Here is a 72,089-nt window from a genome sequence, read left to right on the forward strand (position 1 = left end):
TATGTATATATATATATATATATATATATATATATATGACAAGGTCAAACTTTCTGCCAAGAGCTTGCTGAGAAAGGAGAGTGCCTTGGTATTTTCAGTTTGATTCTAGAGCAGAGGGAAGCTACTTATATAGGTGGGTAATCTTTCCTATTCTTGGAGACTTTGTTTATATACGTAGTCTGAGGGCTTACCGAGTAAGGTAAGTACCCTGATATTGGTATTAGAGTAGTGGGAAACTACTTGTATGGACGGGTAATATTCCTTATTCTTGAATTTTATTATTAAAAATAATAATTAAATGTGAGTATGGAATTAGAGATCAGAACTTGTGCATATTAAATGTGGGTATGAATTCAGAGATTTATGTTGATATTAATGATGTGTTTTCTTAGCAGGGGTTGGTGAGGATTGGCAAAAGATAGTATATTTTGTAATATTTAAACACTCAGCCACACACTGCTATGAATTGTTCTTCCTTACAGAGATGTATCTCACCCTAGTGGATGATATGTTTTTAGGTCCATCAAGAGATTGGGCTTAGGGCTCTGGCAGGGTAGTATTTTTGGTAAATCTGGGAAGTCTGTAAAACGGTTCATATAAGTTTATGTTTTTTTTAAATACAGGTATACAATATAAACGAATGGTGATGAATGTTTATGGGGTATATATATGTAAATAGGTTGACTCTGATATTTGAATTTGAGGGTATATGTTTTTATTCTGCTGCATAATTGTGGTGTATGGTATCAGAAGCAGGTGAATGTTACACGTGACCTCCGGGCCGCCTCACTTGGTGGGTTCGAGGAGTTACAGTTGGTATTAGAGTCTAATGGTCTTGCGGACTTTAAGGATAATGAATACTATAGTGTAGGTTCAAGTTAGGATAGGAATAAGAGTGGGTAGGTTAGGATGAATAGTGGTCTGGAAACTTGGAGGTGGTAATCCCTTTATTGATTAAGGTGTAGTCCCAAGAGGGGGGATGAATTGGATATTTAAAAAAAAAAATTTAACCACTTAATATTCTTTCACACTTCTTATAAGTTTACCAAATGCTTCTTGTTGCTCAATTTTGTATGAGTGTGACAATCCTATCTATGCATGCAATATCCTCAATTTAAATACAATATGGAAAATAAAGAGTAAAAGGGAGAGAGAGGACAAACGCGATTTTACGAGGTTCAGCCAACTTGGCCTATGTCCTCGCCTTGAGCAACCACTCAAGGATTCACTAATAACCCTACTCCTTAAAGTGGGACGGAGCTTCCCTTACAAACTACTGCTTACAAGAGGTACAACTCCCTTCTTATTCGCTGCTCACAAGAGGTACAGCTTCCTCCTCACACCCAGTTCACAACCCGAACTGTGTTTACAATGAAATATGAAAATAACACTCAAAACAATGCTTCTAAACAAAATCTTGTGAGTACAATTCAATTTCCTAGTACATTAACATAAGATAAAACTTGAAGCTTAAGAATGTATGAAAAACGATACAATCTTTTGATGTATGCTATGTGTCAACACACAAATTCGTAGTTAATCAAAATAGGTTTTTCAATAAGCAGCCCAATGAACAATATATATGAATATGTGTTTATCTACTTCTTGAAGTTCAAATCAATCAACCAAGCTAACAAGATTTTCTTAAAACATGATCTTCTCGAAATTCAGTTTTTATATGTGAATACACACTTAAGATCAAAACTTCTTTGTAATGATTTACAAGTAAAGAGATGAGAGATTCTTGAAAAAATGATAACTTGACAGATCAAACCTTAATACTGGATCAAAGTTTAGTTGGATGAACGAATGCTCTTTTAATTTTAGTAGAGATTTTCCCAAACAAATATGGAAGAAGATTGAAGTGCAAAAAACTGGCTCTAGGGTTCAAATCTTGCAATGAGAAGTATGTATTTCTTGTTGAGTCCCTTAGCTTGTGTTCTAAGGTTTAGATATTCATAATATATATTATATTACCCTCAGAATTAATCTCAGCCATTGGATCAATAATATATTTCGCTTGTCTTTTTAATAAAGAGCTGATTTTTAGGCTTTCCCGCGAGTTCAGGCAACCGAACTCGACTTCAGGCTCCTGAAGTGTCAACTTCAGGCTCCTGAAGTGTCAACATCAGGTGCCTGAGGTTCCAAGGTCAGGCGACCGAAGAGCCTTGGCTAGGTTTTGTCTTCTCCATTTAATTCTTCAGGCGACTGAACTTAATCTTCAGGCAATTGAAGAAATTCTTCAGACTACTGAGGTTTGAGTTCAGGCGACCGAACTCACCATTCTCTCAAATTTTCATTTCTCACTAAAAAATATGCTTGGCTTCTTTTCTTGGGTCTTTCATAAAATTTATTTTTCATGATTTTGAAAAGAATTTCAAGGTCCATGAGAGTTTCCTAATGATGTGCATAAAATGCACGAGTCTTAAAACTCTTCTAAGTTATAATGAGCTTCAAAATAAATCATATGCCAATGTAAATACATAAGCTCTAAATACCCATTCCCAAGAGTTTCTTGAACTTTGCCGCTTGCATCTTGATTCTCATACTGTTTAAGTTCCAAGATGCTTTCCACGATTTGTAGGCTTTACTTGAATGCATCCATAACTTGTTATCTTTCTGTGCATGGTTAATATAGGTCCTATACACAAACTCAATGCACAGATCAAACAGATCAAATACCAAGTGATTTGTTATTATCAAAACAAGATTGGACTCGTAGAGAGTTATAATAGTCTTCCATGCCTTGATTTTTAAACTCTCTACCCCTATCACTTCGAATTTTGGTAATTGTGTATCCCTTTTCATTTTGTACTCTCTTGCATAGATTTATAAAATTTTCACATGCTTCATCTTTATGACCTAAGAATAGTACACGTGTGTATCTTGAGAAGTCATCAACTATGACAAAAGCGTATGATTTTCCTCCTAAACTTTGAATTTGGTTTGGTCCAAATAAGTCTAAGTGCAGCATTTGAAGTGGCCTCGTAGTAGAGATCTTTTTCTTCTTCTTAAAGCTTGTTCTTGCTTGTTTTCCTAGTTAGCATGCATCACAGATTTTATCTTTCACAAATTTTGTCTTGGGCAGTCCCTTAACTAGTTCTTTCTTAACTAATTTTGAAATTAAATGCATGTTTGCGTGTCCTAGTCTCCTATGCCAAATCCAACTTATTTCATTCATAGAAGATAAGCATGTTACACTTTGTGAAGTTAGGTTATCAAAACTTGTGGTGTAATCGTTTTCATGTCGTTTAGCAATGAACAGTATCTTATTATCAGTTTTGTGTTCAACTATGCACTTGTCATGTTCAAATGATACTTTGTACCCGTTATCACATAGTTGACTTATGCTCAATAAATTGTGTTTTAGACCTTCAACTAATAAAACATCATCAATAATGAGTGTGGAATCATTACCGACTTTACCGACACCTGTGATCCCTTCCTTAGCATTATCTCCAAAGGTAACAAACCCTTCATCCTTGAGTGTGAAGGATGTGAATTTTGATTTATCAACGGTCATGTGGCATGAGCATCCGCTATCCATATACCATCTATCTTTTGAAGAAGTGGTTCTTAAGCAAATCTGCAAGACACAATTAAACAACTAGCTTTGGTACCCAGATTGTCTTGGGTCCAGGAGGGTTAGTGCTAGGTTCACCTTTAATCTTCCATACTTTCCTAATTTTTACATCTTTGTTTTTGAATGGGCAGTCAAATTGTATGTGACCCAACATTGTACATTTGAAGCATGTAGTATATCTATAATGATTCTTAGTTGGAACAAATGACTTTGATTCTTTTGTGAAATACCCCATGTAAAGTTGTCTTTTCCCTATATTTTCTTTACCATTAAAACCGAGCCCTTCTTTTTCTAGAGAATTTCTTTGAGAACCTAAGAGCTTTTCAAAATTGTTTTGTCCTTCAGTAAATTTACAGATGATTTCAAATTTGTCTCTCAAGTCCTTTTTTAATTCCTCAATTTTCAGCTCCTTATCCTTCATGGAAGATGCATGGGATTCATTTTGGTGTTCAACAAGATTTGAAAGTTCTCTGACTTGACTTCTTAACTCAGAAATTTTCTTTGTTTTCTTCTCAAGTATTTTAATAGTGTATAGTTATTCTTGTTTCTATTCATCATATGACATTATATCATTTTCATTTTCAAATTCACTAGAGTAGTATGAAGATGATGAATGAGATGACAGTACCTCAAAGTCATCATGTGCCATTAGACACAGATTGGCAACCTCGTCGTCGTTGGATTCATATTCTGAGCTGCTAGTGTTGTGTGTATCCCAGCCGACTTTCAGCGCCTTCTTCTTTTTCCTTGAAACTTTCATGAGTTTGGGGCACTCGGGCTTGATGTGTCCAACTTCTCGGTAATTGTAGTATGTTGGTGGATCCTCCTTCTTTTTCTTCATGCTTTGCTCTCCTCTTTCTGATTTAGAGTTCTGAAATTTTCTATTGAACTTTTTGTTCTTCTTTAAGAACTTTTTGAACTTCTTTGTTAGCAAGGCCATGTCATCATCTGTTTCGGAATCGCTTCCTTCACTTGAGTAGCTTGATGATGCCTTAAGTGCAGTGACCTTCTTAGCTTTGCTTTGTTCATTTTTCCTCTCGTTTATCGCCAGCTCATAAGTGATGAGTGATCCAATGAGTTTGTCCACTGACATCTCCTTGAGATTTCTCCTTTCTGCTATTGCAGTAGCTTTTGCTTCCCACAATGGAGGTAATCCCTTGAGTATTTTACTCATCAACTCATAAGAGGGGTAAGTTTTTCCAAGAGCATTTAAAGAGTTAATGATGTGTGTGAATCTAGTGTACATGGATTGTATGGATTCATCAATCGTCATTTTAAATGCTTCATATTCACTAGTAAGCATGTCTATTCTACTATCCTTTACTTCCTTAATGCCTTCATATGTAACTTCTAATTTTTTCCAAATTTCTTTAGCTGAGTTACATGTCATTACCCTATTAAATTCATTGACATCTAATGCACAGAAGAGTATATTCATGGCAATGGCATTAATTTGAACTGACTTATAATCCTCTTCAGTATATTCATCTTCAGTTTTAGGTACATTAATCTTATCAATTACTTTCATGGGAATGTGATTTCCCTTAGTCACAATTTTCCAAACCTTCCAATCTACGTTTAGTAGATATATGCTCATCCTACGTTTCCAATAGGTGTAATTTACACCACAGAAAATGGGTGGTCTAGTGGATGAGTGTCCCTCACAAAATGGAGTTACACCAATGTGTGTCATGTGATCGTTTTACAAATTAACTATCAAGTCTAAGTAAACCCGCTCTGATACCAAATGTTGATTAAGGTCTAGTCCCAAAAGGGGGGGAGAATTGGATATTAAAAAAAAAATTTAAACCACTTAATATTCTTTCACACACTTCTTATAAGTTCACCAAATGCTTCTAGTTGCTCAATTTTGTGTGAGTGTGGCAATCCTATCTATGCATGCAATATCCTCAATTTAAATACAATGCGAAAAATAAAAAATAAAAGGGAGAGAGAGGACAAACGCGATTTTACGAGGTTCAGCCGACTTGGCCTACGTCATCGCCTTGAGCAACCACTCAAGGATTCACTAATAACCCTGCTCCTTAAAGTGGGATGGAGCTTATCTTACAAACCACTCCTTACAAGAGGTACAACTCCCTCCTTATCCGCTACTCACAAGAGGTACAGCTTCCTCCTCACACCCGGTTCACAACCCGAACCGTGTTTACAATGAAATCTGAAAAAAACACTCAAAACAATGCTTCTAAACAAAAGCTTGTGAGTACAATTCAATTTCCTAGTACATTAACATATGATAAAACTTGAAGCTCTAGAATGTATGAAAAATGATACAATCGTTTGATGCATGCTATGTGTCAACACACAAATTCGTAGTTAATCAAAATAGGTTTTTCAATAAGCAGCCCAATGAACAATATATATGAATATGTGTTTATCTACTTCTTGAAGTTCAAATCAATCAACCAAACTAACAAGATTTTCTCAAAACATGATCTTCCCGAAATTCAATTTTTATATGTGAATACACACTGAAGATCAAAACTTCTTTGTAATGATGAACAAGTAAAGAGATGAGAGATTCTTGAAAAAATGATAACTTGACAGATCAAACCTTAATACTGGATTAAATTTTAGTTGGATGAATGAATGCTCTTTTGATTTCAGTAGAGATTTTCCCAAACAAATATGGAAGAAGATTAAAGTGCAGAAAACCGGCTCTAGGGTTCAAATCTTGCAATGAGAAGTATGTATTTCTTGTTGAGTCCCTTAGCTTGTGTTCTAGGGTTTAGATATTCATAATATATATTATATTACCCTTAGAATTAATCTCAGCCATTGGATCAATAATATACTTCGCGTGTCTTTTTAATAAAGAGCTGATTTTCAGGCTTTCCCGCGAGTTTAGGCAAGCAAACTCGACTTCAGGCTCCTGAAGTGTCAACTTCAGGCACCTGAGGTTCCAAGGTCAGGCGACCGAAGAGCCTCGGCTAGGTTCTGTCTTCTCCATTTAATTCTTCAGGTGACTGAACTTAATTTTTAGGCAACCGAAGAAATTCTTCAGGCTACTGAGGTTTGAGTTCAGGCGACCGAACTCACCATTCTCTCAAATTTTCATTTCTCACTAAAAAATATGCTTGGCTTCTTTTCTTGGGTCTTTCATAAAATTTATTTTTCATGATTTTGAAAAGCATTTCAAGGTCCATGAGAGTTTCCTAATGATGTGCATGAAATGCATAGTCTTAAAACTATTCTAAGTTATAATGAGCTTCAAAATAAATCATATGCCAATGTAAATACATAAGCTCTAAATACCCATTCCCAAGAGTTTCTTGAACTTTGCCGCTTGCATCTTGATTCTTATACTCTTTAAGTTCCAAGATGCTTTCCACGATTTGTAGGCTTTACTTGAATGCATCCATAACTTGTTATCTTTCCGAGCATGGTTAATATAGGTCCTGTACACAAACTCAATGCACAGATCAAATACCAAGTGATTTGTCATTATCAAATCAAGATTGGACTCGTAGAGTCAACACCCTTGATGGTCTTCTGTATTTTTTTAGGGATGACGAATTCTGAAAAACTATGGTAAATCCATTAATGGTTTCGTTTCTGGGTTGAGAGACTGGAATTTGGGCACATAAGTTAGAATGATAGGTCGGTTGAGCATGTGGTTGTGTTAGTGTTATGATTTTGTAGTAAGACGATATGAATGAATTGTGGATTAGAACTTATATGTTATGGTCACTTTTCATGTTAAACTTGTTTCAGTTGTGATAAATGAGGGATTATAAACTTATTTTTATTCTATCTTCAAGATGGGTCATAGGGGGGAGGGTATTAATACTAACGGAGATATACATGTGGATACCTCCAGTGAGGATGATGTAGATGTTACGGTAGTGTTGCGTAGCATAACATGTCATGCTAGGAACGAAGCACATAGAGAGCAGGGATAGCCACTGGCAGTTGGGGGCTGCACATTTCAGCAATTCACTCAAACGAATCTATCGGCTTTTGAAGGAGGTGCAAATCTAATGGTAGCAAAGGACTGGATTCAAGAGAAGGAGGAACTCCTGACTGTTTTGCACTGTACTAAGGAGCATAAGGTACAATACGTCACCTTTAAACTGGTTGGGGAGGCCAAAATATGGTGGAGGTCGGCAAAATTAGTAGAGGAGTAGTGGCCAGGGTATACATCTATTACCTGGAATCGTTTCAAGGAATTTTTCTTCGGTAGATACTTCCCAGTTGCCACCCGAGAAGCGAAAACAGAGCAGTTTCTACACTTGACTCAGGGGTCCATTACGGTGCAACAATATGCGGCCAAGTTTGTGGAGTTGTCACGTTTTGCTCCACACATGGTTCTGGATGAGCTAATGAAAGCCCTGATGTTTGAGAAAGGATTGAGGTCGGGGATACGTTCTCAAGTGGTGGCATTTATGACTTAGAGTTTCTATGAGCTAGTGGATAGAGCCATGGCAATTAAGATCAGTATACTGGAGTGTGAGGCAAAGGTAAAATAGAAGAGTTGATCCATATCTTCTAGCTCACATACCGACGTACAACATGATTCCTAGAGGGGAGATTGTGATGCTGGGGGTCAGATGTCGAATAGGGCTGATCGAGATTACCGAGAGAATGCATTTTTCCCCCTTTGTGCTAGATGCAATCAGAGGCATTGGGGAGAATGCCGGGGTGGAAATACCATGTGCTATAATTGTGGAAAACTTGGCCACATAGCTTGTGATTGTCGTGCTCCACCGGGAAATGCACCCACTCCTAATCAGAATAGAAGGAACAACCCGATACTTCACGGCAGCGGTGCCCCAGTGCGTGTCTATATGCTTGGTATGCCTGAGGAGGACAAATCTAAAGGCACAAGTAATCTATTTATTATAGTATAAATGATAGTCTTGCTTGATTTTAAGTGATTCAATGATTTGTATGTTAGAATTGATTGAATATTGTGAATGTGGTTAATCAGTTTTTAAGTTGTAGAAATGGTGGATTAATGAATTTCGAGGATGAAATTATTTCAAGGAGGGGAGAATGTAACGACCTGGAAAATTTTAACTATTAAAATAATAAAATAAAAATAAATAAAAGAAAAATGGGAAATCAAAGAAAGGGAAAAGGAATTTAAAGAGTAACAAGCAGGCACTCGTCGACGAACTAGATTTTCTCGTCGATGAGCCATCTTTTGAGCCTTGTCGCCGAGTATGCATGTCTCATCGACAAGGACTTACCGAGAGAGATTTTCATATTTTTGAATTTCGTCGAAGAGCTTCCAATTTCATCTACAAACGGTGTTCTTGGGCTTATCGATGAGTCAAGATGTCTAGTTAACGAGGTTATATGGCAAGCTGCCAATAAATAGGCAAAAATCAGAATTTTAGTGAAGGAATTCATTTCTTTTCTGTTTCTCTCTCTAAAATTCAGCCCCTCTACCTTCTCTCTACAATTCTGACCCCATTTCTCCTTAGTTCGATGATCAAGAGCTACCACGTTGATCCTGGGGAGATTCTATACAACTTAACCAGAACAAAATTTCAATTTGAGGAGTTTGGGAATCATCCCAAAATCAAGGTAAGTAGGATATTTTACGTTATATTGTTAAATATGGAATGTATAGGGCCTAGGGAGTGATAAAATATCATTTGTTGAAATTTGGGTTGTAAACTCAGGTTTTTGAATTAGGGTCCGAGTGAGTACTGTTGACGTCATTTTGGGGTTTTCACAAGCATAATTTAGAAGAACATGTAAGAGGATTTTATTATTGTAGGATTTATATTAAAGTTTAATCTAGTTACTTTGAGAATATAAAATATATATATACTTTTAGGTATAATTTATTTGAACAGTTGAACATTTGGGAAAATAATGTTTTGATATATATATATATATATATGTATATATATATATATATATATGGAAAAGAAATTGTGTGGCAGGAATACAATTTTCATAATTTTAACTGGCTGATATGAGTATAGAATGATGAAATTACTATTGATTTTTGAACTACTAGTTAGCTATGAGTACAGTTAATGGTGAATATTGAATGTTGTGAATGTTGACTGCTTCAGATTGCTACGTGATAAATAATGTGATTTGTGTGCATGGAATTTTTGTGTGGTTATTCATGTGTATCACAATATAATGTTGGCAGGCCTAAGGAGTTCGTTATATTGCCTAGATGTAATGACGATATACATTTGCAGGCCGGAGGAGTTCGTATATTGTCATTATATATTGGGGTAGAGCATTGGCAGGCCTGAGGAGGTTGTTCTACTAATATACTATGGGTAGGTCATGGGGGTTTGTACTGGTGGTTAGTGGTGCCTTTGTGGACCATGATGTGATACATATGATGATTGTCCTGTGTGGACCATGTGATGATGATTGTCTTGTATGGGCTAGTCCTGTGTGAACCATGTGATGATGATTGTCATATGTGGACCATGTCATGATGATTGTTCTGTGTGGACCATGTGATGATGTTTGTCCTGTGTTGACCTTGTGTTGATATTTGTTTTGTATGGATGAGAGTCCTACGTGGACAATATGTTTATGTGGAGTGTGATCTAATAAGATAAATGATAATAATAATTAACTTATATGTATATATATATATATGACAAGGTAAAACTTTCTGCTAAGAGCTTGTTGAGAAAGGCGAGTGCCCTGATATTTTCAGTTTGATGCCAAAGAATAGGGAAACTACTTGTATGAGCGGGTAATCTTTCCTATTCTTGGGAACTTTGTCTATATACATAGCTCGAGAGCTTACTGAGTAAGGTAAGTGCCCTGATACTGGTATTAGAGTAGAGGGAAGCTACTTGCATTGGCAGGTAATCTTCCATATTCTTGGATTTTATTATTAAAAATTATTATTAAATGTGAGTATGGAACCAAAGATTAGAACTTGTGCATATTAAATGTGAGTATGAATTCAGAGATTTATGTTGAAATTAATGATGTGTTTTCTCAGCAGGAGTTGGTGATGATTGGCAAACGATAGTATATTTTGTAATATTTAAACACTCTGCCACACACTGCTATGATTTCTTTTCCTTACTGAGATGTGTCTCACCCTAGTGGATGATATGTTTTTAGGTCCATCTGGAGATCGGACTTAGGGCTCTGGCAGGGTAGTTTTTTTGGTAAATCTGGGAAGTCAGTAAAAACAGTTTATGTAAGTTTATATTTTTTTTAAATACCGGTATGTAATATAAACGAATGCGGCGAATGTTTATGGGGTATATATATGTATATAGGTTGACTCTGGTATTTGAATTTGAGATTATATGTTTTTATTCCGCTGCATCATTTTGGTGTATGGTGTCAAAAGCAAGTGAATGTAACACGTAACCTCCGAGCCTCACTTGACAGGTTTGGGGCGTTACAACTGTGAATTTTTTTGAAGCATGCACAACCTTGTGCATATTAGCGTACTTGCATTTTTAAGCTTTTAGCCTTTCTTAGAAAGACTTTTAGTGTATTTTGGATCCTTTAGTTCGAGTTACTAAGTTATTTGGTAAGGGCAACAAGTTTACATTTGTTTTAAACTACCATTGATAAAAAAATTACATGTGTGTGCGTATTTATACTTCTCATTGTTCTTATCTATAATAAATTCTTCTGTGTGCTAAATTAATTAATAAAACAAAATACATTATATACTTCATTAATCTATTAGACACATAAGATATACGAATAATACAAATATAAAATAGTTAGAAAAGAAAGAAGGTTGAAGTTGAGAAATATAGAACATAAATATCACATTACTAGTATTATCAAAATAAAATATTTTCCTAACAAGTTAGTATTTTCAAATTGTTAATTAATGAATCTATTGGGAGTATTTAAAGAAATAGTAAATTTTGTATCATTGTCATCCTTTTTATAATCTTTTCCCCCTCTTGCCACTTAGTATATTGAGAATGATATATGAAAGAGAGGGAAAAAGTAAGAACAAAAAGTGAAAAATAAAATAATTTTTTGATGTAACAGTCCTGTAGCGGTTACGTAACGGCCGTAGCGGCCTTTACGTAATGGTCGCGGTCCATAACGACTGCTACGGCCGTAATTTTTATTCCCACCGATTTTGCGGTGTGTAACGGTATCGATAACCCAAAAAACCATTACGTAACGGTGCTACATAACAGTCACAACTTTTATTTAAAACTATGTGACTTAGACAATCCTCCATGCTATGAAAATCATAATTAGAAAATTGGCCAATAAGCTTCCTCTATTCTTGTGGAGATACGAAATGAAGAGTAAGGCTATCATTAGAGAAGCGCCTATTAACCTCACATTTGGCATGGAGGTCAATTCACATTGTTAAAAATGATATTGAAATTTTTTCAACACAACCGAGAAACAAGTGATGTTCCTACTATTTAAAATTTTACTTGTGAGTTTGTCCCACATTGGAAAAAGTGAATAAATGATGGGTGCATATATACATGGTAGGACCCAAGATCCAATAGGTTTAAGCTTTTGAATCAAGCTTTTGAAATATGACTTACAGAATTACTCATAAAATGAGTCTTTTAGTAGCACCAAGATGTGTTATCATGAATTATTGATTATTATTGATAATTCGCACATGTAAATAACATGCATTGATCCGAACTCAAATTAGGCCAATACTAATTTTGTTAATGGTTCCTCCATTTGTTGATGACAATTTTGAGATAATTTTATCATTTTTCCCCCTAAACTAGTGCCACTCAAAAAATCAATTTACTCCTTATTTCACATGTTTCGTGACTACATCTAACAAAATTTTCTCTATGGTTCTTCAATATATATACGGAATGGAGAGTGGTTAGTTACTAAGTTTGCGAATTAGATGTTGATATTAAATTGGTTTTTTATTTTTTATTTTTGAAGGACTTGTTGGTTTTCCAAAAGATAGTTAAATATGGATTAGATGATAATAATAATAATAATAATAATAATAATAATAATAATAATAATAATAATAATAAGATAGTTAACTATCAATTACTAGAGAATATATGATATAGTTAGGAATGAAGAAGAGGACTTGAGATTTTTTTTTATTTAGCTATCTATTTTATTTCTTTGAAATTACTTGGGATTTATTTTGTAATTTTTATTTCTTTAGGGATTAAGAGCCATTTTTCTTCATTTGTTTCTTATTTATATTAAGATTTAGGGTTTAAGCCGATATAATTAATAGATTTTATATTTGCGCTATGTAGTCAGATGGTGTAAACCTGAGATAGGTTGGGTTAAGTTGAATGTGGATGGAAGCTGTAGAGGTAACCTAGGTGATTGTGGTGGTGGAGGTGTGATAAAAGATGAAAAAAGATTATTTATAGCAGTTTTTCCCTCACTACTGGGTTATGCAATAAGATGACTAAATTGAAAACAATTATTATAAGGCTTAATCTATGCAAAGATCTTGGGTTTGATAAAGTGGAAATTACCTATGACTCTGCTTTGTTAGTTCAGTGGATTAATTCTGGAAAGTGTTCGACTTGGAACATATGGAAATTGTAGGAAGAGCTTGTGTTAGCATTAAGAGACATACAATATAAAGTGGAACATGTGTACAGAGAGGCAAATCAAAGTGCGGATTTCTTTACCAAATAGGGTGAATCTGGTATATCTCGATCATATAGTTGCCAAGATGATCTTCCATAGTAAGTCAGGAGAATGATTCGATTGGAGTTGTTGGGATTTCTTTCCTTGCGCTCGTGATGCTTTGTGCTGGTGTTTGTGAAGGCTGTAGTAGATGGTTTATTTCTCGAGACCTTCTAGAGTTTTGTTAGTTTTCCACTTATAGTTGTTAATTCTTATTTATTTGTTTGGTTTTTGGTTATTGGTTTATTGGTTTTTATTAAAGCAATATACCCTTTCCATATAGAAAAATATACACTTTCCCATTTTTCAATCCTCTTATGTATATATATACCCTGTAATATTCAAGAATTAGAAGTGATTATTATTTTTCTCTAATTTTAACATGGTATCCAAGAAAAGGTGGTTTTTAACCTAGATTTTACCTAGGTTTTTCTTACCTTGCCCCCGCCGCCGTACACACCCAACAGGACCACACTCTGGCTGTCCCAACATATCTTAGTCGCGGCTCATTGGCGTCTTCTTCGATGGCGTCTTTCACGGATCGTCTCGCGGCTCGTCTCTTCGACTGTCAATTCGTCCTCTCGAGCCGTCTTTGCTGCCACTATCGGCCTCACGAGCAGCTTTCTCTCTCAACCTGCCATTCGCTGAGACCCTCTTTCTCAGCTGAGCACTCTCTGTTCTTAGTCTGATCTCTCTCTCAACTTATGCTCTTATATTGTGACAACCAAGCGGCTCTTCATATTACTCAGAATCCAGTTTTCCACGAACGTACAAAACATACAGAAATCGATTGTCACATTGTTCGTGAGAAGTTACGAGTTGACCTCTTTTTCACTAAGCACATTCCTACTCACAGTCAGCTTACTGATATCTTCACCAAAGCTTTGGGTCGTGACAATTTCAAAAATTTATCACGCAAGTTGGGCATTACAGATTTTCATGCTCCAACTTGAGGGAGATTATTAAAGCAATATACCCTTTCCATATAAAAAAATATACACTTTCCCATTTTTCTCTAATTTTAACAATTTTGAATAAACTGATTAAGTCAGTTGGAATCACGGCATTCCTCCACCATAAGTGAAGGGTTTTCCAATAAAAATAGGAGGTGCTGCCCTCTTTTATCGAAAAAAAAAAAAATCTGCGCTATCAAAGTGGTTGCATTAGTTCTCTTCATTTTTGCACAAACATTTCTTTTTTATTCATATTTTACTTTCATATGCCACAAGTAATAGAACAAGCATTCAACACTTCTCACAAACTGTAAATATATAACAAATAGTTTTCAAGCACTACTTCAGCAAAGGTGGTATGTACTATCCCCAGTCATGGAGCCTGTTGGCTTACTCAGTACGGTTTGAGACCAACAGTCTAGAACATGCAACAGATATTGCAAACCATATAATTATTCTCAAAACATGTCCAAGTTTAGAGCCTGAAATGCAGCAAGGCAGAGGTCCCATCAAGCCCTTTTGCAATGAAGTGAGCGCTGTACTCGCTCACTGTTGTTTCCCTGTACTTAGGAGTATTCTCTTCTGACAACAATTCCTAAAAGAGCCAGCGACTGATACTCTTGGGCCTCTGCGGTTTACCAATACTCGATGCTCCACACTTTTGAACCTGTCGTTGGATATGAGCTGAAAATTTTGCCCAAACAGAAAACACAATAGTCAACAACCTTAATATTTTATTGGATGTAGAAACAATTAAAACATTTTTTTATCTTTGCCCCCTTCACTGTGGTCACGTTCTTTCTCCCAAATAAAAGTCAAGTTCAGAGTTCAGAGTTCAGAGTTCGGACCTTAAGTGAGGTGAAAACGTGTGTGGGACAGATGAGACCAATACGCCTCTAATGGACTCAAAACAATTTGAGGTCCTTTTTTAAATGCCTCCTTTTATTTTATACAAAAAAAAAAAATTATATTGTCACGCAAAGACTTGCCTGTAGAAGATCTCCAATGTTAATAACCAAGGCTCTAGGCATAGGTGGAACATCAACCCATTGATCCTTATGTAGAACTTGCAGGCCTCCTATCTGGTCTTGCAGAAGCACCGTGATGAAGTTACCGTCTGCGTGCTTGCTTGTGCCCAGTGTTAGTTCCGGTTGAGGACAAGGCGGATAATAATGACACGTCAAGCCAAGTCCCTCAGCACACTCCATGTCTTTCAGGTGGTTTGGACTTAGCCCGAGAGCCTCTGACAGTAGGCCGAACAATGAAAATCCCAACTTCATTGTTTGCTTGGAGTACTCCATGAGTATGTCCCTACAAGATAATCACAGAACTCTTCACTTGCCTATGTTTTACACAAGTCTTGAATTTAATTTTGTGTCAATTTAAACAAATTGTAATATAAAATTCAGCTAAATATTTTTTTTTCTAAATTCATACAAATTTAAATTTAAATTTGAAAAGTTGTACCCCAAAACACTGCAATTGAATCTATATATATATATATATATATATTTGAAACGATGATGTCGTAAATTCTTCGACACTTGACTAATCCAACAGGATAACAGTTTGTCCATCTATCCTTCTTCACTTAAATACCAAAGTATTATCTTTAATTTGTGCACTTATTGTTTCACCTTCGAAATAAAATCAGTCTACATTGTGGAAAAATTACATGTAGATCTCACATGCCTAGTTTTGCTCTTTAACTTTTTACATTTGGTCAATTGGATAAAATAAAAAGGTATAAGAAGTTAAAGCCATGAAGAAATTAGATTTACTTCTTATTGGGTTAGACTTCACTTAGAATTTGGAAAATATGACGAAAAAATATAACTTCTCATACTTGGTACTTATGAAAAAATGTGAAAGAAAATAAAATATATAACAAATCAATAAGTAAAAATTTTTAATTTTACAAATGAGTAATATTTAATTTTAAATTTTTTTTTTCAAATTATAATAAATTAATGTTTTTATATTTGAGGTAGAGAGAAAATATAGAGGAAAATAGATTTATTTTTTATTTTATTTTTATTTTTTTCTAAATAAAATTGTTAATCAAAATAGATGTGAAGGGAAAAAACCAAATGGAAAAAAAAAAAGGTAATCTTCACTCAAACTATGATTATATTAACTCTCTATTTGGGAGCATAGAATCTAAGTCATTAATTTAGATTTGTGCATATTTGAATAAAATTAAATACAGATTTGTATTGAATTTCAAACCACCAAATTTATTCAATGTAAATTTAAATCCCAAAATTTATGCTCCCAAGCATTACCTTAGATTACAAGATGTACTTTGAGGAATAGAAATGTATCTTTATAAAGACTTAATAGCCTACAAAAGAATATGAACTAGCATTATAAAACAAATAACATATAATGGCAAAAGAAAAGAATCTATTATCTTATTCAATGTTGGATAGAACAACACAAACTTTTACATGAGTAACTTTTTCTTAAATTATTGTATTTCTTAGCCATTTTTATTAAATTTTCATTAAATTTTTTTTCTAAGAATTGACAACACATAAGTTAAAGGCAACTTAATTTCTTTGGACTTATTTTTCTTACACTTAATAGGTCTTTTAGGAAGAGTGCATATTTTTCCAATTAAGTTTTTCCTATACTAGGTACAAGAGAGCTAACAAATTAAAGAAGAGGCACTCACTACTATCTGTCCTACACTAATACATTATGCACAGTGCCAACATAAAGAGGGAATATTTTGTAAGATTCGATCAAATATTTTTCTTTTTTTAAAAAAAAAAAAAAGAAAGCAAAATAAGAAGAAAACTTATTACTTTTATATTTTTTTTTCTATCCTATCCAAAATAAAAATATTCTTTTAATATGACTAAAGATTAAGAAAAACTAAATATTAATGACTAAAATAAAAATTTTATTTATAAATTTTTATATTTTGTTGAAGTATGTGACTTATATTGAGTGAGACACATGTACAAAGAAAGCAGACAGAGGAAAAATAGGAAGTTGGTCTAAAGAAATATAATCTACTGTTTGATGGTTACATCGACGGTTTCAAACTAAAGCCAAATCAAGAAGAAAATTGTCGACGATTTTGCATAGTCTGTCAACGATTTTGCATAGTCCATTAACGATTACATCAATGATTTCAAGTAGATGCTAATTAGGAAGAAAACCGTCGCTGGTTTGATGAAACCATCGACGTTTTTGTGATGAAACCATCAATGGTTTTGTGCAACGCTATTTTTGAAATTTGAACTAGGAATATCAATAGGTTGGGGATATGGAGCCAAATCATTTATAGATTGATACAGGGATATTTGGGGAGTTTTTTAATCCCTTTATACATGTAGGGTTAGCATAAATACAATGTTGTAAACCTGTTTTTTGATAGATGGTGAATTTCAGTCACCACTTGCTCCTGTGGGCATAGGCATTTTGGAGAACCACGTTAAATTCTTGTGTCTTTGTTGGTTTCGTTAATCTTTGAATGTTTACGTATAGTTTATCGTGATTTTTGCACTGCACGATCATTTCCACACGTTTCATTTACACAGATTCAAAGTTCACAAAGTTGTGTGAGCAGCATCACATTAGAAGACACTACGCAGTACACAAGATACCACAACAGAATGATGTGGTGGAAAGGATGAACAGAATAATAACTATAAAGAGTTTGGTATCTCAGGTTAAATGCAAAACTTGCAAAGAACTTATGGGCAGAGGTAATGAATATGATATGTTTCTTGATTAACATATTGTTGACGTGATAGGTCACACCCAATTTTGATCATGACAAATACTCTTGGTACTATGGTTATACTAAGGCTTGCATGTAGGTTCACCTTGCACGCGTCCTCAAACTGAAAGACATATCATGATGGCGTGTGGTGTTCGTGCTAATAAATGAAGAAGTTTTGTATTGTATTTGTAATTATTTTTCATTTTCTGCATTCTGAGATGTAATATTATTATGGATTGTACACCCCTATGACTTGTAATAATTTGCATCATGCATGATAGGTAAGTATGCTCAAACAAACCCTAGTTGGACCTTTGGTACCTACACTTAGTGCATAGAGTCCCTAACATCACTTTATTATATCTGGGGAATTAAATAAGGCAAAATTGGACCTTATATTGAAAATCTTGTGAGAGCTTAGGTGACTGAACCTGTGGCATTTAAAATGCCTCGGGCGACCAAACCCTGGAAAAAGTCAAATTGTTGACTTCTTGTTTGGCAGACCGAACTAATTTGAACGTATCCTCCTCGGTCACCCGAACCCGTGTCAAAACACTTTTTACCAACCCAGGTGCCAGAACCTTCACGTTCAAAAAGACCTTGAGCGACTGAACTTGCTAGTTTGGTTAACCGAACTCAGCTTCGGGCACCTGAATCGCGGACAAAAAGTTTCTGCCTTTTGTTCAGCCAACCGACCCTGACTTTGAGCACCCAAACCTTTAAAAATTGATTTTCTAATTGAGTCTGTTCAGGCACCCGAACCTCTGACCGGGCACCCGAAACTTGCAGATTAAATTAATTTTTACTAAAAATTAAAAGGGGTAAACTGGGTTAATTTTTCTAAACTTGTTTTAAACTTTTCTAATTATCCCCATTGAGTCCCTAACGATCAAAAATTACCCCTTGCCTATATATACATGTTCATTTGTAATAATTAGAAAAGGGATTAGCAATTTAATTAAGGCCAAAATTCTCTCAAATTCAAAAAATCTCTTTTTAGCCTATACGACTCCCAAACACTCCAGAACTTCATTTTCCTTAATCTATTAAGCGTTATGAGTATTTCTAAAGTGATTGTACTTAATCTTCCTAGCTAGTACTCTCATTAGCTATATTGTCTGATTGATTTTATTTGAGAGTATAGCATTAAGTTATTCCTCAAATTTCATTTGAAAAATCTTGTGTGGGAAGTTAGAAGGTTGTGGTTCTTGCATTGTCATTGCAAGACACATAAGCCTATATTTTTGTATGCAAAAATTATTTTCAAATTTTGCATTCAAACACTCCTTGTGCTTAGTATATTGAGAACATCTTGCTAAGTTTGTTTGAATCAATTTGCTAGCATATTTGAAACCTTGATCTGATATTAAGATATTCAAATATTGTGTTTCAAATCTTGCTTAGGTTTGCACTCTTGATCATTGATTGATTATCTATACTTGACAGAGTGTTTAGCACACATTAGAGCACTGAGCATATTTATATATCATACGTGCTTGCATTATTGCTTGAACTATACTGGTGTACATATCTGCTTGTAAAGAAGCATATTTCCGTGTACAAAAATTTCATATCATTTGTCATCTTCTAGGTGTGGATCTGAAGGGAAACTAGCCCTGTGGAATCGTCTTACATTGGCTTACACCCCGTTAGGAAAGCTCGGTGCACCACCCTAGTAAGGCGTGTTGATTAGGTGCCGCTCCACTCGTTTAAGTGAGCCGTAGTGGAATAATTGTATTGGTGTAGCTAAGGCGGGGACGTGGGCAATTTGGTCAAAGCTCGATAACATATTGTGTGTATTGTTTACTTTTTCGCACTTTACTACACGTGTATGTCTATTTACTGATTGCATAGACTGACCATAGGTTGTGTACTACTGTTATAAATTCGGTTTACCTAGGCGATAATTTTTTAAATGCCCAATTCACTCCCCCTCTTTGGGTTGCACTAAAGCTAACATTTGGTATCAGAGCCTCGTAACTTAAACTTAAGCATCATTTAGTAAAAGATCATGATGGCTTGTGTTAGTGCACCCCTTTCATGTGAGAGAAGATTGATCACACACCCACCAATATTCTGTGGTGATAACTATGCTGTATAGAAATTCAGAATGACTGTGTTTGTGAAAGCTTTAAATTTGAAATTTTGGGATGTCATTGATCAGGGTGATAGTGTGCTTGTTAAATCCATTGGTTGTACTAGTGTTCCTAAATCTGAGTATGATTGAATGATCACAATAAGAACTTAGTGCAGGTAAATTTTGATGTCATGAATACCTTACTACATGCTTTAGATTCTAATATTTTATGTGAGGTTATGGCGTGTAGCAATGTTAAGGAGATCCGGGATGAACTTGAGAGGATATATGGAGCACCTATGTAAAACAAGGTGATCTCTCCATGTGACTCAAGCTCTATTGATCTTGAAGGAGGTAACCAGTGCTTTAATTTGTTGCTTTAACTAATAATAAGGTTATCTCTATTCCTTTTGTTTTAGAAGATAAATTTAAAAATGATTCATGTGTTAATTTGAATGATGTGTTTGGTTGTGAATCATATGATAGTACTTATGATCAAAGCATGCCAACTTATGAAGAATTGCAAATTGAATATGTTAGGACTCATAAGTTACTTGTTAAATGTAATAAGAAATATGCTGTTTTGGAAAACAAGTATGAAGCATGCATGAAAGAATGTGAATCTAAAGTTCTTGTTGAAAGAGAAAATGACCTAAAAATTAAAAGACTGTTAAGCAAGAATGAATCATTAGAAAAAGAATTGACTGTCTTGAAATCTAAAATTTCAAATGATAATAATAAAGACCATTTGATTGTAGAATTTGTACAAAAAGCAAACAATATGACTAAGGAATTCATTAAACTTCAAGATGTTTGCAAGAGTATTAAAAATTTGAAAATAAAAGAGTTAGAAAAGAAACTTGTGAACTAGTCTAAGATCATTTACAATTTCATGTGAGGCAAGGACAACTTTGATAAGTTGTTAGTATTACAGAAAATGGCCTTAGATAGGGAAGGTAGAGGTTATAACGGAATTAGAAATAGGAAGAAGAAAAACCTATACATGGGGTACTTTGTTAGGGAGTCCAAAGATTATGCCAATACCTCTTTCGGTCCATACACCCATATGTATTGTGCACTATGTAAAAAGAGGGGGCATACCAAAATTGATTGTGCGTTTAAAAGAAAGGGTGTTAAAATAAAACAAGTTTGAAGAGTGAAATTCGATCCCATCTCTTATTGATCCTTAGGTGTTCCCTTGCATCCATAAAGTAGGTTAGGAAGACTCCATAAAACCCTAGATTTTATATTTAAATCATAGGGGTCTTTCCATGTGGGCATTGGTCAAAGGAAAAATGTAAACCAAGTTTGGGCTACTGAACCCATTTGTGCTTTGGCACTTCGAGCGACCGAACTTGTAAGTCTGACCAAGGCATTGACCATCACTTGGGCTACTGAACTTTCTCAGCTGAGCACTCTCTGTTCATAGTCTGATCTCTCTCTCAGCCTATACTCTTATATTGTGACAACCAAGCGGCTCTTCATATTGCTCAGAATCCAGTTTTCCACGAACGTACAAAACATATAGAAATCGATTGTCACATTATTCATTAGAAGTTACGAACTGACCTATTTTTCACTAAGCACAATCCTACCCACAGTCAGCTTACCGATATCTTTACCAAAGCTTTGGGTCGTGACCATTTCCAAAATTTATCACGCAAATTGGGCATTACAGATTTTCATGCTCCAACTTGAGGGGGATTATTAAAGCAATATACCCTTTCCATATAGAAAAATATACACTTTCCCATTTTTCTCTAATTTTAACAATTTTGAATAAACTGGTTAAGTCAGTTGGAATCACGGCATTCCTCCACCATTGTAGGATTTATATTAAAGTTTAATCTAGTTACTTTGAGAATATAAAATATATATATATACTTTTAGGTATAATTTATTTGAACAGTTGAACATTTGGGAAAATAATGTTTTGATATATATATATATATGTATATATATATATATATATATATATATGGAAAAGAAATTGTGTGGCAGAAATACAATTTTCATAATTTTAACTGGCTGATATGAGTATAGAATGATGAAATTACTATTGATTTTTGAACTACTAGTTAGCTATGAGTACAGTTTATGGTGAATATTGAATGTTGTGAATGTTGACTGCTTCAGATTGCTACGTGATAAATAATGTGATTTGTGTGCATGGAATTTTTGTGTGGTTATTCATGTGTATCACAATATAATGTTGGCAGGCCTAAGGAGTTCGTTATATTGCCTAGATGTAATGACGATATACATTTGCAGGCCGGAGGAGTTCGTATATTGTCATTATATATTGGGGTAGAGCATTGGCAGGCCTGAGGAGGTTGTTCTACTAATATACTATGGGTAGGTCATAGGGGTTTGTACTGGTGGTTAGTGGTGCCTTTGTGGACCATGATGTGATACATATGATGATTGTCCTGTGTGGACCATGTGATGATGATTGTCTTGTATGGGCTAGTCCTGTGTGAACCATGTGATGATGATTGTCATGTGTGGACCATGTCATGATGATTGTTCTGTGTGGACCATGTGATGATGTTTGTCCTGTGTTGACCTTGTGTTGATATTTGTTTTGTATGGATGAGAGTCCTACGTGGACAATATGTTTATGTGGAGTGTGATCTAATAAGATAAATGATAATAATAATTAACTTATATGTATATATATATATATGACAAGGTAAAACTTTCTGCTAAGAGCTTGTTGAGAAAGGCGAGTGCCCTGATATTTTCAGTTTGATGCCAAAGAATAGGGAAACTACTTGTATGAGCGGGTAATCTTTCCTATTCTTGGGGAACTTTGTCTATATACATAGCTCGAGAGCTTACTGAGTAAGGTAAGTGCCCTGATACTGGTATTAGAGTAGAGGGAAGCTACTTGCATTGGCAGGTAATCTTCCATATTCTTGGATTTTATTATTAAAAATTAATTATTAAATGTGAGTATGGAACCAAAGATTAGAACTTGTGCATATTAAATGTGAGTATGAATTCAGAGATTTATGTTGAAATTAATGATGTGTTTTCTCAGCAGGAGTTGGTGATGATTGGCAAACGATAGTATATTTTGTAATATTTAAACACTCTGCCACACACTGCTATGATTTTTCTTTCTTCCTTACTTGAGATGTGTCTCACCCTAGTGGATGATATGTTTTTCAGGTCCATCATGGAGATCGTGACTTAGGGCTCTGGCAGGGTAGTATTTTTGGTAAATCTGGGAAGTCATGTAAAAACAGTTTATGTAAGTTTATATTTTTTTTAAATACCGGTATGTAATACAAACGAATGCGGCGAATGTTTATGGGGTATGTATATGTATATAGGTTGACTCTGGTATTTGAATTGAGATTATATGTTTTTATTCCGCTGCATCATTTTGGTGTATGGTATCAAAGCAAGTGAATGTAACACTGTAACCTCCGAGCCTCACTTGACAGGTTTAGGGGCGTTACAACTGTGAATTTTTTTGAAGCACGCACAACCTTGTGCATATTAGCGTACTTGCATTTTTAAGCTTTTAGCCTTTCTTAGAAAGACTTTTAGTGTATTTTGGATCCTTTAGTTCGAGTTACTAAGTTATTTGGTAAGGGCAACAAGTTTACATTTGTTTTAAACTACCATTGATAAAAAAATTACATGTGTGTGCGTATTTATACTTCTCATTGTTCTTATCTATAATAAATTCTTCTGTGTGCTAAATTAATTAATAAAACAAAATACATTATATACTTCATTAATCTATTAGACACATAAGATATACGAATAATACAAATATAAAATAGTTAGAAAAGAAAGAAGGTTGAAGTTGAGAAATATAGAACATAAATATCACATTACTAGTATTATCAAAATAAAATATTTTCCTAACAAGTTAGTATTTTCAAATTGTTAATTAATGAATCTATTGGGAGTATTTAAAGAAATAGTAAATTTTGTATCATTGTCATCCTTTTTATAATCTTTTCCCCCTCTTGCCACTTAGTATATTGAGAATGATATATGAAAGAGAGGGAAAAAGTAAGAACAAAAAGTGAAAAATAAAATAATTTTTTGATGTAACAGTCCTGTAGCGGTTACGTAACGGCCGTAGCGGCCTTTACGTAATGGTCGCGGTCCATAACGACTGCTACGGCGGTAATTTTTTTTCCCACCGATTTTTCGGTGTGTAACGGTATTGGTAACCCAAAAAACCATTATGTAACGGTGTTACATAACAGTCACGACTTTTATTTAAAACCATGTGACTAGATGGGCCAATAAGCTTCCTCTATTCTTGTGGAGATACGAAATGAAGAGTAAGGCTATCATTAGAGAAGCACCTATTAACCTCACATTTGGCATGGAGGTCAATTCACATTGTTAAAAAATGATATTTTGAAATTTTTTCAACACAACCGAGAAACAAGTGATGTTCCTACTGTTAAAAATTTTACTTGTGAGTTTGTCCCACATTGGAAAAAGTGAATAAATGATGGGTACTTATATACATGGTGGGGCCCAAGATCCAATAGGTTTAAGCTTTTGGATCAAGTTGGTGCTCACCCATGTGTATCAAACACACCTATGGACTCTTCCGTTACTAAAACCTACTTCCTTGCAAACGTAAAGAAAGATCACCCATCACTTAATTAGTCGCACCAATATGTGTTGTCATGTCTTAATGATTAAGAAATATGACTTACAGAATGACTCATAAAATGAGTCTTTTAGTAGCACCAAGATGTGTTATCATGAATTATTGATTATTATTAAAAATTCGCGCATGTAAATAACATGCATTGATCCAAACTCAAATTAGGCCAATACTAATTTTGTTAATGGTTCGGTTCCTCCATTTGTTGATGACAATTTTGAGATAATTTTATCATTTTTCCCCCTAAACTAATGCCACTCAAAAAATCAATTTACTCCTTATTTCACATGTTTTATGACTAAATCTAACAAAATTTTCTCTATGGTTCTTCAATATATATACGGAATGGAGAGTGGTTAATTACTAAGTTTGTGAATTAGATGTTGATATTAAATTGGTTTTTTATTTTTTATTTTTTGAAGGACTTGTTGGTTTTCCAAAAGATAGTTAAATATGGATTAGATAATAATAATAATAATAATACTAATAATAATAATAATAATAAGATAGTTAACTATCAATTACTAGAGAATATATGATATAGTTAGGAATGAAGAAGAGGACTTGAGATTTTTTTTTTTTATTTAGCTATCTATTTTATTTCTTTGAAATTACTTGGGATTTATTTTGTAATTTTTATTTCTTTAGGGATTAAGAGCCATTTCTCTTCATTTGTTTCTTATTTAGATTAAGATTTAGGGTTTAAGCCGAAATAATTAATAGATTTTATATTTGCGCTGTGTAGTCAGATGGTGTAAACCTGAGATAGGTTGGGTTAAGTTGAATGTGGATGGAAGTTGTAGAGGTAACCTAGGTGATTGTGGTGGTGGAGGTGTGATAAAAGATGAAAAAAGATTATTTATAGTAGTTTTTTCCTCACTACTAGGTTATGAAACCAATAAGATGACTAAATTGAAAACAATTATTAGAGGGATTAATCTACGCAAAGATCTTGGGTTTCATCAAGTGGAAATTACCTATGACTCTGCTTTGTTAGGTTCAGTGGATTAATTCTGGAAAGTGTTCGACTTGGAACATATGGAAATTGTAGGGAAGAGCTTGTGTTAGCATTGAGAGACATACAATATAAAGTGGAACATCTGTATAGAGAGGTGAATCAAAGTGCGGATTTCTTTAACAAATAGGGTGAATCTGGTATATCTCGATCATATAGTTGCCAAGATGATCCTCCATAGTAAGTCAGGAGAATGATTCGATTGAAGTTGTTGGGATTTCTTTCCTTGCGCTCGTGATGCTTTGTGCTGGTGTTTGTGAAAGCTGTAGTAGGATGGTTTATTTCTCGAGACCTTCCTAGAGTTTTGTTAATTTTCCACTTATAGTTGTCTAATTCTTATTTATTTGTTTGGTTGTTGGTTATTGGTTTATTGGTTTTTATTAAAGCAATATACCCTTTCCATATAGAAAAATATACAATTTCCCATTTTTCAATTCTCTTATGTATATATATACCCTGTAATATTCAAGAATTAGAAGTGATTATTATTTTTCTCTAATTTGAACATGGTATCTGAGAAAAGGTGGTTTTTAACCTAGATTTTAACCTAGGTTTTTCTTACCTTACCCCCACCGCCGCACACACCCAACAGGACCACACTCTGGCTGTCCCAACGTATCTTAGTCGCAGCTCATCGGCGTCTTCTTCGGTGGCGTCTTTCACGGATCGTCTCGCGGCTCGTCTCTCCGTCTGTCAATTCGTCGTCTTTAGCCGTCTCTGCCGCCACTGTTGGCCTCACGAGCAGCTCTCTCTCTCAACCTGCAATTCGCCGAGACCCTCTTTCTCAGCTGAGCACTCTCTGTTCATAGTTTGATCTCTCTCTCAGCCTATGCTCTTATATTGTGACAACCAAGCGGCTCTTCATATTGCTCAGAATCCAATTTTCCACGAACGTACAAAACATATAGAAATCGATTGTCACATTATTCATTAGAAGTTACGAACTGACCTCTTTTTCACTAAGCACATTCCTACCCACAGTCAGCTTACCTGATATCTTCACCAAAGCTTTGGGTCGTGACCATTTCCAAAATTTATCACGCAAGTTGGGCATTACGGATTTTCATGCTCCAACTTGAGGGGGATTATTAAAGCAATATACCCTTTCCATATAGAAAAATATACACTTTCCCATTTTTCTCTAATTTTAACAATTTTGAATAAACTGGATTAAGTCAGTTGGAACCACAGCATTCCTCCACCATAAGTGAGAGGTTTTCCAATAAAAATAGGAGGTGCTGCCTTCTTTTATCGAAAAAAAAAAAAATCTGCGCTATCAAAGTGGCTGCATTAGTTCTCTTCATTTTTGCACAAACATTTCTTTTTATTCATATTTTACTTTCATATGCCACAAGTAATAGAACAAGCATTCAACACTTCTCACAAACTGTAAATATATAACAAATAGTTTTCAAGCACTACTTCAGCAAAGGTGGTATGTACCATCCCCAGTCATGGAGCCTGTTGGCTTACTCAGTACGGTTTGAGACGAACAGTCTAGAACATGCAACAGATATTGCAAACCATATAATTATTCTCAAAACATGTCCAAGTTTAGAGCCTGAAATGCAGCAAGGCAGAGGTCCCATCAAGCCCTTTTGCAATGAAGTGGGCGCTGTACTCTCTCACTGTTATTTCCCTGTATTTAGGAGTATTCTCTTCTGACAACAATTCCTTGATGGGCCCATAAAGTCTTGGCGAAGATGGGAAAAAACCAGTGCTAAAAGAGCCAGCGACTGATACTCTTGGGCCTCTGCGGTTTACCAATACTCGATGCTCCACACTTTTGAACCTGTCGTTGGATATGAGCTGAAAATTTTGCCCAAACAGAAAACACAATAGTCAACAACCTTAATATTTTATTGGATGTAGAAACAATTAAAACATTTTTTTATCTTTGTCCCCTTCACTGGGCTCACATTCTTTCTCCCAAATAAAAACGGCATCCCAACATTACCATTACAAACTTCAGTTTTAGAAGTCAAGTTCAGAGTTCAGAGTTCAGAGTTCAGACCTTAACTGAGGTGTATGGGACAGATGAGACCAATACGCCTCTAATGGACTCAAAACAATTTGAGGTCCTTTTTAAAATGCCTCTTTTTATTTTATACAAAAAAAAAAAAAAAAAGTTATATTGTGATGCAAAGACTTGCCTGTAGAAGATCTCCAATGTTAATAACCAAGGCTCCAGGCATAGGTGGAACATCAACCCATTGATCCTTATGTAGAACTTGCAGGCCTCCTATCTGGTCTTGCAGAAGCACCGTGATGAAGTTACCGTCTGCGTGCTTGCTTGTGCCCAGTGTTAGTTCCGGTTGAGGACAAGGCGGATAATAATGACACGTCAAGCCAAGTCCCTCAGCACACTCCATGTCTTTCAGGTGGTTTGGACTTAGCCCGAGAGCCTCTGACAGTAGGCCGAACAATGAAAATCCCAACTTCATTGTTTGCTTGGAGTACTCCATGAGTATGTCCCTACAAGATAATCACAGAACTCTTCACTTGCCTATGTTTTACACAAGTCTTGGATTTAATTTTGTGTCAATTTAAACAAATTGTAATATAAAATTCAGCTAAATATTTTTTTTTTCTAAATTCATACAAATTTAAATTTAAATTTGAAAAGTTGTACCCCAAAACACAGCAATTGAATCTATATATATATTTGAAACGATGATGTCGTAAATTCTTCGACACTTAACTGATCCAACAGGATAACAGTTTGTCCATCTATCCTTTTTCACTTAAATACCAAAGTATTATCTTTAATTTGTGCACTTATTGTTTCACCTTCGAAATAAAATCATTCTACATTGTGGAAAAATTACATGTAGATCTCACATGCCTGGTTTTGCTCTTTAGGTTTTTACATTTGGTCAATTGGATAAAATAAAAAGGTATAAGAAGTTAAAGCCATGAAGAAATTGGATTTACTTCTTATTGGGTTAGACTTCACTTAGAATTTGGAAAATATGACAAAAAAATATAACTTCTCATACTTGGTACTTATGAAAAACTGTGAAAGAAAATAAAATATATAACAAATCAATAAATAAAAATTTTTAATTTTACAAATGAGTAATATTTAATTTTAAATTTTTTTTTCAAATTATAATAAATTAATGTTTTTATATTTGAGGTAGAGAGAAAATATAGAATAAAATAGATTTATTTTTTATTTTATTTTTATTTTTTTCCAAATAAAATTGTTAATCAAAATAGATGTGAAGGGAAAAAACCAAATGGAAAAAAAAATAGGTAATCTTCACTCAAACTATGATTATATTAACTCTCTATTTGGGAGCATAGAATCTAAGTCATTAATTTATATTTGTGCATATTTGAATAAAATTAAATACAAATTTGTATTGAATTTCAAACCACCAAATCTATTCAATGTAAATTTAAATCCCAAAATTTATGCTCCCAAACATTACCTTAGATTACAAGATGTACTTTGAGGAATAGAAATGTATCTTTATAAAGACTTACTAGCCTAGAAAAGAATATGAACTAGCATAATAAAACAAATAACATATAATGGCAAAAGAAAAGAATCTATTATCTTATTCAATGTTAGATAGAACAACACAAACTTTTACATGAGTAACTTTTTCTTAAATTATTGTATTTCTTAGTCATTTTTATTAAATTTTCATTAAATTTTTTTTCTAAGAATTGACAACACATAAGTTAAAGGCAACTTAATTTCTTTGGACTTATTTTTCTTACACTTAATAGGTCTTTTAGGAAGAGTGCATATTTTTCTAATTAAGTTTTTCCTATACTAGGTACAAGAGAGCTAACAAATTAAAGAAGAGGCACTCACTACTATCTGTCCTACACTAATACATTATGCACAGTGCCAACATAAAGAGGGAATATTTTGTAAGATTCGATCAAATATTTTTCCTTTTTTAAAAAAAAAAAAAAAAAAAAAGCAAAATAAGAAGAAAACTTATTACTTTTATATTTTTTTTCTATCCTATCCAAAATAAAAATATTCTTTTAATATGACTAAAGATTAAGAAAAACTAAATATTAATGACTAAAATAAAAATTTTATTTATAAATTTTTATATTTTGTTGAAGTATGTGACTCATATTGAGTGATACACATGTACAAAGAAAGCAGACCGAGGAAAAATAGGAAGTTGGTCTAAAGAAATATAGTCTACGGTTTGATGGTTACATCGACGGTTTCAAACCGAAGCCAAATCAAGAAGAAAATTGTCGACGATTTTGCATAGTCTGTCAACGACTTTGCATAGTCCATTAACGATTACATCAATGATTTCAAGTAGATGCTAATTAGGAAGAAAACCGTCGATGGTTTGATGAAACCATCGACATTTTTGTGATGAAACCATCAATGGTTTTGTGCAACGCTATTTTTGAAATTTGAACTAGGAATATCAATAGGTTGGGGATATGGAGCCAAATCATTTATAGATTGATACAGGGATATTTGGGGAGTTTTTTAATCCCTTTATACGTGTAGGGTTAGCATAAATATAATGTTGTAAACCTGTTTTTTGATAGATGGTGAATTTCAGTCACCACTTGCTCCTGTGGGCATAGGCATTTTGGAGAACCACGTTAAATTCTTGTGTCTTTGTTGGTTTCATTAATCTTTGAATGTTTACGTATAGTTTATCGTGATTGTTGCACTGCACGATCATTTCCACACGTTTCATTTACACAGATTCAAAGTTCACAAAGTTGTGTGAGCAGCATCACATTAGAAGACACTACGCAGTACGCAAGATACCACAACAGAATGATGTGGTGGAAAGGATGAACAGAATAATAACTATAAAGAGTTTGGTATCTTAGGTTAAATGCAAAACTTGCAAAGAACTTATGGGCAGAGGTAATGAATATGATATGTTTCTTGATTAACATATTGTTGACGTGATAGGTCACACCCAATTTTGATCATGACAAATACTCTTGGTACTGTGGTTATACAAAGGCTTGCATGTAGGTTCACCTTGCACGCGTCCTCAAACTGAAAGACATATCATGATGGCGTGTGGTGTTCGTGCCAATAAATGAAGAAGTTTTGTATTGTATTTGTAATTATTTTTCATTTTCTGCATTCTGAGATGTAATATTATTATGGATTGTACACCCCTATGACTTGTAATAATTTGCATCATGCATGATAGGTAAGTATGCTCAAACAAACCCTAGTTGGACCTTGGTTAACCGAACTTAGCTTCGGGCACCTGAATCGCGGACAAAAAGTTTCTGCCTTTTGTTCAGCCAACCGACCCTGACTTTGAGCACCCAAACCTTTAAAAATTGATTTTCTGACTGAGTCTGTTTAGGAGCCTGAACCTCTGACCGGGCACCCGAAACTTACAGATTAAATTAATTTTTACTAAAAATTAAAAGGGGTAAACTGGGTTAATTTTTCTAAACTTGTTTTAAACTTTTCTAATTATCCCCATTGAGTCCCTAACGATCAAAAATTACCCCTTGCCTATATATACATGTTCATTTATAATAATTAGAAAAGGGATTAGCAATTTAATTAAGGCCAAAATTCTCTCAAATTCAAAAATCTCTTTTTAGCTTATACTACTCCCAAACACTCCAGAACTTCATTTTCCTTAATCTATTAAGTGTTATGAGTATTTCTAAAGTGATTGTACTTAATCTTCCTAGCTAGTACTCTCATTAGCTATATTGTCTGATTGATTTTATTTGAGAGTATAGCATTAAGTTATTCCACAAATTTCATTTGAAAAATCTTGTGTGGGAAGACTTAGAAGGTTGTGGTTCTTGCATTGTCATTGCAAGACACATAAGCCTATATTTTTGTATGCAAAAATTATTTTCAAATTTTGCATTCAAACACTCCTTATGCTTAGTATATTGAGAACATCTTGCTAAGTTTGTTTGAATCAATTTGCTAGCATATTTGAAACCTTGATCTGATATTAAGATATTCAAATATTGTGTTTCAAATCTTGCTTAGGTTTGCACTCTTGATCATTGATTGATTATCTATACTTGACAGAGTGTTTAGCACACATTAGAGCACTGAGCATATTTATATATCATACGTGCTTGCATTATTGCTTGAACTATACTGGTGTACATAACTGCTTGTAAAGAAGCATATTTCCGTGTACAAAAATTTCATATCATTTGTCATATTCTAGGTGTGGATCTGAACGGAAACTAGCCCTGTGGAATCGTCTTACATTGGCTTACACCCGGTTAGGAAATCTCGGTGCACCACCCTAGTAAGGCGTGTTGATTAGGTGCCGCTCCACTCATTTAAGTGAACCGTAGTGGAATAATTGTATTGGTGTAGCTAAGGCGGGGACGTGGGCAATTTGGTCAAAGCTCAATAACATATTGTGTGTATTGTTTACTTTTTCGCACTTTACTACACGTGTATGTCTATTTACTGATTGCATAGACTGACCCTAGGTTGTGTACTACTGTTATAAATTCGGCTTAACCTAGGCGATAATTTTTTAAATGCCCAATTCACTCCCCCTCTTTGGGTTGCACTAAAGCTAACATTTGGTATCAGAGCCTCGTAACTTAAACTTAAGCATCATTTAGTAAAAGATCATGATGGCTTGTGTTAGTGCACCCCTTTCATGTGAGGGAAGATTGATCACACACCCACCAATATTCTGTGGTGATAACTATGCTGTATAGAAATTCAGAATGACTGTGTTTGTGAAAGCTTTAAATTTGAAATTGTGGAATGTCATTGATCAGGGTGATAGTGTGCTTGTTAAATCCATTGGTTGTACTAATGTTCCTAAATCTGAGTATGATTGAATGATCACAATAAGAACTTAGTGCAGGTAAATTTTGATGCCATGAATACCTTACTACATGTTTTAGATTCTAATATTTTATGTGAGCTTATGGCGTGTAGCAATGTTAAGGAGATCCGGGATGAACTTGAGAGGATATATGGAGCACCCATGTAAAACAAGGTGATCTCTCCATGTGACTCAAGCTCTATTGATCTTAAAGGAGGTAACCAGTGCTTTAATTTGTTGCTTTAACTAATAATGAGGTTATCTCTATTCCTTTTGTTTTAGAAGATAAATCTAAAAATGATTCATGTGTTAATTTGAATGATGTGTTTGGTTGTGAATCATATGAGAGTACTTATGATCAAAGCATGCCAACTTATGAAGAATTGCAGATTGAATATGTTAGGACTCATAAGTTACTTGTTAAATGTAATAAGAAATATGCTGTTTTGGAAAACAAGTATGAAGCATGCATAAAAGAATGTGAATCTAAAGTTATTGTTGAAAGAGAAAATGACCTGAAAATTAAAAGACTGTTAAGCAAGAATGAATCATTAGAAAAAGAATTGACTGTCTTGAAATCTAAAATTTCAAATGATAATAATAAAGACCATTTGATTGTAGAATTTGTACAAAAAGCAAACAATATGACTAAGGAATTCATTAAACTTCAAGATGTTTGCAAGAGTATTAAAAATTTGAAAATAAAAGAGTTAGAAAAGAAACTTGTGAACCAGTCTAAGATCATTTACAATTTCATTAGAGGCAAGGACAACTTTGATAAGTTGTTAGTATCACAGAAAATGGCCTTAGATAGAGAAGGTAGAGGTTATAACGAAATTAGAAATAGGAAGAAGAAAAACCTATACATGGGGTACTTTGTTAAGGAGTCCAAAGATTATGCCAATACCTCTTTCGGTCCATACACCCATATGTATTGTGCACTATGTAAATAGAGGGGGCATACCAAAATTGATTGTGCGTTTAAAAGAAAGGGTGTTAAAATAAAACAAGTTTGAAGAGTGAAATTCGATCCCATCTCTTATTGATCCTTAGGTGTTCCCTTGCATCCATAAAGTAGGTTAGGAAGACTCCATAAAACCCTAGATTTTATATTTAAATCATAGGGGTCTTTCCATGTGGGCATTGGTCAAAGGAAAAATGTAAACCAAGTTTGGGCTACTGAACCCATTTGTGCTTTGGCACTTCGAGCGACTGAACTTGAAAGTCTGACCAAGGCATTGACCATCACTTGGGCTACTGAACTTTATAGTTCAAATCCATTCAGGCTGCCGAACCAGGTCCGGGTAACCAAATTTATTTTCGGGTAACCGAATGTGCATTTCGGGTACCGAACTCTAAAGTTCATTTTGAGTTCGGGCTGCCGAGCTTCTGTTTTGTAAAAAATGTGCTTAAACTTTAGCCAACCGAACCATTGTTTGGTCAACCGAGCAGACTCCGTGGGCTCTACAATTATTGTAGTTTGGGAGACCGAACCCATGCTCAAGCGCTCGAACCACATTGCTATATAAGAAAATCCATGCTAACTGTTGATTTTTTTTTTCATCCACTATTGAGAGTTTTCTTACATTTCCTCACTTCCAACCAGTCCATTTTTCATTTCCAGCCTAGTGCTTTTTAGGAAAACTTTCTCTCACCATGTCGAGAGACCATAGACACGTTGTAACAAGCATTCCGCTTGAGCAGTGGTTCCATACACCTGACAGACGAATCAAGTATGATAAAGTTTTCCACCTCAAGGATCCCATCCTCAGTAAGATCTTGGACATTGAATTTATGCAAATTCACTTCAACAATGTGTTGGACATGTTCAGGTACCAGGGTTGGTATGAGTTCATTACTTTCTAGCCTAAGGGTATGTATCCTCTACTCGTCCGGCTGTTCTACAACAACCTTGGGTAGGAAGGCCAAGGTTATTATTCTTGGGTACTCAAAACTGACATATGCTTTGATGATGCATACCTGGCTGAGGCGTTTGACATCCAACGTGGTGACTTTGTTTGTCCTGATTTGTCCTCCACCTGGATTAATGAGCAGGACTTTACGGTGAGCACTTTTGTGAACCTTGTTATGTCGCATCCTATAATTGACTTAACATACACACCTAGCTACAGATCTTTGACTTTGGAGGCAAAGGTGGTACACCACCTGATTTCGTACAATATACTGCCAAAGTTGGGATCTAGGGATCACGCGTCTTATTTGGATTGCTTCGTGATATGGTGTCTATTCATGAGAAATAAGTTAGATCTCCCTAGATTGAAACTCCGATGGATGTTTGTTAAGACTATGGTAAAGATGATCATACTGCCCTACAGTGGTATTTTGTCTAGACTATTTGTTAGGGAAAGGGTTGCTAGGGCTATATTTGCGACCATCAAGAAAGTTAGGAACTCTACTACCTTGAAGCTAATGGGATACGAGCGCATTGGCAACATGTGGTTGCCCACTCTTCCTGAGAGAGGTCCAGGAGCTCAAGAGATCCCATAGGAGTTGCCCCTTCTACTGTCTAACGCCGAGATCATGGCGGTCATCACCGATCTCACTGCATCATTTTAGGAGTGTAAGACCTCCATGACAAAGCAGGCGTCCTCCTCCCACGCTAGATTTGATGCTCTCTATGGCAAGTTCTCCGAGTTCCAGTCCGATGTGCGGGCAAACTTTCATAGCCTCGATGAGCACTTGAAAGAGATGAATGATAAGGATATTGGGGAGGATCAAATGGAGATGAGTGGTGATGAAGACGATGATCATGATGATGGGGAGACTTAGAGATGAGTTGTAAGGATTAGCCGCTCCACACTCTATCTGTGCTTTATCCATTTTATGAGTTATCTACATGCACATACATTTATACATATACATATATATATATATATATATATATCTGGGGTTGTAATAACTTTAAACTGCCTTTTATTTTTACTTTTTTGGTAGTGCACATTCACCACACACATACATAGACTGATATTGATACTTTGTTGTGGTGATTGCCATTTTGATCATGCTTATATATATATATATACACACACTTCTAATGATGATTGGCTTGCATGCTTTGTATACTTACTTGATTATTCTACTGAAATGCATGCTTGTGATGAAAGCCTCCTACATGACGGATGCAGTGATTAAGAATTGCCTTCTGATAGAATTAGGTTCTCGCATGCTCAAAACTCTTGATATATTGCTTGTTTGAGAATCCTTTTATGCAGGTTAATTTGGGAAATGTCCTGTTTACAAACGACATGTTTTTGAATTTTTTTGTAGACATTTTCCTAAAAATGTTGAAATATTTTCCAAAATTGAATATATATGTGCATGAAAATTTGGTTTTGGATTGTAAATTATATGTACTTAGCTCATTTAAAACTTAAATCTTCTGGAGCCGCTTGTGGATATATATTTGAATGCTTTGAAGTTGGCAAGTTTTTATGGGATATGTCATATTTTCAAACAAAATACTACCGAAATTTTTCAAAATCATTGCACATATTCCATATTTTTTTCTAAGTGCTAAATATCTTAAAACTTGAGTTGTGCTTCAAAATAATACTTGCATTGTGCTCAAGATAATTTTAAAGAAAATGCATATTCTTAGGGGGAGGCACTTCACTTTAACCATTATCATAATAGGATAATAAGTGGTAACATTTTTCTTATAATTAATGGTTTCTAACAATTTGTGTCGGATTTTTCTACCATGTAGTTATAAAAATTGATATCAGCCCCACATATCTTCTCTTGTTTTATACCTTTTGGGAATGCATAGTTTTGCAAGCAAGTGAAAATAAAAAATGATTATGATAGATTAAATTTTATAATCTTTTTGAAAGGATGAGTGAAAGACAAATGAAAAATTAATTTTCATCCTTGCATAATCATCAACTGAGGGAGAATAGGAAATTTAAACTGCTAAGTCCTTTGTGTTGCATGATAATATTAGTCTTTGATTTGTGTACTCTTTGAGTTGATTGGTTGAAATGTGTTATATATTATTGGTTGAAACTCAAAACAGGTCACTTAGGTACGAAGTTATCTTGCGAATGGTCTATTTTCAAACGGCATGTCGCCAATTTTTTTTTTAAAAAAAAGTCCTCCCAATATACTTTTTGTACTAAATGAAGTCCTTTGCCTTTATGCTACATTAGTTAGCCCTTTTTGCTATTGCCAAAAGGGGGAGAAGAGGGAAAACTGGGCACAATGGCAAAACTAGGTAGATTGTACATTGCTAAATTCAAATTTAATTACCCATTGATAATCATTTAAATTGAGTTTTAATTGTCTGTTGATTAAGGTGTAATCCCAAGAGGGGGGGTGAATTGAATATAAAAAATTTAAGCCACTTAATTTTCTTTCACACACTTCTTATAAGTTTACCAACTACTTCTAGTTGCTCAATTACGTGTGAGTGTGGCAATCCTATCTATGTATGCAATATACTTGATTTTAAATATAATGCGGAAAATAAAAAGTAAAAGGAAGAGAGAAGACAAACGTGATTTTACGAGGTTCAACCAACCCGGCCTAGTGTATCTATGTGGGGAGCTCCAGTGCTGTTTGTAAAGAAAAAGGATGGGATTATGAGGATGTGCATAGATTACAGAGAGATTAATAATGTGACCATCAAGAACAAGTATCTTTTATCCCGTATCGATGACTTGTTTAATCAACTCTAGGGTACACAGGTGTATTCAAAGATCGATCTCAGATCAGGTTACCATTAGGTGAAGGTGAGAGCAAAAGATGTATCGAAGACGGCTTTCAAGACCAGGTATGGGCATTACGAGTTTCTTATTATACCATTTGGTTTGACGAATGCTCCTGCGGTATTTATGGACTTGATGAATAGAGTCTTCCACTAATATCTAGACCAATTCGTAGTTGTTTTTATTGATGATGTACTGGTCTATTTGAGGAGCTACAAGGAGCATGAGATACATTTGAGGCGGGTACTAAGATGCTCAAGGAGAAGAAGCTGTATGCCAAGTTTAGTAAATGTGACTTTTGGCTCGAGAAAGTTGTATTTTTGGGGCATGTCATCTCAGGAGATGGAATTTCTGTAGATCCCAATAAGATTGAGGTAGTAGTTAATTGGGCTAGACCGATAAATGTCTAGGAGATTAAGAGTTTCTTGGGGTTAGCCGGCTATTATCATCATTTCGCTGAGGGGTTCTCAGCTTTATCAGGGCCTCTAACATGATTGATGAAGAAGAATGCTAGATTTGAATGGGGTGACAGCTGTGAGCAGAGTTTTCAGGAGCTGAAGAAGAGGTTAGTCGCTGCGCTAGTATTGATCATCCCATCCGGGGGTGAAGGGTACACTATTTATAGTGATGCGTCCTTAAAGGGACTTGGCTGTGTATTGATGCAGCATGGAAGGATAGTGGCTTATGCATCCAAGAAGTTGAAAGAATATGAAAAGAACTACCCTACTCACGATCTAGAGTTGGCTAGAGTAGTACACGCACTGAAAATTTGGAGGCATTACCTGTACGGCGAACAGTGCGAGATTTTCTCTGACCACAAGAGTTTGAAATATTTCTTCATCCAAAAGGAATTGAATATTAGGCAGAGAAGGTGGTTAGAGTTGATTAAGGATTTTGATTATACTATCAGTTACCATCTAGGGAAGGCAAATGTGGTAGCTGATGCACTGAGCAGGAAGTCTGGAGTATAAGCGTTGACAACTATGGAGATCCAGCATCCGATCATGATGGATTTGGAGAGGCTTGGCATTGAGTTGATAGAGAGTAATACTCCAGTATGTATCGCCAGCCTAGTAGTACAACCTACTTTGCAAGAAAGGATTAAAGCTGCCCAGAAAGAAGATCCAGAGTTAGTAGAGGTGATGGACAGAGTGCAGAGTGGTCAGGGGGAGGAATTCAATATTGCAAATGACGGAGCTTTGCTGTTTCATTCTAGATTATGTGTTCCTGCTAATGCTGACAATAGGAGGACGATTTTAGAGGAGGCTCACAGATCTTTGTATACGGTTCATCCCGATAGTACGAAAATGTACAGGGAGCTGCGAGAGTTTTACTGGTGAAGTGGAATGAAGAGGGAAATTGCCATGTATGTAGCTCAGTACTTGACATGCCAGCAGGTAAAAGCTGAGCACCATAGGTCAGCGAGTCAGTTGCAGCCGTTATTTATCCTAGAGTGGAAGTGGGATCATATTTCCATGGACTTCGTTTCAGGGCTGCCGTCGACATCGCATGGCCAGAATGTCATTTCGGTGATTGTAGACCAGTTGACTAAGTCCGCCCATTTTCTCCCTATCAAGATCAGCTATTCCCTCAGTCGACTGGCAGAGATTTACGTCCAAGAGATAGTTCGTTCTCATGGGGTGCCTGTATCTATTGTGTCAGATTGAGACCCACGATTCATGTCACGATTTTGGAGGAGCTTGCAGGAGGCTCTGGGGTCTCAGTTATCATTCAGCATGACATTCCATCCTCAGTTAGATGGACAGACTAAGAGGACGATACATGTATTAGAAGAGATGCTCCGTGCATGTGTACTAGACTTTGGGGGTAGCTGGACTCTGTTCATGCCATTGGTAGAGTTCACATATAATAACAGTTATCAGTCCAGTATTGACATGACACCGTTTGAGGCACTATACGGTATGAGATGTCGATCTCCTTTATATTGGGATGAGATGGGTGAGCGGTGAGTTGTGGGACCAGAGCTAGTACAGCAGGCATATGATAAGGTTCGGCTTATCAGGGAAAGAATTAGTGCAGCTCGGAGCTGACAGAAAAGTTACGCTGATAATCACCGTAGAAATTTGGAGTTTGGTGTGGGTGACCACATATTTTTGATGATAGCTCCATTGAAAGGAGTTATGAGATTCGGAAGGAAGGGTAAACTTAGCCCTAGGTTCATTGGTTCATTTGAGATTTTAGAGAAAGTGGGACCGGTGGCCTACAGGTTAGCTTTACCACCTTCGTTATCCAGAATTCACGACGTATTCCACGTATCTATGTTGAGGAAATACGTCCCAGATCCTTCTCATATCATCAGCTATGATGAACTGGAGTTTAGTGATTCACTAGTATATAAGGAGGAACCAATACAGATTCTAGATAGGAAAGTACAGGAGTTACGTAATAAGAAGATTCCTCAGGTAAAAGTTTTGTGGAGGAATCATGTGGTAGGAGAGGCTTCTTAGGAGTCCGAGGAGCAGATGAGACAGAGGTATCCGCAATTATTTTCGAAAGTTTAAATGTAAATAGAAATGTAAGTAAATATGTAGTTTTCTTTTGTAAGTACATGTAATGTTTTGTAGTACGAGGTATTAGAGTTTGGGGGAAATTTATTTTGGTATGTGTAATCTCCCAAGACTTGAGTTGTAACCATGGTATTCCTCCACCACAAGTGAAGGTAAGTAATAAAATAAGTAGACTATTTTGCCTAAGGGATGATAAACTATGTGAATAGTAAATTTCGAGGACGAAATTTTATAAGGAGGGAAGAATGTGACAACTCGAATAAAAGTGAAATTTAAATAATAAAAGAAAGGGGAATGGAAACTGGAAAAAATAGAAGGAAGCTGCCAAGCTTCGTCGACGAACACAAGGTTTCGTCGATGAAGGCTTTAAAGATTTCGTCGACAAACACAGGGTTTCGTCGACGAGAAAATGCCAAGAGGGGTTTCTGAGCTGACTGAATTTCATCGACGAGGAGTAGATTTCGTTGACGAAATTTGTGAAGGACTCGTCGACAAAGGTCGGGCTCGTCTGCGAATTCTGCTGTCTATAAATATAAAAAATTCGATTTTTATTCATATGCAAGCTTCCTCTCCTCTCCTCTCTCTCTCTCTCTCTCTCTCTCTCTCTCTCTCTCTTTCTGTCCTCTTCGACTCTCTCACTCTCTTTCTTCAATTTTGGGCTAGTTTTACGCCGAATCGAAGATTTGAGGCTACCACGACGCTCGTAACGGAGTTCTCTATGAGTTTGCTGGAGCAGATTGTGGGGAAAATGAAGTTGGAAATCGTCCCTAAGTTGAGGCAAAGCTTTTTAAGCCGAATTAGACTTTATGGTAGTTATAGAAATTGATGTACGCATGAAAATACTGATGTTTAATACTGGGAGTTTTGAGTTTCAGGGTATTGATCAGGAAATCATACGGGGGTTAGCCTAGGATATTTTTGGGGCTTTCTCAGTAGTCAGGTAAGGGAATAAACTAATACAGTTATTTTCCATGCAAGTTAAGATTAATTATGAGCACATTTATTTTCAGAAATATCTATGCTATATTTGTTTATGACATATGAAATGTATTTTTCGAAAATACTACTATTATAATTAAAATGTATATGTATGTATGAGATGCCAGAAATGATGGTTTCAGAATATGAAGCATGACTTTAAACGACATATGTGTGGCATGAACATTATTTTTATGAGAAGTGAATCATGATATGAATGATTTTACGAGCAAAGTATATTTTCAGGTATTTTGAAAAGACGAGTTATACTATACTGAGTTTGACGAATATATGATAAATGAGTTATGTTCAGAATGTAAATACCTGAAATGTATCGGCACGAGGCCGTATCTATATTATCGGCATGAGGTCGTATTCATGTTATTGGCGCGAGGCCATGTATTTATATTATCAGCACGAGGTCGTATGTATATTATCGGCACGAGGCCTTATTCATGTTATTGGCGCGAGGCCATGTAGTTATATTATCGACACAGGGCCATATTTACGATTTTGGCGCGAGGCCATGTATTTATGATTTCGGCACGAGACCGTATCTATGTTTTCGACACAAGGCCGTGATGATGTTATGTATGTTCATGTATTATATGTTATTATATTCAGGATGTTAGTTTAGTTCTGTTTAAGGCTCGGTACCGTAGCTATATGTGTAGATCAAATATCTACGTCAGATTAGTGCTAACCATCCCACGAGGGGATGGGAGATGGATAGTCGATGTGGCTTTCAGTAGAGTGTGGACGTCCACCTGGCAGTCCAAACCAGGGTCTGGCGAGTCCATCGGACTTACAGACATATTTGATTCGGCAGTGGTCGACCAGCCATTGTCGGGTCCCACCTTCAGGCTACACAACTTGTCGTGGGGGGTAATACATGACACCAGCTAGCTATTCATCCTGGGCATACTTTTAGTACTATTACAGTTATAACAAATGCCTATTTGTTAACAAATATGAGAGTATATGATTATCCAGTATGATATTATGATTATTTCCAGAGTTATGAAATGTACTGTATATGTATAAGTACTTTAAATGTTCATGTTCCCACACAACTGTATTTAGTTTATTTTCCCTTACTAAGAAGTGTCTCACCCCCAAACTTAATTAATTTTTTAGGAGCCCCTGAGAGACCAGCGGGTCAAGGCCGCCGTTGAGCTAGTGAAATTACCCTGTGAGAAGGGTAAGATTTTGTGATAGGGTCAGAGTTATTTTGTGTGTGACCCTAGAGATATTTTGATGTATATGAGAATGTATAGAAGTACAGTTATAATGTTAACAGAAAGCTCTGGTGTTATGCTTTATGATTGGATGTTTGAAATTTTATGTTTACTGCTGCTAGGTTTTCCGCTGTGTTTAACAGGTGTCCCCGCTACCTGCGGGTTCGGGTTGACCATTTGATTTATTATGTTATATTTTATTGAGGGTCGTTACACAAGTGCCCGAACTTTCGCATTTAAAAATACCTTGGGCCACCAAACTTGCTAGTTCGACTAACCGAACTCAGCATCGGGAACCCGAACCACGAACATAAAGTTTCTGTCTTTTGTTCAGGAAACTGACCTTAACTTCGAGCACCCGGACCTTTAAAAATTAATTTTATGACTAAGTCTATTCAGGCACCTAAACCTTTGACTGGGCACCCAAAACTCGCGGGTTAAATGAATTTTTACTGAAATTTAAAAGGGGTAAACTGTATATTTTTCTAAACTTGTTTTAAACTTTTCTAATTATCCCCATTGAGTCCCCAACTATCAAAAATTACCCCTTGCCTATATATACATGTTCATTGCAATAATTAGAAAAAAGGATTAGCAATTTGATTAAAGCCAAAATTCTCTCAAATTCAAAAATCTCTTTTTAACCTATACTACTCCCAAACACTTTAGAACTTCATTTTCCTTGATTTGTTAAGTGTTGTGAGTATTTCTAAAGTGATTGTACTTAATGTTCCTAGCTAGTACTCTCATTAGCTATATTGTTTGATTGATTTTATTTGAGAGCTTAGCATTAGGTTATTCCACATATTTCATTTGATAAATATTGTGTTGGAAGACTTAGAAGGTTGTGGTTCTTGCATTATCATTACAAGACACCTAAGCCTATATTTTTGTGTGCAAAACTTGCATTCAAACACTCCTTATGCTTAGTATAATGAGAACATCTTGCTGAGTTTGTTTAAATCAACTTGCTAGCATATTTGAAACCTAAATCTGATCTTGGGATATTCAAATGTTGTGTTTCAAATCTTGCTTAGGTTTGCACTCTTGATCATTTATTGATTATCTATACTTGACTGAGTGTTTAGCACACATTAGAGCATTGAGCATATTTACATATCATACGTGCTTGCATTATTGCTTGAACTATACTGGTGTACATATTTTCTTGTGAAGAAGCATATTTCTGTGTACAAAATTTCATATCATTTGTTGTATTTCAAGCGTAAGCCTCAAGAGGGAAACTAGATCTGTGGAATATTCCTAGACTGGCTTAAACCCAAGTAGGAAAGCTAGGAGCACCGCCCATGTAAGGCATATGTTGTATTAGGTGTCACTCCACCCGTTTAAGTGAGCCGTAGTGGAATCTTTGTGCTGGTGTAGCCAAGGTGGGGACGTAGGCAATTTGGTCAAACAACAATAACATATTGCATGTATTGTTTACTTTTTCACACTTTATTGCATTTGTATGTTTATTTACTTATTGCATAGTCTGACCCTAGGTTGTGTACTACTGTTGTTAAACCAGTTGACCTAGGTGATAATTTTTTTTTAACTACCCAATTCACCCCCTCTTGGGGTTGCACCAAAGCTAACAAAGATCACCAAGGACAGCGCTATATGGGAAAGTAGTAGAAGAGGTATGAACATGCAGTGCAGTAGACTACTCTGGTTTGAGATTATTTGGATGTCTAGCTTACGTGCATATTTCTAGTGAGGAGAGATTGAGACTTGATGCGAATTTTAGATAGTGTATCTTTCTAGAGTATCAAAAAGGGGTGAAAGGTTTCAAGCTATGGGATCTGAAGGCAAACAAGGTGGTGATCAGTAGAGATGTGGTTTTTGATGAGAAAGACATGTTGTAGTGTACTCAAGAATAAGAGAAATAAGTGTCAGAAAACTGTAGCAGCAATGAGCATGCGGTGCAGGTGGAGCTAGGGACTTATGGTAGAGATGATAGTGTTTAAAATGCAGGGAGTCCTAACTCAAGAGACTAGCAACATCACAATATAGCTATAGACAGACCTAGATGCACTATCAGGCCACCCCCAGGTATGGATTTGATGATTTGGTTTCTTATGCACTCATTATTAGTATGAGGGATCTTACTACTATTCAAAAGGTGGTGCATGGTTAAGAGAAAAGTAGATGGACGGGTGCTATGGTGGAGGAGATGGAGTCTTTGTATAAGAACCAAACATGGGAGTTAGTGGAGCTTTTAGAGGGGAAGAGAGCAGTATGATGCAAATGGGTGTATAGGAAGAAAGAAGAAAAATTAGAAAAAAGAAGAATACAAATTCAAGGCTCATCTTGTAGCAAAGGGTTACTCATAGAGAAAACGAGTTGATTGTGATGATATCTGTTGACTTTTTGAGTCCGATCCCTATTTTGATAATAACAAACCACAGTAAACCCACTTGTGTAACTGAGTGTGAACGGGTTTATATTTCTGTAAGCACAAATGATGAATGCAAAATGGAATCTGTAAAGAACACTGAGAAGAACACCAATTGGCGTATTTCATGGAGCATTTAGGAGTAGAAGACACAAAGAATTTATTTATTTTTTGGGTTGTAATATTAATTAGGGTTATATGTGCATGCATCTTACATGATTTAAATTGAAGCTCTACCTGACCTTAGATTGACCATAGGACCTCCAAGTAACATGAAAAACTCTTTTCATAAAATGTCTAACTTATACAAAAGTTTTTAAGAGGTTTTAAAGTTAAAAGAAGGCAAAAACTAAAATTTTCAAATTGGTCGGTCAACTAGCTAGTCGACCGAACGTTAGAAATGAACACTTTTATCACTCAATTAGATCTCATCTCAAATTATGTTCAACATGAAAATTTTGCCATTTTCCCATAACTTTCGTTTGATACCAAGAACGTCCAAATTGGAGTTACACAGAAAACGTTATGGCTAAAACACTGAAAGGTGTCCGTAATAGAAAAACTCTCTTCATGTTTCTTCCCTCTCCTTGATGGGCATTTTTCACAAACCAAAACTTCTTATCTTAAAATGTTTTCAACATGAAAGTTGTGGGAGTTTCTCTTACCTTTCGATTGATATTAAGAACATCAAATTTGGAGTTATATAGAAAAAGTTATAGTCAAAACATTGAATAGTATATGTGTAGAAAAGTTGAGGCTGGTCAACCGAACTGTCATTACGGTCGACCAAAGCTCGCGGATTTCATGCCTCGGTCGACCGTACCTTGAGCTTAGTCGACCGGCCTTCTCGGGAAAGCATCCCAACAGCTGAAAAATGGCTAGTTTTCAAAACAAAAATATATTTTAAGGTCCCAATGGCTATATAATAGTCACAAGGGGTTTTTGCCTATAAATACAACCCCAAAACACTTGAAAATTGTTGGTGAATCCCTTTGTTAATTTAGTTTATCATCTTTGATTCCCCCACATTTCTATACCCCATTTGTTCTTTAAATTCTCATTTTTCTCCTACTCTTCTTTTATTTGAAAATCATTTTGGGAGAAAATATTCTTGGGGGTTTTATGTGAAGAGGTTTGAGCATATATCATATACATATATATTGCTTGATGGCCTTCTTCTTTCATTTGTGATATATTTTCAAAAATTAAAATGTCTCCTATTCTCTTCTTTTAAAAACCGTTTTTGGGAAAATTATTTTTTGGGTTATATTTGAAGAGGCTTGAGCATATAACATTCTCTATATGTATATTACTTGAAGGCCTCTCTATTTTTCATGTTTTCAAAGATAAAATTTCTCCCATATTATTTTATTTGGAAAAATATTTTTTTTGGAGAAATTCCTTATAATTAATGTCTTCAAGGCTTAGGCTAATATTCTTACTCATATATTTTGCTTGAATGCCTTCTTGGGATTAATTTTACTAAGGTCAATCATTTTAAAGAAAACCCTAATATTCTCCTACTCTTATCTTGAAATATATTTGTTGGAGAATTTCTTTGGATTATAAAAGAGGGAGCCTTAAGCATATATCAATTTAATATATACTTGCTTGAGAGACTTCTCATTTTATTTTATAAAGGTCAATCAGTTTGATAGCAAAATCCTAGTTTCTCCTACTTATCTTGAAGTATATTTTTGGAGAAATTCTTTGGGTTATTTAAGAGCTTTGAGTATATATTCATTAATATATATTGGCTTGAAAAGCTTCTTAAAAAAAGGCTAAAGCATATATTCATTTTTTCTTGGTAACCTTTTTTAGTTGAATTTGAAAAGGTCAATCATTTTTAAAAAGAAAATCATTTTCCAAACTCTCAAGTTTTACTTGAAAAATATTTTGAGAGAAAACGCATACTTTACCAGAGCTCAATTTCAAAATCATATGAGAGTGCATATTAGATTTTAATGTTGTACATCCCTACTTAGTTTAGAAGCATTTGTTTGTACGCAAATTCTATTAATTATATTTGTATTCCAAGCGTGGCCTGAAGAGGGAGACTCGCCCTGTGAAGAGTCCTGGATAGACTTAGACCCGGTTAAGAAAGTCCTAGACTGGCTTAGACCCAATTACGAAAGCTAGGTGCGCCATCTTGGTAAGGCGTGATGGTTGGGTTCAGCTCGAAATTGAACTGGGGAGTCTCAGCCCCGTAAGTGAGACTGATTCGATTCAACTCGAAAATTGAACTCGGCTTTTCCTCGCCCCGTTAGGAGAGGATATAAAAGGCTTCTGTTCCGCCCAGTTAAGTGAGCAAGTATAGTGAAATCCTTGGGGGGTATGCCCAAGGCGGGGACGTAGGCTAGTTTGGCGGAACCTCGATAACAAATTTGGTGTCGCTCTCTCTATCTAATTTAAATTCCTACACTTTAATTTCAGCATGTGTATGAATGTTTATTTAATATCAAAATTATTTGCATACACACATTTGATTTAAATAATATACTGCACACGTGTATGTTTGCTTTCACTGTTTAAATTATTTTACATACACACGTATACATTGAATGGGATATGATATGTGGTGAATTGGCGTAATTGTTTAAATTAGCGAAAAATGTTATAAAAACCCAATTCACCCCCCCTCTTGGGATCACACCAATTCCAATAATATCTTCTCCTCTGTAGTCAGACATACTTCCATCAAGGTAGTGTTAGGATTGGTAGCACATTTTGATATGCATTTGGAGAATATGGATGTAAAAACAACACTTCTTGATGGTAATTTGGAGGAGCTAATTTACATAGTACAACTAGAAGGGTTCATCCAGCGTGGATAGATTAAAGCACTTGGTGTATAGATTGAAAAAATCACTTTAGAGAGATAAGCAGTGTTATTTGTGGTTCTTATACTTTTGTTTTGACAAGCAAAGAAGGAAAAAGGAAAAACATTAAAGGGGCAACATAGCAGGACTCATCAACGAAGGGTCTATGCTCATCGACAAGGGAACAGCAGAGGTTTGTCGACGAAGGCTCTAAAGCTCATCGACGAATAAATACCGAGAGCATAAAAATTCAAACTTCTGGCATCATTGACGAGAGCATTGTTTTCATCGACCAATGTTCTTCTTGATCTTGTCGATGAAGCCCCTGTGCTCGTCGACAAAGGATGCCTAGGCTACAACAGTTTTATGAAATTTTGAATTTTTGAACATTGGGTGGTTGGGCAAACGAGGGAAACCTCCGAAGAAACTCTTTATATATCATCTAGGAAAATTTTGAGAGTGAGAGTGATCATTATTGAAGTATATTGTATCCATTTTTATTTTCATAGTGAAATTTGTGTGCCTTTTGCTTCCGTGGATGTAAGCTTTACCGAACCACGTAAATCATGTTGTTGTTCTTATTGGTTTTGTGATTTATTTCTTGTTATTTATTCCGCTGTGTAGTTTCATTATACGATCCATGTCACAACAAATTGGTATCAAAGCGATTGTTGTTATGACATCGGGATCGTCTTCTGCAAGATTTGGCGTTGTCAAATTTGATGGAATTGAAAACTTTGGTTTGTGGTAGAGGAAAGTAAAGGAAATTCTTGTGCAACAAGGAATGACTAAGGCTCTACTTGGTGTCCAACTTGTTAGAATGGATGAGGCAACATGGAGAGAATTGGAAGCAAATGTCGTTTCTACAATATGCTTGTGTTTGGCCTATGAGGTTCTCTATCATGTGACAGAGGAGGACTCTCCAGCGGCTATGTGGCGAAAGCTTGAAAGCCGGTATATGTCTAAATCCTTGTCTAACAAATTGTTTCTTAAGCAAAGATTGTATTGACTCAAGATGGTTGATGGTTTGGATTTGAACCAACATATCAACATTTTTAATCAAATTATGAGTGATTTTGGCCATTTTCGGTGCAAATACTCCTCATTCTCTCTCTTCTACGCCCCTCCTCTCTTCTCTATAATATCTCGGGCCAATCATTCACCAGTTCGACGATCTGAAGCCACCACGACACTCTTGGGAGAGTTCTCTTCAAATCTGCTGGAGTGAATTGTCGGTGGGGCTCAATTGGAAACCATTCCAAATCTAAGTTAAGACTTTCTACTCAGTATTTGGCTTCCTGACAGTTGTGGGAAGTGTAGTACGTGTAGAAATATTGAACTTTAGTTCTGCGAAATATCATTTTCAGGGTGTTAAGCGGGAAACCCTGCAGGTGTAGAAATATTTCTCTTAGGGGCATTTCAGAAATCAAGTAAGGGGATAAATTAAACTTGTATTTTATGAAAAGTATGTATATTATTACAAAATTTGATTTCAGGAAAATAAATATATTTATATATGTTTTATATTTGGGAAGTACTGCTGAAAATGATGGTATGTTAAATATACGAAAACCCTATTTTGTGTGGTATGAGTAAAAATTATAATGAAACACTGTTTTCTGATAATATGATAAAGATATGGATTTTTATAATGTGAAAAACCGGCGTACGGGCCGTGATTTTTATATAATTTGTCGGCGTACATGCCGAGCTGTGGATATATTTGTCGGTGTATAGGCCGAGCTATGGATATGTTTGTTGGCGTGCAGGCCAAGCTATGGATATGTTTTGCCGGCATGCATACAGGCTGTGCTATGAATATGATTTGCCGACGTACGGGTCAAGTTATGGTAAAATATGAAATACCGGTGTACAGGCCGATGATTTTCATGATATACGTATATATGCAAAATGATATAATTGATTTGATAATTAATGATATGAAATATCCATGTATTACATTTTCAATATATGTTATATGATATCAGAACCTGATTGACTTGGTCTAAGCTAGCACTTGCACGATACTGATGCTATGTGTTCATGGTTCATCATGATATTTGTGTTAAGTCCGATGTACGGAGTGATGTGAGATTGGATGGTCGATGTGGTTTTAAGAAGTGTGAGCGCCCCTGGTGTACGAACCAGGTCTGGTAGACCCGTCTGACATACAAATTGTACTTTTGACTTTACAGTGATCGGCCAACCACTGTCAGGTCATGCCTTCTAGCCACAAAACCCAATCATGTGAGGGTAATACATGACAACAGTCAGCTAACCTACTAGAGTTGTTTTCATATTATTATTATATAAGATTATTTATGCTATGAGAATTCAGTATGTTCTGTCATGTTATAATTATACATGTTCTTCCCAGAAATATATATATATATATATATATATACAGTTTTACTAGTTATGTTCATGATTATATATATATATATCACAAAAATGTACATTTTGTCACACACTAGTGTTAGTTTATTTCCCTTATTGAGAGGTCTCTCACCCCAAATTATTTGAATATTTCAGGAGCCGCGGATAGGAGAGCGGATAAAGTTCCGCTAAGATAGATATCGTTGGTCTACCCTTTTCTGAAGGGTAAGTCTTTTTGGTAGGGTCAGATAGATGCTGTGGAAAACAACCCTAGGACTGGTCTTTAGAGATTTTAGGGGTTGTATTATGGATATAATAAACTCTAGTTTTTTATTTAATGATATTTCAGGATATATATGATTTTATGTTTTCCTACTGCTAAGGCTTCTGCATTATTTTACTGTTATACCTTTGGTACTCACGAGTTCAGGTGGATTATGATCTGCTGAGTTTTGTGATATTGACTTTACTATATTATGGAAAAGAAATGTGAAAATTAAGTAGGTCATTACATGTTTGGACTTGATCAACATCTCTAGATGCTAGATGGGAGGCATCTCAACTTATTATCCTAGATGGAGTGACGAGTTTATATTTTCTTATTCTCCTAAGGGGTGTATATTCACCAAGGTGGAGATTATTGAAGTATGTGACTCATATTAAATGAAACACATGTAGAGAGAAAGCAAGCTGAGGAAATATAAGGAAGCTGGTCTGAAGAAATATCATCGACAATTACATCAACGGTTTCAGGAAAAAGCCAAATCAGGATTAAAATTGTCGACGATTTTGCCTAGTTCATTAACGGTTACATCGACGGTTTTAGGTAAAAGCTAACTAGGAAGAAAATTGTCAACATTTTGTTTTGTTCGGGGTTGTTTTTAAAATTTGAACTTGGAAGATCAATTGGTTGGGGATATCATCTGAGGATTGATACAGGGATATTTGGGAAATTTTATAATCCCTCTATACAAGTAGGGTTAGTATAAATATAATATTGTAACCTTGGTTTTGATGTATAGTGAATTTTAGCCACCTCTTGCTCCTGTGGACATAGACATTCTGCTAAAATATGTTAAATTCTTGTGTCTTTATTGCTTTCATTAATCTCTATGTGTTTTCGTATTATTCATCATGATTGCTGCACCGCACGATCATTTTCGCGCGTTCCATTGCAGAACATATTTTTTTATTTTTTCTTCACATTTCTTGAAAACCAAACATAAAAATATAGATTTTATGATATATTTTTCTTTTCTCTAATATTTTTCAAGTTTCAAAGAAAATTTAAATTATTTTTCTAGAAAAAAATAAATAAGAAAAAAGCAAAGAGGGATGATTCTTTTTATGAACCTGATACTCTCAATTGATTCCTAGTCAATCATATCATGGCACGTTGATAATGATATTATTTATAGTGCTATTTGTATTGTGAGTTCTTGTAATGATGTAAAGCCGATCCTCCCAAATCTCTCTAAATTAATCATCTTGGTTAGAAGAAAACCAAAACATATGCATGCTTGTCTCAACATAGATGGTTCTTTTTGGACTCGATTAATTTATTGAATAATGCAATGTTTCTTTACTCATTTTCATTCATATATAATTATATTTAATCTTACTGAATTAAAAAAAAACTATATTCTAACGTATAGATTGAACTAAATACCTGAGAACATGAGGCAATTCTTGAGGTTGAGGGGGGTCAGGTGCCATAAGGCAAAAAATGGAGTCCCTCCAATTAGCTGCTCGTGAAGAGTAGAGATCAAAATTACTGTAATGGATCACCTTTCTAGTTTTATCTCGAATATACATCTTTTTCTTCACTTCAGGATCTTGGTCGTAAAACCTGCGCACCCCTTCCAGCATCTCCTCTAAAGTGCTCGCTGGAACCCCATGGTTAATCACCTCGAAGAAGCCCCATGTTTCCGACGCTTTCCGGACTTCATCGACGGCCTGCTTCCGCCGGATCGGATCTCCGTCGATTTCTCTCAGGTCTATGATCGGAAAAATGAATTGGGTATCCCCGTTTTCGGCCGGCTTCATGGTATTTTCTGGCGGTTCGATGAAAATCCTAGGGATCTCAACTATTCCGGCATCGACCAGGCCCTTGACACCTGTTTTTGATTCGTCAAATGCTTTTAGCTCGCTTAGTCGGTCATAATCGAAGCCGGCCGACGTCGGAACTTCACCGGTGCTGGAGGCCATTTCTTCTCGTCCTCGTGAGGCAAATGGCAATTAAACAATAGCAACGTGTGATTTAATATGTGATAGACTCGCTGGAATTCAAATTTATAAAAATAAAGGAAATGCTGCTGTTCAAAGCCTCCACTGTTGACTTGAGGGATTGTTTTTCTGTGTGCGTGTTTTTTCTTTTTTCTTTTTTCGTTTTTTCCCGGTGTGTGTGTGGTGAGGATAATGCACAAAATAATTTTTTGGGTTGATGGAGAGTCTGTGATGCATATTTTTTCTTTTTCAAATTTTTATGTTGAATAGTTTATGAACACTAATATCACGTGTTTGGTTTGCAAATTGAATGGTCTATTCATGCATAATACTAACATCACTGCCTGCAATACGGATCCATTATAAGATTCTCTAGTTCCCCCATTGTCTATCTTTCTTTTTTTATTTTTTATTTTTAATTTTTTTTCTTTTACTTTTTTTTATAAAATGTAAAACATGTTGAATCGTTTCTAAGTCATGCTTGTTTATTTCTTGATCTCTCTTATGGAAGATTTACAGTTAATTCTCGTAGTGATTTACAGTTCGTTTGGCTTAGCAGAGTAGGTATTCTTGCAATAAGATGAAATATGGTTTAAATTTTGAGAATCAAGAAAATAGTTTTATGTTAAATTCCAAATTACAAACAGTATATTGCAAACTAGGCTTTTTTTAAGCAATCAGAATTACCACTAATGCAAATATATGGAAATATTTAGATCATGCACAATATTCACAATTAAATATACAAACATTCATGTGCAGGAAGTTAAAGAGATAAGGAAAGAGAAAGCTTAGACACGATATTTTTATCGAGGTTCGGTCAAACCAGTCTACATCTCCGCCTCGAGCTAACCAATAAGAGGATTTCACTAAATGCTCACTTAATGGGTGGAGAGACACCGTTTATAGTCTCTCCTTACGGGGTGAATCATACCACGGAACAATTAACCTGAGCTGAGCTCAACTAATACGACATCTCTTTACGAGGCGAGGAATACCTCAGCTACACTTATCGGGCGAAGCCAAAACCTAGCAACACTTTACAGGTAGTGCCAAAACTGTTAAGACCGGAGGAGCCTATAAGTGGGTTTGACACATATGGGTGAACACCAACTTGACCCAAAATCTTAAATCTATTGGGTCTTGAGCCCAACCATGTATATAAGCACCCATGATCCTCTATAATTTTTCAATATGGGACAAAACTCACAAGTGGAATTCTTAACAATCTCCCCCTCACTTGTGAGTTCCAACCGCTCCCCCTTGAACAAAAATCATCTCCTTTATAGGAGTAAGCTCAATTCTTCAACAGTTGCTCTTACATGCGTTAGGCTGCATTCCACATGCCTCTGAACCAATCCTACCTTTCACGTCTTGATCCTATTCGGATCCATTCGTAACCTAGATGATCTTTATTGGCCTCAGACACACACTTGGTCTTCCAAATATTAGCACGTGAGGACAATTAACTTCACGTCTGGGCTTTTTATGATGTCACTCACCCAGAGTTATGAACAGTCGGCTTTGATACCACTTGTTAGGACCGGAGGAGCCTATAAGTGGGCTTGACACACATGGGTGAACACCAACTTGACCCAAAAGCTTAAGCCTATTGGATCTTGGGCCCAACCATGTATATAAGCACCCATCATCCACTCTAATTTTTCAATGTGGGACAAGCTTACAAGTGAAATTTTCAACAAAAAACACACCTTGCAGGATGGGGTCTTCTCTTCCAACGATCACACGTTGGCAATACATTAACAATAAAAGATTTTTGCACAAATAAATTGCTTCTCACAATAAGTAAGGATGTACACAATGAAGCATAAATGCACTCACTTATGATATGAAATAAGCTCAAGTGAGTAGCGGTATTTTTCTCAAAACAATATTTTTGCAATCTTTGAATGAAGATATATATGATGAATGCTCCAAAGATTATACCCTAATAAAATATTTCTCTAAAAATATTTTTCAATGAAAGTGTAGGAGAACCTAGGGTTTTGCTTCCAAATAGTTTTTCCCCAAATAAAAATATATATGATCTTTGATTTAAAAAAAAAAATGCAATGAATACCTCAAAGATCTTCAAATCCTCAAATGATATTAGAAAATATAATTTTCAAAATGAAGTATAGGAGATTTTAAAGTTTAGCTCAAAAATGAATTCTAGCAATAAAAGCAAGATGGGCTTTATAAATCTTGCAATGGAAATACAAAAGATTCACAAGCTAGAATAAGGTTTTCCCAAAAAATATATATATATATTATCAAAAAAAATATATGGGAGAACCTTTAAGCTACTCTCAAAAGATTGATTTTCAAAAAAAAAAAAAAAACAAAGGAATAAATGAGAATATTATGCTTTGAATGAATATTGAATGGCCAAGATGAAAATGCTTTCTTTCAATAAAGATTTTTAAAAAGAATAATGGCAAAAAGAGTAAAAATTGAATAAAGAACAAAAATTATTTTTGGGAGGATTTTCTCTCTATTAATCAATTAAAACTTCTGCTATGAGGGGCTATTTATAGGCTTCTAAAAAATATGACGTTTTGGGACACACTCGTCATTTTGAATTTTTTTAATTGAAAAAATAATGACTTTTAGCACAGAAAATTAAGTTAAACCTGAGAGGGTCGGTTGATTGGCGAAGGTGCCAGTCGGTTAAGCTAAGCCAAAATTCAAATTTTTGTATTGGCTCGATCGGCCAAGGAAAGGGTCGGTCAGCTATTTTAAAGCAATTTTCCATTTGTTTTGATGCTGACAAAACACCAATATCTTTTGTGTATTTAGTATGTGAATAGGTTTATATCTGGCACACACATAAGACAAAGGCATATGGAAGCCAGAATGAGACTTAACGATCACTTCATCTAGCATATTCCATAAGGAAGTAAAGAGCAGAAAGAAGAAGAAGATAGATGTATTTTTATTATAAATGCATTGTTAGTTTTGGTCTGTTATAACTGCATATCATGCATGATGTGAATATAAGCTCAAAATGACCATAGAGGGACCATAGGGAACCAAACCTGACTTTGGTCAACCAATGTAGCAGTTTTTAGGCTTAATTAAAAAGCCTTGGTCGACCGACCAGTTTATATGTTATAACTCTTGGTCGACCAAATACAATTACAGCCCGAAGTCAATGTTTGACTTGGCTCGGTTGACCAATTGATTTTGAGCTAAGGTTTCACAGTCGACCGACCTAGTTTTAAACATATACCGTCCACGGTCGACCGAATGGACAAATTGTAATTTTCATTGTACTCAGTCAACCAACCATCACTACAAAAAAAAACTGATTTTTAGTGACGAAATTATTAGTGACGGATTCAATTTTGTCACTAAAAGTGGGTATTAGTGACAATTTTAGCACCCGTTACTAATAGTTTTGTCACTAAAAATCAAAAAATATCGTGAAAAAACATTTTTTGCGCAGAAATTATCCTGAAAAAATATTAGTGACGGTTTCTGCTATGTTAGTGACGTATTAAATTTGTAACTAAAAGACACTTATTAGTGACAAATAAATAACCGTCACTACTATTATCTAAAAAATAAAAAAAATTATTTCATAATATTAGTGACGAATTTTCAAATTCATCACTATTAGCACCTTATTAGCAAGAAATTTGGGAGCCATCACTAATAATTTTTATTGAAAAAAAAAATAAAAACAAAATTATTTCACAATATTAGTGACGAATCCATGCCCCTTATTAGTGATGTATTTGGGAACCGTCACTAATAGTTTTTTTTTTAAATCTATTTCACAATATTAGTGACGAATTTAAAGATTCGTCACTATCCTTATTAGTGACGTATTTAGGAGCCTTCACTAATACCATTTTTTTTTTAAAAAAAATTTATTTCACAATATTAGTGACAAACTTATAAATTCGTCAGTATTATCCCCATATTAGTGACGGATTTGGGAACGGTCACTAATACTTCTTTTATTGAAATTCAAGCTCAACAAACCAAACACAAGCCTTGATCTACCGAACCTACGAAGGTTTAGAAATCACCCTAGTTGGGTCGACCAAACTTTGTCCTCGGTCGACCAAACATCTCAGATTAGCTTTTCAGCGCCTAAACGCAATTAACTTTTTGTTAAAAAAAAAATAAAAAATGACCTTCGTATCCCTCAAACGGTCTGATTTTGAAATGTTTACATATACCCCTTCATTACCCTTTTTTTAAGCAGAAGATTATATTAGAAAATCCTCTAAATATTTTGTCATTTAAATTATACACTCTCTTATTCTTATTGTTTTGAAAATCCTTTTAAGAGAGAATACATTTGGGCATTGATTTTTCATTTCACAATCCTTTTATCCTCCTTCCCACACTCATTTGAAAATTTCTTTTCGAAGGAAAGGAAATTAATTGTGGGCATTCATTATTCATCCAAGGCATAATACTCTCACTCATCATTATTTATTGAAAATCATTTTTGAGAGTATAGTTAGAGGTTTCCCTATATATTTTACTTGATAAATGTTTTTGGGGTGAACTGATTATAGTTTGTGGATCTTAGCATACATTTTGCACGATTCCATAAGCTCATTTTGTTTGGGTTTAAAAATCCTTAAGCACTTATTATGAATATTTTATTCAAAGATTTTATTTGAGAAAATTCGTATACTCACATTGAGCTTATTTTCATATCACATGTGAGTGTATTTTGTGTTGTAGTGTTGTACACATCTGCTTGCTTGGAAGCATATTTTGTTGCACAAAAATATTTATCTGTTGTGTTCTCGATGTGTGGTCTAAAGAGGGAGACTCGCCCAATGAAGAGTCCTGAATTGCTTAGACTCAGTTAAGAGAGCACAGGATAGACTTAGACCCAGTTAAGAAAGTCTTGGACTGGTTCCGACCTAGTTAGGAGAACTAGGTGCACCGTCCTATAAGGTGTTGTATTTGGTGTTGCTCCACTCTTAAGCGAGCCTTGGTTGAATCCTCTTACTTATGAGCTTGAGCCGGGGATGTATGCTTGACTGAGTGAATAGTGTCTGTCTACTGAGCACAATTTTCTCTTCACTGTCGGTCGGCTAAGTTATAAAGTATGGTCAGATTAAGATCTTTGGTCGACTAGTTAAAATATTGATTGACTGGCCTTAAAGTGATTTCAAATACTTTCGACCATCGGTCAACTGAAGAAGATCAAATTCAAAAGAAAGTCAGTTGACTAAGCTATATACAAAAATATTTTTTGGGCCTTAGGTTTGGTCGGTCGACTGAGCTAAAAGTGTGTTATATAGGTTGGTCGATTGAGGCCTTTTAGAAACCTAAATTAAGCCCCGATTTTGACCCTAAAGTTATTTTAAAACCTTTGTATGATTTTAACTATTATGAAAAAGGTTTTTGATGAAAGTATTGGTCCCCTAAGGTCATTCTATCACCATTTTGAGCATTAAATCACGTCATGCATAATATGCATTACTATAGACCAAATTTAAAACAAATTGCATTTACAAATTTAATTATTTGTCTTTTTTTCTTTTTCTTTACTCTTTTTTCTTTATGGAATACGCCTAGTGTGTAAGCTTTAAGTTGCTAGTAGCTTCCATTTCCCTCTAATCTTATGTGTGTGCTAAAATGTAAACCTACTCATGCACTAAATACACATATAAGGATTTTGTGTTTTGTCAGCATCAAAATAGGGATTGGACTCAAAAAGTCAACAATTTCCCCATTTTTGATGATGACAATCACATGAGAGCAAAATGGGTGCAACCTCAAAAGGCTCCCCTTAACAATATTCATAATTAAAAGATAGACAATGTAGTTCAAGCATATCAAAGACAACAGAAATTTTAAAATAAGTCATGCATTTAGTTTTAGCATTAAGGAACATACACTCATGCATTTTTCTCAACAAAACTCTCCCCATTTTGGTATCAGAAAAAAGGGCTAAGTTAAGTAAAAGGCATGTGTTCATTTAAAAAAGAAAAACTTAGCTTTGAAAAGGAATAACTCTCCCCCATTTTGAAATAACCTTTATTTTTCTTAGAAAACTCTCTCCCTTTTTGGTATAAGATTTGGGCATAAAAAATATTTAAAACAAAAAACTATTTTAAAACATTTTGCAATTTAACAAGCCATTTAAGATAAAGATGACATGATAAACATGGCCAGACCAGAAATGTCATCAAACCATTGCAATTTAAACAAAACATAAGGCCCACAAAATATTAGAATTCAAAGCACGTGACATATAATAACAAGAGTAGGTTTGACCATAAGAGTGGTCTAACTAGTTTGCATGTATATCTATGCATGATCAATGAACCAGTTATGCAAATAAAAACAATAAAGTAAGAGATAAGATGTATTTTAGTTTTAAAACCACATATTGGAAGAAAAGTTTTATTAAAAATATATTTCCCCTTTTGATGATATCAATAAGTGTTTAGGGGTTGTGCTTGTTGAAAAAGAAACTTTAACAAGGAAAATCAAGCAAGCCTCATTTTTCTAATTTAAACATTTAAGCAAGATTCATAATATAACCAGAATAATGTAACCATATGGATCTAAAGATAGACAATTTAAGTACTTGATCATATGACTAATCCAAAGAAAATGTGGCTAGGTATTATATTTTTCATTTAAAAAAAATGTAATAAGATCATTATAATTAAACACATGCCACAATGAATCAAGAACAGATCTAAGTTAAGCATGTTGGTGAGCATAATAAGATAGGAATTTAGTTTTAAATGCTCCCCCTTTCAATTTGAACACAAGCTTAGATGCAATGAACTGCTTATACTAATCGAAGATTAAATTCTTTAAGCATACCAAGTAATATAAACAATCACTTTAAATCACTTAAAAAAAAACATATATACTAGATAAAGATTAATTCATTTTATCATGCAACCAGTATAATCATATTTATAGGGCACAAATGCATAAAAAATATAGATATTAAGGCATACTGAATTGCACATGACCGAAAACAATCCATATCTAAATATATAGCCATAAAAGTTGGATATGATGTTCGGGGTTTTCATAGGGGCCTTAATATTCAAAAAGCAAAGTATGATGCATATGAGTCCATTATATTCTTTCTCTAGGAGTGAGCTCAACTCCCTTATATGTTCTTATGAAGCATTACCAATTAAGGATGATGACCAATTTTCATTTATCATTCACTCATCCTTTCAAAACAGTCTAGCATGCATTTTATCAAAGTCATTTTGGCACATAGTTTTATTTGTTGGGAAAATTATAACAAAATTTTGGCAGCATGCCGTCTGTAAATTGAATATTTTCCTATTTTACCACGTACCTGAAACCTGGTTGTTTTCATCAAATAGTTCATATTAAACATGCAATAACCTAAATCCACTACCAACATGTAATTGACATCACTGCATCATCCATGCAAGTGACATTCTATAGAAGCATGCATTTTAGTAGTTCAATCAACAATTCATATAAAATGAAAAAACCATTCATCAAGGAAATTTAATCATTCAGTACATTATGTGAAAACTAAGATGTAATCCTAAGAGGGGGGTGAATTGGATTTTTAAATGTTTCTTTTAAGTCATTTTTACTAATTCACAACCTTTAGTAATTTCAACAAACACACAAGAGTTGTTTAATTTTAATTCTCAATTTGATAAACCCAAAATTCAATATCAACACAATTTAATGACACTCAACCAACCAAACAATCAATTAATCAACTAATCAAAATACCAATGTATAAGCAACAACACTTTTGCAATGTTCATTGTTTGCAAAAACTCAAAGTAGAGTTTGAATGAAAACCCTGTAACGATTTTGATTGAAGCCCTGTTTAAAATTTTGTTTGCTTCCTTTTAACTAAGGTTTCCGCAAATGATTAATCAGCATACTCCCTTTAAGGATTCCGCAAAAGATTAATCAACGTACTCCCCTAAATTAAAACTTTTCTCAATCTCAGCTTTTAGCTTCCTGCACTCAAATACACACCACACAATTTATGTATGCAGAAATTTAAAGAGAAAAGGGTAAAGAGTGAGACTGAGATTTTTACGAGGTTTGGTTTATACTCAGCCTACATCCTTGCTTTAGGCAAGACCACCTAAGGATACCACTATAACATTCCTTTCCAAGCAGAACAAATTGTTTACAATCTCTTTAAGGGTAGAGAACCCTCTCCAAGCGATACCCCACGCTCGGTACAACGATCCAACCAACCTTGAACCATCAAAGAACTACAAGAAAAAGAACAAATTCTTGGTGTACAAAGACACTCTCAAAACAGAGCTGATTAGTATAGGTTAGAGCACTAATATACTTCAAATCAAATATCAAATAGAGTATATGAAGCTCAAGAAAGTTTATCACTGGAGGTTTTTTCTTAGAATTTTGAAACGCAGTAGAAAATCAAGAACCGTAGGCTTTTGGTTAGTAGAATATCAGTAGTATCTTCAAGCAAGAGTTTGATCAAGAGAGAGCTTTAGAAGAGATTTCAATATTAATGCTTGAATGGTGATTGTATCACTTGGCGTATCAAAATCCTTGGGTTTAGAGAGTATTTATAGAGTTTTAGAAAGTAATTCCTTGTTTCCCACTTTACTTCGAATATTTCCCAAGTTTTTACAACGCTTAGAATTCAAAAACTTATTTTTGGAAATTTCTCGTTGTTGCGTAAAATTTAAAATTCCTACAGGTCAGTTGGTTGGGTCAGTCGACTGGGCCTATTCTATTTGAGGGTTAGTCGGCTAGGTCAATTAACTGGGTTCATTCTGTATGAGCAAAAATTTAGTTAAAAATTGTCAGTCGACTGGGATTTCTGGTTAGTAGGCTGAGCTGACAAAGTTTCACAATTTTCAATTTTTCAATGCTTTGAGTCTTAAATTTTTGAAAAACTCAAATGTGACTTCAAAAATCATTTTCTAGGGTTTTGAAAAATTGATCTCTAAGTCTATAATGTATCCTAAAGAGTTTCATATATCCATATTGATATTGAATGAAGTATTTACATAAGACTTCTTAAACGTAAACACTTTAAGCACTAAGTCTTCATGCTTTTTTTATTTCTTTGAGTCCATCTTGACTTCATATCTCAATATGCTTCAAACTTTGATAAGGCTTCAATATTCATTGAGCTTTCATCTCTCTTTTAAATCCAAGCTTCAATATCTGGAAAGCTTTCTCCTTTGATAAGGCATGTGAGTATTTTCAATATTCAATCTTGAACTTATATGTTTGTTTCCTGAAACATTATCACTTTAACAAACACATGTTAAATTCCTTTGATTTGTTATCATCAAAATAAGATTCGTAAGCCTTACTAGGCTAAAAATCTCCCCCTTTTTAATGATGACAAATAAGGAGTAAAAAATGAGTGAACCTTGATAAGGCTCCCCCTTACAATAAGCATACGTGTAACAATGTTTGAAAAACAATTATATATATATATATATATATATATATATAAATCATATCTCATAGCATCATATTTTATCTCAATGTTATTTTTATCTCATAGCATCATATTTTTTCTCATTCAATATATCTCAATGTAAATTATATGCATTTTTACTCAAGACTTTTCTCCCCCTTTTGACATCAATCAAAAAGTATTAAAGTAAAGTTAAATGCAGACACTTGAAAGCACAAAATAGATAAGCATATTCATCCAGATGCATACAAAAGTGTCAACAAAAAAACAACGGAGATATAAAAGAAATAAAACATAGAAACATAGTATCATGAAACTAAAATACCAAGCATAAAGAGCAATAAAAGATCAATCATCTGCATCAATATCATCATCATTAGTTGTATCTTCTTCATCTTCTCCAGTTCCTTTATCATCACCTTCTTCCTCTTCTTTAGTTGTGTCTTCTTCTCCATCACTGGCCTCATCACTTACAGGAGCAGAGCTAATATCCATAGGATCTGTACTGCGTGAAGAACTAGCCAAATGCTTTTCATTACGACAAAGTCGCTGATCAAGTGATGAATAGTTGGTCTGAAGAGAAGAAAAATTCTCTTGAAGAGATTGGAGTCCAAATTTCATGTCACTTCTGAAGGTGGTGAATTGATGATAAAAAAGACTAAACCAAGCAAGGGTAGCATCAACTGAAGGTTGTTGTTCAAGGGTGAAATTAGGAATAGTTTCCCAAGAGGGGGGTGAATTGACTTTTGAAAACTTTCTCTTTAGTTCTTTTAAAGTCCTTAACTTCTTTTAATATTTAACCAATTATTTGACTTGTTTATTTAGTTTGTCAATCAAACAAGAACTTGATTTCTTTTGAACAATTAATCAACAACACAATTAAACATTCAATCTTCAACCACAAAAATAATTAAACTAGAAAGGTCAATCAACCACAATGCTCAAACTAACAACCAATTTGATTTCCAAATGTAAGTTCACTGCAACACTATTAGATTGATGAAATCATTCAAGATTTAGTACTTTTGGAATATAAAACAAATCTTTATACCTTCCAATCACAATCAATATAATATATGTAATTTTTAGCTTTTGATGTTTTTAACCCTGTGGTGAATGTGAGTTTTGAACAAAGCCCTGTATATATAAAATTTCTTCTTCAATATGATGTTCAATATAAAATTCAATTACTCTTTCCAAACTTCAAAACTCAAGCAAACTCTTAAGTTAATTTATCTTTGGGATGTTTAGCCAAGTAACGTACTCCTGTATGGTTTCCGCAAAAAATGGTTCAACCAACGTACTCCCTTTCGATTTCCGCAACCCAAATCAAAATCAAACTTTAAGGTTTACTTGATATCCAAATATACATAGTTTTTATGATTTTAAATTTAAACCATCCACACAATTTAAATATGTACTGAAAATAAAGAATAGGGGAAAGAGAGAGTAAGACAGAGATTTTTACGAGGTTCGGCTTATACCCAGTCTACATCCTCGCCTTTGGCAAACCACCAAAGGATTACTAAACATGTTCCTTTAACGGGTAGAACAATACCTTTACAACACTCCTTGAGTAAGACTAGAGCCTGCCTTCTCCAAACGATATCCCCTCGTCTGGTCACTCCTTAACTAGGCTAGAGCCCACCTCTCTAAGCAATATCCCTTTGCTTAGCCAATGATCCAAACAACCCTTGGATTCATCAATCTAAAAGATAAAAATCAAATAGATGTGCACAACAAACTTGCTCCTCAAAGAGCTGGTTAGTACAGCAATTACAGCATAACTAATATACTTCAAAGTAAATCACAATATGGAAAATAACTTGAAGCTCAAAGAAGTATATCACCGATTAATTCTTTCAATGATTAAAAGATTTAGAATTTGTAGGACAATTCTGGTGGAAGAAGATCAAAAAAATCTCAGTTGAATTCGTGCACAATATGTGAGCTTGAGAGCAAGAGAGAGCTTTGAGAATTTGAGAGCAATTTGATAGACTTTGAATTTTTTCACAATTTGTATTCTTGGTGCATTGATTCAATGATCTTTTAGGCTTATTTATAGACTTTAAAAGGTTTATAACTTGATCTCCAAGTGTGTTGAAGTATCCCCCAAGTTTCCATAAATTTTGAACCCCAAGCAACCTCATTTAAAAATTTGACCGTTATGAGAAAATTCAAAACAGCCGCGTGATAGATGACTGTCCATTTTGGGCAGTCATCTATCCAGTTAAAACAAAGGGGAAGTAGGGTGTCATTCATCTTGCCAAACACGCACAGACGTCTCATTTTGCTCTGACAGTCGTCTGTCAAGTTCTTGACAGTCGTTTGTCATGTTGTCAGCTTCAAGCACTTTTCAGTCTTTTGGTCATAACTTTTTCTGTATAACTCAAAATTTGATGATCTTGGTGTAAAATTAAAAATAAGATAAAATACTAAAACTTTAAAGTTGAACACATTTGAAAAGAAATATCTTTTGATGGAGAAAAATGTACATCAATGCAGATGTAGAAAAATTGACAACATTTGAGAAATCCTCTTTTTGGTGCTTTTCATTCCAAAACTGATTCTATCCTTTTTGAAACAATTTTTGACCTTATGAAAATATTTTCCAAGTATGTTCAAAGGTATCTAGGTCCAAAAAAATAACTTAAGAGGTTCATGCATCCATATTGATATTCTTTGAATTACTTAAATGAAATTTCCTAGACTTTTTCAATTCTTGAATTCCTTGAGGCCTTTATACTTGCTTCATCTTTCTTTGAGCTTTCCATGTTGATCACTTGGGCTTTCATTTTTTGAAGCTGTTTCTTTAATATCAATGCTCTCATGATCTTTAGGCTTTAAACTTTAAATCCATGCTTCAAGCTTTATATAATCATCCTTATCTGAGGTACAAGCTCTCATGAACTCTTTAACCTTGCATTCTTCATTTAGTCCTGAAAATACATCACTTAACATAGCATGTTAAGATCCACTTGTTTGTTAGCATCAAAATAAGATGTTAAGCCTTATAAGGCCAACAAAGAGCTTGCCTTTGCCCTCCACTATCCTTTAGAAACCAACCGTGCTCATATTTTTCATATCTTATTTTCTTGAGTGTAGTAGAATTAAAAAGATTATAATGGGTACATTCGACAAAAAAATTAGTAGGTAAGGAAACATGCAGATGAGTGAAGATCATATTCAAAGTTCCTCCATAAGGAAGAATGACCCTGCAGGCCTCAATATGGGATATCATCCACTTAAGAACTAAGCTTGATAAATCAAGTTTCTTGCCTTTGAGCAAACACCATAGCACAAAGCAGTCCATGTATGGGATATAAGCATGAGAACTAGCCTGAGGGAGGATATTGTAAGTGATGATCTTTTGGAGTATCTGGGCTTGGAGGTTTAGATGCTTGTATAATGGGGGATTTTCAAATGAAACAGGTTCTTTAACCATGATTCATGGAAGAAATTCTTTGGGAGTAAATCCTTGTTCCATTATCCATGATGATCCAAAGTGAGGACATTCGAAATCTCCTTGGCTTATTTTGAAGGTAGTGGCTAGGGTTTCAGGTGTAAGAGCAATTGATTTCCCCATTACTTCAGTAGTAATTACGGAGTCTCATTTAACCAAATTTTCACAAGTTTAGGGAAGTGGCCTTTTGCTTGGTAGTTAACAAAATTTTGCCAACTTAGAACATGGATAGAATGTGGGAAAAATTTTCTGTGAAAAAGGAAATATCAAGAATTTTACCCAAAATCGGATCCGCCGAACGAAGATGATTTTTGTAAAGACCTTGGCATTTGAAGTGACAAGCCATTGTTCAATGGAGGAGTCCTCGGAAGCTTGTGAGGAAGTTGAGGGAGTCTTACACCTAACCATTTTTTTTTGCGGCATCTTGAAAACGAACTGGTAAAACCCTAGATTTTTGTGGGAAAATGATTTTGGATGATGATGCTCGAAGACTAATTGGAGGTGTTTCGAGTTTGGAGTACTGAAGATTGAAAAAGAGTGAAGAGAGAGGAGAGGAAAAATAGGGTCAGTTGACTGATTGCACGAAATGTTAGGGTTTTGTGCTCATATTTTATTTTAAGCTACGTCAGTTAGGCGACTGGATGCGTGGTGAGTTGGCTGACCTTTGCTCTCTTTTAAAATTTATTTCCAGCAGTCAGTTGACTTGACTTGTGATCAGTCGGCTGACCTTTGTTTTTTCTTTTTAAAATTTGTTCTTCACACAACCTCTCTATTGTGTAACAATCCAAGATCTCTTCTTATAGATATAAATTTGTCTTTCGGTAGAGGTTTTGAGAAAATATATGCCTATTGGTCAATTGAATTCAAAAATTCAAGTATAATATCCTCTTTTTGCACATGATCTCTGAAAAAATGATGTCTTATGTCAATATATTTAGTTCTTGAGTATGATATTGGATTTTTAGATATTTTTACTACACTTGTATTATCACACTTAATTGGTATGTATGAGTACTCTAAATTAAAATCTTTTGATTTTTATTTTATATAGAGTGTTTGTGCACAACAACTACCTGCTACCACATACTCAACTTCAGCTGTTGACAAGACTAGGGAACTTTGTTTCTTGGAAAACCAAGAGACAAGAGACTGTCCTAGAAAGTGGCAAGTTCCACTTATACTTTTTCTATCTATCTTACACCAAGCGTAGTCGGCATCCAAATAGCTAATCATTTCGAATTTGGTTTCCTTAGGATACCAAAGACCTAAGTCCATTGCTCATATTAAGTATCTTAGAATTCTTTTAACACCTATTTGATGTGATTCTTTAGGTGCTAATTGAAAACGTGCATACATGCAAACACTAAACATTATATCGGGCCTACTTGTGGTTAGATATAGTAAACTTCCTTTCATACCTCTATAGTATTTCATATCTACCAGTTTCCCTTTTTCGTCTTTGTCGAGGCTTATTGAAGTACTCATGGGTGTCCCTATGGGTTTGCTTCCTTCCATATCAAACATTTTAAGCATATCCCTTATATATTTTGATTGATTTATAAATGTTCTATTTTTAGCTTGCTTAATTTGTAAACGTAGGAAGTAATTTAACTCTCCCATCATACTCATTTCAAACTCATTTTGCGTACACTTTGCAAATTACTTACATAATTTCTTTTGTTGCACCAAATATAATATCATCCACATATATTTGTATAATTAGCATGTCCTTATGTTTGGTTTTAATGAACAAGGTGCTATCTACCTTTCCTCTTGAGAAGCCATTTTCTAGTAAGAATTTGCTCAATCTCTCATACCAATCTCTAGGAGCTTGTTTTAATCAATATAATGCTTTAGTTAATCTAAATACATTATCATAATGCTTTATGTCCTCAAAATCAGGAGGTTGTTCCACATAAACTTCTTCATTTATAAAACCATTTAGAAAAGCTCTTTTTACATCTATTTGATATAATTTGAATTCTTTGTGAGAAGCATATGCTAATAACATTCTAATAGCTTCCATTCTTGCTACGGGAGCAAAAGTCTCATCGTAGTCTATTCCTTCTTCTTGATTGTATCCTTAAGCTACAAGTCTTGCTTTATTTCTTACAACTATGCTATTTTAATCCTTTTTATTCCTTAAATACCCATTTAGTTCTGATTATTGAGTGGTCATTGGCTCTAGGAACTAATTTTCATACTTTATTTCTTTCAAATTGGTTTAATTCGTCTTGCATAGCTATTATCTAGGAACCATCACTTAAAGCTTCTTCTATATTTTTAGATTCTTCTTGTGATAAAAATGCATAGTGGTTACATAAGTTCTTTAATGATGATCTAGTACTTACTCCTCTAGTAGGTTCTCCTATTGTTTGATCTTTAGGGTGATTTCTTACATATTTCCATTCTTTTGGTAATTCAGTATTTTCAACAACATCATTATTTGATGTGTCTTTATTTTCTTCTTTGTTTGCTTCTATGATTTCTAAGTCTTCTAATTTTTGAGTATTTTGAACTTCTTCAGCTTTTGTTATTTTATTCAAATGATTTTCTTCATTGAATGTTACATGAATTGATTCAAAAATAGTAAGGGTCCTTTTATTTTATTTTCTAAAAGCTTTGCTTTTTAATGAATACCCTAAGAATATTCCTTCATCTACTTTTGCATCAAATTTTCCTAACTCATCTTTATCATTTAATACAAAGCATTTGCATCCAAACACATGAAAGTACGAAATGTTAGACCTTCTCTCTTTCCAAAGTTCATATGGTGTTTTATTTAATTTTGATCTTATTGATACTCTATTGATTACATAGCATGCAGTATTCACTGCTTTAGCCCAAAAGTATTTTGGTAAATTGTATTAATTTAACATTGTTCTTGCCATTTATTAGAGAGTTCTTTTTTTTTTTTCCTTTCAACAACTCCATTTTGTTGTGGAGTTCTAGGTGCTAAGAAATTATGACTAATCCCATGATTATTACAAAATTTATCAACATTTTTGTCGTCGAATTCTCTTCCTCGATCACTTCTTATGTTTGAGACATTATATCATTTTTTATTTTGAAATTTCTTGAATAGATTTATCAACATATTACAAACTTAATCCTTGGAGGCTAAAAACAATACCCAAGTAAACCTAGAATAGTCATCAACTATTACAAAGGCATATTGCTTACCTCCTAAACTTTGTATTCTAGTAGGACCAAACAAAATCAAATGTATTAGTTCTAAGGGTCTATTAGTTGATATATGTTTCTTCTTTTTAAAGCTTGTCTTTACTTGTTTTCCAAGTTGGCAAGCATCACAAATTTTATCTTTAATGAACTTTGTGTTTGGTAAACCTTTAATTAAGTTCTTTCTAGATAGGTTTGATAATAAGTCCATGCTTGCATGTCCAAGCCTTCTATGCCAAAGCCAACTAGTTTCATTTATGGCAACCAAACATGTGTTATCTTGAGAGACTAAGTTTTCTAGGTTTACACAATATACATTGTTTACTCTATATGATGTGAATAGAATTTCATGATTTATAGGATTTTGAACTATACACTTATCTTTCTTAAAGATTATGTCATGACCTTTGTCACTAAGTTGACTTATACTTAAAAGATTATACTTTAGTCCATCAACTAACAAAACATCATTTATAGTAAGTGAGGGTTCTTTACCAATTTTACCTATACCGACGATTTTACCTTTGCCATTGTCACTAAAGGTCACATATCGTTCATCTTTTTTTTCTAGGGACGTGAACTTTGTTCTATCTCCTGTCATATGTCTTGAACACCCGCTGTCCAAGTACCATTTTTCTTTTGATAGAGTAGTCTTAAAGCATGCCTACAAGGAAGGATTTATGGTGTTTCTTTTGGAATCCAAACCTTCTTAATTCTTTTTAAATCATGTATAGTTTTAGTGTTTACTTTCTACTCATTCTTAATTTTGAAATATTTCTTCTTAAGTGGAAAATTAAACATTATGTGTCCCTTATTCTTACACAAGTAGCAAGTAGTATGTTCATGTATATTTGTAAAGGATGTACTTCCCATAGTGTTTTGCTTCTTTTACAAAGTATCCCATGAATAAGTTCTTCTTTCTTTTGTTTGCAATTCCGTTGTAACCTATTCTATCTTTATTACAGCCATCCTTTGTTGTCCAACCATCTTCTCAAAATTCTCTTTTCCTCTAGTAAAATTGTAAATGATCTTTTCTATATCTTCAATTTTATTTTTGAGATCACTTATCTCTAGATCTTTTTTTCCATCATCATTCGCTTGTAGTTTTACTAGTTCTTGAGACATATTGTTAATTTTCTTCATTAGATCATCATTATGATAATCCTTATCTATTTCAACCAAATTAGAACTTTCTAGTTGATTCTTAAGTTTCTCATTTTGTTCTTTTAAGGCTATGTTTCTTTTAGATACTTTGATGAACCTATTGTGTAAATTGAAAAGTTCAGCTTGTATTTGTTTGTAAGAAGGCATACTTTCACATGAATTATTACTAGATACTCCACTAGATTCTTCCAAAGAACTATAATAAGAATTTACCTCATCATTGTGTGCCATGAGGCACATGTTGGCCATCTCTTGTTTGCTATATTCGTTCTCTAACTCACTTGATCTTGTATCATCCCCAGTAGCTTTCATTGCAGTCTTCTTCTTCTTATTTTCTTTCTTGAGCTGTGGACAGTCAGACTTAATATGTCCAACCTTTTTACATTGATAACAAGTAGGAGGATCATTTTTATTCTTGTTTTCCTTTTTACTTGTTTCTCATTTATCAGTTTTTGTACCTCTAAACTTTCTAGCAAACTTATCGTTTCTTTTAAATAATTTTCCAAGTCTTTTAGTGATAAGTGCAACTTCTTCATCATCTAGTTCACTTGTGTCATCACCTTCGTCACTTGAGCTTTCTTTAGATGCTTTAAGAGCTATAGATTTCCTATTTTGGTTTTCAGCATTCCTCTCATTCATAGCCATCTCATAGGTGAGAAGGGATCCAATCATTTCATCTAATGAGGTACTTTTAAGATTTCTTCCTTCTGTTATGGTTGTGGCTTTTGGTTCCCAAATAGGTGGAAGTCCTTTAAGGATTTTACATATCATCTCATAAGTGGAATAATTTTTTCCTAAAGTGTTTAAGGAGTTTATGATATTCGTAAACCTAGTATACATGTTTGTGATGGATATGTTCAGATTCATCCTAAAGGCTTCATATTCACTAGTAATATAAACCATCATCTTTTCCCTATTGCTTAACATATCTGTACTTTAGGTTTCTACTCAAAAAACTTCTAATATATATATGTATATATATATATATATATATATATATGTTGTCTTTGTAAATCTATATATACATAATAATAATTGAAAAGTTCCCTGTGGATAATTGTATGTCATGATTTAACCCCTCATGATAGGGTTGTGCAGTCCATAGGTGGGATCTCCTAGCTAGCCGACCAGGATAAACCACTATACTCTATCAGTATGATCAGCCCTCCTCAACCCATATCTGATGGGGAGTCTGTCCATTTGTGGGCTCTATACGATCGACTTATATACCACGTATTATCTGAATAGGTGGTTGCACTCTATACTGTATGTAGCTACGGTGCCGTGTTCTGTAAACTGTAATGGTCCAACTAGGTCTGATACTATATAATACATTTCTATATATAACTATATGTTTTACCATGATTCTGTAATAATTGTATTAACCATGACACTGTGATAAACTTTATTTGTATCAACTGTATTTCTGAAATGAACTTTAAAACTGTATGTCATGGTACTATAAACTGTATAATCATGGTATTCTGTAATTGCAATAAAACATATCCACTGTCTGTATATTCTATAAAACATATCACTGAAAAATGCGGTAAAGCATGTTTCTGTACTATATCAATATTCTCAAGCCACGCAGTAATTTAAAGCATATCATTCATAATTAATAAACTATATAAAGTTCTATTGTGAATATTTATTTGGTAAAAATATACATTTCATACTGAAAATCATTTTAAAACTGCCTAGCATAGCATATTTCTCTTACCTGTTTTCTGCTAAAAATCCCCTTCTATGATGGGTCCTACACCCACAAGGTTCTCCACTCAACACCTTGACAATCAAATATCCCAGAACGAACATCATTATTTCTACGACTACTACATTTCTTACAATTGCTGGAAAGCCAAATTTCAACAAAAAGGCCTTGCCCTGAACCTGAGATGAAATCCAACTTCATCCCACTAACGATCCACTCTAGCAGACTTGGAGAAAACTTCCGTAGGAGCGTCGTGGTGGCCTCAGATCATCAATCCGGTGAATGACGAGGCCGAAATCAAAGAGAGATGGAAGTGGAGCCCTGGGAGAGAGAGAGAGAGAGAGTGTGTGTGTGTGTGTGTGTGTGTGAATTCGGTGGATTTTTCTGTGAGAAAACCGAGTTAAACACTATTTATACTACGTGATTCGTTGATGAGCCACGTCACCTCGTCGACGAGTCCTATAGAAAGTTAGTCAACGAACCTACACCCTCGTCGACGAATTTCAAACTTCCAAAAATCCTCTCTCGGCATCTTCTCGTCGATGAGACGGGACCTCGTCGATGAAATCGACTGCCTCCTTCTGTTCCTGTTTCCATTTTTCTCCCTCTTTATTATTTTAATACCATTATTCTTTGGGTCATTACAATAAAGCTACTCAGAAAGATGATCCAGAATTAGCACAGGTAATGGTTAGAGTACAGCGTGGTCAGGGAGAGGAGTTTAATATTGCAGATGACGGGGCTTTGTGGTTCTGTTCCAAATTATGTGTTCTTGCCGATGTTGACATCAAGAAGACCATTTTAAAGGAGGCTCATAGATCTTTATATACAGTTTATCTCGGCAATACGAAAATGTAGAAACATTTGCGAGAGTCTTATTGGTGGAGTGGTATGAAGAGAGAGAGATTGCCGAATATGTAGCCTAGTGTCTGACGTGCCAGCAGGTAAAAATTGAGCACAAGAGGCCGGTGAGTCAGTTGCAGCCACTATTTATTCCAAAGTGGAAGTGGGATCATATATCCATGAACTTTGTTTCCGGACTGCCATCAGCGTCTCATGGCCAGACTGCAGTTTGGGTGATAGTAGATCAGTTGACTAAGACCGCCCATTTCCTCTGAAATGAAGAATAGCTTCCCAAGAGGGGGGGTGAATTGGAAATCTTTTAATTTTATTTGATTTTTAAGTTTTCTAATTTTAATAACCTAGCAAAAATACAATATATAACAACACTTAAGAAAACTGGAATTTAAAATAATAATTCAATCAATGTAATCAATCAATCAATAACATTTAGGCTTCCGTTGCTTTCCCTGTAACCTTTTATTATTCACTTTACTTGATTAAGATTTCCGCAAATCAATCAATGTACTCCCCTTTTGGGTTTCTGTAAAAGATTAATCAAAACGTACTTTCCATTGATCAAGAACTTAATTTAAATCCTGCAACCTGCACTCATAAAT

At 34.7% G+C, this 72,089-nt stretch overlaps 2 protein-coding genes across 2 annotated transcripts; both read right to left on the reverse strand.

Annotated features, from left to right (window-relative positions):
- Positions 1-14,350: 14,350 nt before the first annotated feature.
- LOC131151983 (1-aminocyclopropane-1-carboxylate oxidase homolog 11-like) lies at positions 14,351-15,443 on the reverse strand (the record flags this gene model as incomplete). Its single annotated transcript, XM_058103524.1, is given in 3 exon segments — positions 14,351-14,724; positions 14,727-14,811; positions 15,117-15,443. Coding segments are annotated over 3 exon segments (534 nt in total), but the record flags the coding sequence as incomplete, so codon positions are not given.
- An 11,463-nt stretch (positions 15,444-26,906) lies between these two features.
- On the reverse strand, positions 26,907-51,878 carry LOC131151982 (1-aminocyclopropane-1-carboxylate oxidase homolog 1-like). Its single transcript, XM_058103523.1, has 3 exons — positions 51,131-51,878; positions 27,757-28,078; positions 26,907-27,412 (listed from the first exon to the last, which is right to left on the reverse strand). The coding sequence occupies exons 1-3, from the start codon at positions 51,667-51,669 to the stop codon at positions 27,158-27,160; spliced, it is 1,116 nt and encodes a 371-aa protein (XP_057959506.1). The 5' UTR covers positions 51,670-51,878; the 3' UTR covers positions 26,907-27,157.
- Positions 51,879-72,089: the final 20,211 nt, after the last annotated feature.

Source organism: Malania oleifera, chromosome 3 (genome assembly GCF_029873635.1).
Source record: "Malania oleifera isolate guangnan ecotype guangnan chromosome 3, ASM2987363v1, whole genome shotgun sequence".
NCBI classification, from domain to species: Eukaryota; Viridiplantae; Streptophyta; class Magnoliopsida; order Santalales; family Ximeniaceae; genus Malania; species Malania oleifera.

Coding starts and splice junctions, on each gene's coding strand:
- LOC131151982 (XM_058103523.1), bottom strand. CDS start 51,669: ATGGCCTCCAGCACCGGTGAAGTTCCGACGTCGGCCGGCTTCGATTAT. Junction 28,079..51,130: donor GAATTGCCTCATGTTCTCAG/GTATTTAGTTCA, acceptor ATTATCTTGTAG/GGACATACTCATGGAGTACT. Junction 27,413..27,756: donor ACATTGGAGATCTTCTACAG/GCAAGTCTTTGC, acceptor CAAAATTTTCAG/CTCATATCCAACGACAGGTT.